General features: G+C 41.4%; 1 protein-coding gene across 2 annotated transcripts; it reads right to left on the bottom strand.

The window, feature by feature from the left end:
• Positions 1 to 3,354: 3,354 nt before the first annotated feature.
• On the bottom strand, positions 3,355 to 27,461 carry LOC126299252 (uncharacterized). 2 transcript variants are annotated; one of them, XR_007552752.1, is made up of 4 exons: positions 27,305 to 27,461; positions 27,135 to 27,230; positions 15,711 to 15,851; positions 3,355 to 3,481 (listed from the first exon to the last, which is right to left on the bottom strand). XR_007552752.1 is itself a non-coding variant. In XM_049991047.1 (3 exons), the coding sequence occupies exons 1-3, from the start codon at positions 27,449 to 27,451 to the stop codon at positions 3,392 to 3,394; spliced, it is 333 nt and encodes a 110-aa protein (XP_049847004.1). In that variant the 5' UTR covers positions 27,452 to 27,461; the 3' UTR covers positions 3,355 to 3,391. The 2 variants fall into 2 exon arrangements, 1 of the variants encoding a protein (XP_049847004.1); XM_049991047.1 differs by lacking the exon at positions 15,711 to 15,851.
• Positions 27,462 to 72,089: the final 44,628 nt, after the last annotated feature.

Here is a 72,089-nt window from a genome sequence, read left to right on the forward strand (position 1 = left end):
TCATTGTCAGGGCCAAATTCAAGAGGATAACACAACGTAACTTGGACTCCCAAAATATTATAGACATTTGACAAGGTCAAATCCTTTAAGCATGCCATCTCCACTCTCCTACTCTCACCATTGTGGTAGCTGCTAACCAGACAGTGACAGGGGTGGCACTTCACCAGCAAATAGGAGGCACGTGGCAACCACTTTTCTCCCCCACAAACTGTATGAGATGCAACCGAAATAGAGTGGCATCAACAGGGAACTGATAGATATGTATGAAACCATTAAGCATTTTAGGCTGGATGTGGAGGCACAAACCTTCAAAATTGTTACTGGTGATAAACCCATTGTTATACTTTCAAATCCTTTGCACAAAGAGGATTTTGACAATTGAAATTCACCATTCAGTTTACAATAACATCCACCATTTAAGGGGGTGGGGATAATGTTGTTGCTTATTTTTCCAGAATTGATGCAGTTTCTGCAAACATTGACTATGAGCAGCTAGTACAGATTGCTGTCATGGAATTACAAGAGCTTATCAGGGACCAGACTTCTGTGTTGCAGCTACAGAACCTTCCAATGGATAATTCCTTAGGGTGGTGTAAAACTTTTGAAATGCGAATTCCCCTTTTGTTCTGCTGATTTTTCCAAAACAGGTTTTCTATTCTATCCAGGGACTCACACTTTCACTGCTGATTGTACAAGCTGAATGGGGACCAATAGATATGCAATGCCAGGTATCAAACATGATAGCAGACCATAGGTAAAGACTGGCATGAGTTGCATAAATATGTATTGTATCCATCTTGGATTACTATATTGTAGTTAACAACATTTTTCCAAGTTTATATTATTATTATTGTTATTATTATTGTGTTAACACTGATGACACCAATTGCATGTAAAAGTGCTTAAAGGTGGAATAAAACATTTTTATTTATTTATTTGTATTTGCTAAATGGCTAGGGTGGGGCACCTCATCTTTAACCTATTGGTTCCTTCAATGAGCCTACACAACAGTTTGCACACATCCATATCAACCTCTCACTCCTCTACAAGGTTCTGAATAATTTTTTTTCAGCTAATGCTGCACAGAAGCAGTGCCTCTTATGAGTATTTCAGCAAGTTATGGGATAGTAGAATTATGGTATCATACTTTAAAAATGTTCCCTCATGTGCCATAGCTCTTCATGGCTATCTGCCCTGCCACTGAAGTTACTGGGACTACCAGTGCATGCTGCAACTGAACCCAACATTGGAGCTCATAAAATAGAGTTCGTGTACTGTGAATCACTCAGACTCCCTTCAGAATTTTTCAAACAGCAACATGACCACTCATTGCGGGACCCTTCATTCTTATTGCAACAAGTCAAGAATATCATATCCAAATTTAGTCCTTCTCTGGCATCCTGGTATTTGGACCCTGATATCTTCATATACATGGATCTATGTACATATTCTCATGTTCTGTTACATACTGACTCTGTCAATGCTCCATTGGCACCACCTTACATGGGTCCTTATCCTGTACTATTATGGAACAAACTTATTGTGATGAAGATGGTTAATGACAAACCCACTGCAGTTTTCTTGGAATGTGTTAACTGCCCTAGCTGCTCAAAGAGGACAAAACATTGAGTTGGATCCCCTACCATCACCCAACACCTACAGTCCATGCCAATGTTGCCGCCAAGAATATGCCATCATCAGACCAGTCTGCATCTGACACTCAACCAGCTTCTCTGGTTTTACTACCAACCTGCCCTAAGACTGCTAGAGTTGTGTGACACAAAGAGCTATTCATTCCAGGAAATCTACTCTGTGAGGAAAGGGGGGGGGGCAGGAGTTAAAATCCATCTCTAAAGCAGTGAAGTGCCAAATGTCTTGTTTTTTAGACACTCTGTCTTCCCCCCTTGTGGACTGACATGGTCTGTTTGAGCAATTTCTATTCTAATGTCACATGCATATCCCATCGTGTGTTAACAAAGTTTATGTCTTCAATACCAACCAGTACTTATTGTGGGTTGATATTTCCCACAAGAGTATTAGAATCCTCCACTGAAGACACAGATACAGCATAAAATAAAATAGGTTTTTTGAGTGCCTAGCAAAAGAAAATCTAAAGAGTAAGTTAAAATATTAAATAAGAATAGTTCAATTTTGAATTTTCTGATTCTATATTATGTAACTGCATGAGTGCCTACTTAGAATAACCCAGTATCTGCTTAGAATAACCCAGTATCTGCTTAGAATAACCCAGTATCAGCAATAGTACGACACCGTGACATGTAAATACTTCAAGAACTGAAAATTTCTGCAAAGTTTTCACTTTTTCCACTTGTTTTGCTTTATTACTTCCTTTTATAAACATTTCACTTTTTCAAATAAACATAAAGATGTTAGATGAGCTACACTGGCAAAAATTTTACCAGAAACCTATGATTAAATCTAGGTAATTACTGTTCAGAGATACAAATATTAAAAGTAATAGTAATAATGATAATAATAATAAGCTACAAAAGTTATAGTTTTTAGTTATTCTTACTGTTGTGGTTAGCAGGAGAGCCAACCCGTATAACTAAAGGAGGCCGAAATACACACGTTTTAGCTCACGCAGGCTGACGTGAGGTCTGGAACATGACAAGGGAATTAGAATTGAGAAAAACGGACGTAGCTGGTGGAATACTTAACTTTAATCCATTAATGAAGAACGTCGCTCTTTATGGTACATGATTCACAATATCAATAGTACGGATACTGGCGCCTTGCTAGGTCATAGCAAATAACTTAGCTGAAGGCTATGCTAACTATCGTCTCAGCAAATGAGAGCATAGAAGTCAGTGAATCATCGCTAGCAAAGTCGGCTGTACAACTGGGGCGAGTGCTAGGTAGTCTCTCTAGACCTGCCATGTGGCGGCGCTCGGTCTGCAATTACTAATAGTGGTGACACGTGGGTCCGACCTATTCTACCGGACCGTGGCCAATTTAAAGGCTACCACCTAGCAAGTGTGGTGTCTGGCGGTGACACCACACTTACTTCATTCAGAAATTCATACTGATCTCCTTTGAATGAATGGATGAATACCTTAACAGTAATTTCTATATTTTCTAGAGGCTTGATATTTCTGTAGTTTTTAAACATGTGCAAATCTTAAGTCTATCTTTTCACATTTACCCTCAATTTAAAGATGTTTTCACTGTAATTCCACTAACTGACAACTGGCAGAAAACAATGATATGACAGTTTTGGCTCATATGATGCAGTAAACTCTGGAACATTGCTCACATCTTAATTAATATTTATTAATACATATATTTTATTATTATTATTATTATATTTATATTTTCAACATCACTCTTTATTAAGAATTACATATTCACATGTAAACAATTCAGGTAATTACACTTTCTTGTAGTTTGGTAATTTGTTTATTGTAGACTTCCTCAAATACTGCATTTCATCTGCTATACAGTATTCAACACACAGCACCTAAAAACATATAAATCCAATGAATTTGTGTCAAAATACATTATCTAGTGCATAATATATTTTGGAATGGATACAGAAAATTAAGCAAATAAGTCAAAGGTTTGTCATATATGTACAGCAGTCCATCAGAAGATAAAATGGTGTGGTTTTCTAACAAGCAGTCACTTGTACACATATTGAGTAAATTCAATCAAGTGCTCATCCCCTTTCCTCACCTCATATAAGATGTAATCAAAGATAACACAAATATTGGAACAGAGAAAGGGGCAGGTGGTTTATGTATGACAGACAACTATTTGGTGCCAGGTAAGTCTGGACAGGAAAGAAATGTTAAAAAAAGATTGAGTTACTGATGAAGAAACATAGGAAAAAGTAAGTAACGTATAGATCTATAGGTGCACATCACATGGTTTCATCATTGGTAAAGCAGTATACAGTAAGATGGAAAATACATCTTTGCATAAATAGTTCAAAGTTTACTACCTATTATGAACACTATAATTAATTACTCCCATCTGGAGTCATTAGTCTTCCATTGGGTGTCTCCCCAGGTGGCAGATAGGGGAATGTTTGCAAGATATGCTTTGTGCCAGGGAAATAAATGCCCAGGGTGGAGCAAAACTAGCAATTATATACACATTTTGAATGCAGTACCAAAAGCAGTAAGGGACAAAGCAAGAGTTTCAAGTATGGTAAAGAAAAAGTGATTACTGGAGAATATTCACTCATGCATGATGCAAAAGACCAGAAGAAAGGTGGTTTCTGGAAAACTCTGAGAGGCTACAGAAAAATTTACAGGAAGAAAGTCACTGATTATTATGGGAGACATAAATGCAAGATTAGGAATCAAGGAATCATGTAGAATAGTGATAAACATGAATAATCAGTATATAATGACAATGGAAAATGAGAGATAGGAATTTGTGAAATATCTGATCTAAAAATTGTCAACATTTTCTGAACACATATACATTCACAAATATACTTGGCAGTAACAGCTTACAGAGGAGCCCATTGTGGATCAAACCATTATTTACTAAAACTGAAATTTTATGGCTAAGGGAAAAAACAAGAAAGCATAATATTAGTGCTATAAAAATGAATCACAGAAGTATGAAAATAAATATTTACAAATTATCAACAACTACGTTATAAAAGTATAACAACATTATTTGCTACAAAAATGGGGAGGATGTTGGATGAATCCTTTGAAGGAGATACAAAAGAAATGTATGAATACATAATGATCAATGCACAGGTGCTCAGCATACAGGGTCCGCAGCTCATGGTCGTGTGGTAGTGTTCTCGCTTCCCACGCCCAGGTTCCCGGGTTCGATTCCCGACCGGGTCAGGGATTTTCTCTGCATTGTGATGACTGGGTGTTGTGTGCTGTCCTTAGGTTAGTTACGTTTAAGTAGTTCTAAGTACTAGGGGACTGATGACCATAGATGTTAAGTCCCATAGTGCTCAGAGCCATGTGAACCATTTTTCAGCATACAGGAAAACAACCACAAACAAAAAGCAGAATTGTGGTCAGAAGAAACAGAAACAGCAATAAAAGAAAAAAGGAATGCATCCACTCAGTGACTGAATGATAAATCAGAAAAAGTAAGAACAAATTAGAATGAAAAGAGAGTGAGGCTGCTGTTGTCATGCTGACTGCTGCTGCTTGGAACAGTGTTGCTCCTTGCAGTGTGGAGGCAGCAGGTGCATGGCTGTGACATCATCTCTTACCCTGTGACCTAACTGGTGGCAGCCAAGGAGGAGAAGAAGCGACGGTGGCTGCATCACACCACGCTTGTATCTGATTTCCTGCTGCCCTAAGTACTTCAGAAGACTGAGCAATGTTCAGAACATCTGTGAGAGAGGGATTTTCAAATTGTACTGAATGTTCATGAACTTCCCATTCAGGGGCCAGATGTATTATAGTATCATGAACCACTGAAGCAGCATATGATTCCTGGCGGGCCTCAGTAACTGGCAATGATTGTTAAGCTCATGAAGTTCTGCTGCTCAAGATCTGTACAGCTGTTGCAGCCACTTTTGACAAAGTGAGAACTCAACAACATGAGTACATTAGCAGTGATAATTAGAGTGTAATTGACACAGTTCATCAAACTAGAGACTGAAAAATTGTTTAGTGACAAGGCAAGATAGTGCTCCTGGTCGTTGAGAGCTCCATTGTTCAACAAGAGACTGAAGAATTTCTTCCACTGACATGTTGGCTGTATATTGAACCAAAGAAATGAAATGCGTGAAGTAGAACACCATCCATATCACCTTGTATGGTGTAACATTGTACAGACACAATACCAGAAGTAAAACCAGCCTAGTTTTATTCTGTTTTGACATGAAGAGATTCACAGTAACAGTGGGTGAAGTATGGAATCATACAAAATCTTTTAACTATAGAACACATCAGTATACTGTCTTGTAGGTGAGCCTGCAATAAGTAAGTAAATATCAGTAAGGCCAGGGGCCCGGTGTGCCAGGCTTATGGTGAGCTATTGTGCACATGACACAGTGCAGTCTGTTCAGGTTGTGAGGACCACCTCCCTAAGCTGGCCAAGGAGGCACATGTACTGTGCACTTTTTGAATATGTGCACCCACACTTTAGGGTTACAACACAAGTATAGACAATATTTTCACATTGCAACAGAAAATTCTCTCAATAAACTGAAATTGACCATTTGCCTTCCCTACAATGCTTTTCACATGCTTGTTCCACCTCATATTGCTTTGCAACATTATGCTCAGATATTTAAATGACTTGACTGTGTAAAGCGGGACACTAGTAATACTGTATCGAAACATTATAGGTTTGTTCTTCCTACTCCCTCACATTAACTTACATTTTTCCACATTTAGAGCTAGCTGCCATTCATCAAACCAACTGGAAATTTTGCCTAAGTTGTCTTGCATCTGCATACAGTCACTCATCGTTGACACCTTACTGTACACCATGGTATCATCAACAAACAACCATAGATTGTTGCCCAGTCTGTCCGCCAAATCATTTATGTATAAAGAGAACAACAGTGGTCCTACCATGCTTCCCTGGGGCACTCCTGACAATACTCTTGTCTCTGATGAACACTTGCCATCAAGGACAACATACAGGGTTCTATTATTCAAGAAGTCTTCAAATCACTTACATACCTGTGAACTTATTCCATATGCTCATATCTTCATTAACAGCCTGCAATGGGCACCGTGTCAAATGGTTTCTGGAAATCTAGAAATATGGAATCTGCCTATTCCCCTTCATCCATGATTCTCAGTATCTCACATGAGAAAAGAGCAAGCTGAGTTCCGCATGAGTGATGCTTTCCAAAATCATGCTTATTTGTCGACCTAAGCTTCTCAGTCTCAAGAAACTTTATTATATTCAAACTGAGAATATATTCATGATTCTACAGCAAATAGAAGTTAAGGATATTGGTCTGTAATTTTGTGAGTCTGTTCTTTCACCTTTCTTACATACTGCAGTCACCAGCACTCTTTTCCAATTGCTTGGGACTTTGTGCTGGGTGAAAGATTCATAATAAATGGAAGCTAGGTAAGGGGCCAATGCCATACATACTCTTTGTAGAAACGAACTGGGATTTCATCCAGGCCTGGTGATTTATTTGTTTTCAAATCTTTCAGTTGTTTCTGTATACCAGTTATACTTATTTCTATGACATCCATACGGGAGTCTTTCCAATGGTCAAATGATGGTATGGTTCTCCTGTGTGAACAATTTCTTGAATGTGAAATTTAAAACTTAATCTTTCGTTTGCTATCTTCAACTGCCACATTAGAGCAAAATTTTCTCAGATTCTCTGCTAGATCTTTTGCTAAGGTGTGATGGTGGTAGCTGTTGTCTGCTTTGCACATATATCTTTTCACAGATGCACAAATCTCTACTAACCTTCTCTTGTTGTCATTTGTGCAACCGCTTTTGAATCTAGAGTGCAACAGCCTCTGCAACCTCAGCCTCTGCTGAATTTTGTTATGAAACTGTAGACATCCCAGTATATACTTGGCAGGTTGAAGTTACCTCCAGCTAGTATTGCATAATCTGGGCAGTAACTTGCTATTGAACATAGACTTTCTTTGAATGACTCTAAAACTGTCACAGCAGAATAGGATGGCTGGTAAAAAATCCAACAATCAACTTAGTTTGACCTACACCTTTTATACGTGACCAGATGACTTCATTGCCACCTCAACTTTGACCTCAATAGAGACAATATTTTTGGTTACTGCAATGAACACTCCCCCTCCCATGGCTCATAATCTGTCTTTCCAATATATGTTCCACAACTCGCTAAACATCTCTGAGCCTTCTACTTTGGGTTTCAGCCTGCTCTCGATCCACAGAATAATTTTTAGTGTGAGAACATTCTTGGAGGGCAGTAAATTAGGGAACTTTATTACGAATACTTTGACAGTTTACTGATAAAATTGTGACAGTCAAAGTGTCTTTATTTTGAAGGCCACTTGACTTCCCTCACTGTGAACGGACTGACAAGTGTTCATCAGAGAATCTCAAACTACTGCTTAGCCTAAAAAAGCCTCTTGAGCACTCCACAAGTACTCTGCTAATCAAGTATCTGCTTCCTTTGCATAGTGCACCCCTGACCTGTCAAGAGGAATCCTAAAAATCCACACACTACAATGTACGTCTAGAAATCTGCACCCAAGACGGTCACAGAGCCAATGAAGCCTTTGGTTGAGACCCTCCACTCTGCTCCAAACCGAAGGACTACAATCACCTCTGGGAATGATGCTGCATATTGCAAGCTCTGCTTGTACGCCACGCACAAGGCGAACATGTTACCACCCGCCACTCACCCTGCTGTGAGAGCGGATCCACCATGTCGAGTCCATTAGGAGATGCCATGGAAGTAGAGGCTATGGGAAAAACAAGTCACACCTGAGGTGTTGCAGGAGATGTGCCAGATTCTTTACCACTGCTACACCCCAAGGCAGCAGCCTGAAGGTGACCGACCATAGCCAACAGCACATTCAGCTATTCACAAACTGCAACCAGTTCCTCCTACGTCTACACATAGCATGCATACATCCTATCTATCCTAGAAAGATTAATTTGCAAATTAAACATCATCAGACAGAATATCTTACTAATCATCTGGATGAACTGTACATAGAGGGGAAGAAAATCAAATATATCAACAAATTTTGCTGCCTGGGGGTCTATTTTAGAAAAAGAGGGAAATTTGAATTTAGAGATTAATACAAGAATTAGTTAGTACTGGAAGCAAGGTTATTGGGATGCTCAATTCAATCTTATGGAGCGGAAATACGATGAACAGGAAAAAAGGCTCTTATTCAAGTCAATATTAGAGATTACAGTCACATTGTTTCATCACTTTTGCTCTGTCACAACTTGAGTATTTTTATTTTCTACTAAAGGCAGATCTACACAAGGTGAAGCATTAGAGATTGATTTCTAGAGCTCTCCGACAATCTCAAGGAAAGACCATATAAGGAACACTGAAGTAATAAGGGTAATGCAAGTGGAAGAAGGAATGTGTGATGTAATGGATGAAAGAAAATTACAATGGTTTGGACATGTAAGAAGACTGGACAAAACAAGAACACTAGAGATGATGCTGGGGTGGGAAACTGATGTATTGGGAAGAAGAGGATGACTAATGACTATCTTGCTCCAAAATGTACTGAGACAATGAGAAGATTTGGCACAGAAGAGGAGGATACACAAGACTGAACCACCTGAAGGAACATTTTGAAGAGGTATTCCTTAGTATATGTGTAATACTCATTGCAATAAGTTCCAAGTGTACTGTTATGTTGAAGAGAATTATCTGTATTGAGTTAAGTCTCAATAAATAATAAAGTAATATGACAGGCATTAAAACTGGATTATGAAAAAGATTCATTTTTGGAGTTACATTTTATTTATTTAGAAAACAAAACAAACTGTGAAACACAACTAGCTTTTATTCACACAAAGCAACGAGTGCTATTAACAGAGGATCTCAAACTGATTCCATATTTCTAGATTTGCAGAGGCATTTGATAACCATTTCTCACTAGAGACCTCTAATCAAATTGCATGCCTATACAATACTGCTTCAGATGTGAGACTGGATCCTCTCAGAAAAGTCACAGTCTGTATTAATCATGGGCTAGTGTCTTCTGCCATGCATAACAGCACTCCTTAAACCAAAAAATTCCTGCCCTTAACAATTGATCTGTCACAGTACTTTTATTACAATCTTGGATCACAGAGTATCAAATAATTTCAACATTTGTAGATACTTTTTGTGCTTTTTGAAATGATGTAATATAAGTATGTAGAAGAACCTTCAGCTGCATTCCACCACTCGCCAAACATATGTTACTGTTAGTCGATGCACTATACACCAAACCCTGATTATGGGGTGTATCCAAATTGATGGCCAAGAGCCAAGAGATGCCTCACATTGTTTCATCACTTTTGCTCTGTCACTACTTGAGTATTTTTATTTTGTACTAAAGGCAGATCTTCATATGAAAGCAGCCATATTACTACAGCTGATCAGCATGTTATGCATCCAGTTTCATCCATCATTTGTCCAGCTGTATGAACAAGCTCATACAACAGGTTTTTAGAGTAAACCAATTAAAAATACTGCTCAATATCACAATCGTGTATTGCATTTTAATTGCTCCAAGCAGCAGCAAATTCCCTGCACTCTGTAGGGGTAAATGGTATCTGCAGAATAAATTACACTGCAGTGGTAATTCATATCATCTGTCATTATGTTCCTTCCTTCCCTGTATTGCAGTGCCCTTGTGTATTACTTTTATCATTATTTGTAATTAAACTACATTTTAAATCTTTTGCTTTACTGTTCTGGCCCTTTGTATTGTTGGTCCACCTACTACTCTCCATCTGGCTCACAACTTCAACTGTTCTTATTTTTTCTATTTTCTTTCCATTGGGTCACTCTATGTTGTGTCTTTCTTTAGTATACAGGCTTGTTGTCTTATATGAATAGTCCACACCAGCACAAATTTCCTCTTTGACATCGCCTCCTTCCTCTTCTGCCCTTTCTTATCCATTTTATAATAATGACCATTTTCTTCTCCCCCTAATAAACTGTTAGAGGTGCTGTATGTAGTATACATACCTTGAACTTAGTGGATTATGTATTGGGACATACAGAATCACTACTTTCTTATAAAGAACTACAAATTTGATGCTACAGTCTCTCTCTACTGCTTTATTTGTGGTTGCCGATAGCAACAATATTAGAGAGACTAGTGTACTTTCCTTATCACAATAGTCTGTGAAATGGGTAATTTATTCACTGTGTTTGATGCTTGTAATCTCCCCCTCCTTCATTCTTCCATATATTGTCCACATTAAACAATGCCCAGTCCAAGTAATTAATAAGCGAAGTCTTCTATGAAGCTATGAGAGGAGCAAAGATTACAATAAACTTTCAAGTTTACTTGGCTTGTCGTGCTAAGATGGCTCCAGTTCTTCTTGTCTAGGGGTCTGATTCTTGAAGCTGAAAATCTAACACCAGGTCCTCATGGTTGGTTTGAACTAAATGAATTGGAAGATTATTGTTGCAGAATTTTTTACGTAAATATATTTTACACTGATTTTCTCATGTTTTAGTATATCATGGAGTATTTCGATTTTTCACATTAACAAAGCCAAAATTACATTGTTCACACCTGTTATTAAAAAATACACCGAATCACATCAGAGGCAAGATTATGACTCCCTCGCTTTGCAAAAATAACAAAATTCCAAATCGTTTACAATTTTTCTGAACAAATGAATTCCTACTAGTTTTTTTTTACATTATTAATTTCAATTATTATTTCAAAAATGAATCCAGAAATAAACATGGCAAACAGTACAGGATTGTGTAATTAATATTAAAAATCTTAAATGTGGAAATTATTCATAATTTCAAATGTTTTTAAAAAGTAATTTTAACAGTACATTCAGAACTAGCACTTATCGATTATAAAATTAAAACTAAAATATTTTATAAAGTAATTCCCTTACATAAGTTTTAGCTTGAAATATAACATACTGTGTATAAAATTATATGAAAGGTTTCAGAAAAGCAACTGAGATAATACTGACCTCTCCAAAATTCGAAAAATAATACTGATATCGACAACTACTGTTGAGGAGAAGTAATGCTAGAGTGGGATGTCCGTTACATGATGTGTCATGGATTAATATGTAATGAAGTATCCTTTTCAGGCTAATGAGAATATTGTAAATACACAATAACTTGTAATATGTCAGCATATAACACTGTTCAAATGTAATGTATAGGTCTACTCCATATCACTTGAGAAAATGTGTTCCGAATCAAGACCATTGCTACAGAATGCATGAAAATATCCATATTTTTTAACTATAGAGGGAAATGAAACAGAAAATGAGAATATAAAGCAAATGAAAACTTTAATTACATCATATGAACTAGGGTTCTGTAAAAATACAGAATAACAGGGCAAAAATTCATAATAACAAGAGATTAGAAAAATAAGAGTTCCATGACAAGTATGAAAGTTTGAAAAAGCCAGAACATCTGCTTGGAAGAAATGGTTAAATTAGAATTTGGAACACCATACAACACAAGGACACATGCCGAATCTCAAACAAAGTGAATTCACTTAAACTTGTATCCAAAAAGGAAAATTCTTTTCCTAAGTGACAATTGTGGAAGACAGTGTTCAAAACTTCTTAATAATATTCTAGAAAAGAATTACCCCATCATTTCATTTCTAAAGCCAGGTGCATATTACTCCAAATTACAGAAAACATTAATGAAGAGACCAAATGTTACAGTAAAACTAACAGTGTAATAATAATTGCTTGTAAAATAACAGCTACAATGAAGAGAAACAATACCTGTTTCGAAAAGTTGTTAATGAAGTGATGCACAACACAGTTTACATGAAGTTAATATTGTGTACAATCCCATGCAGATATAATCTTGCAAGCAAAAACACATCCATTTTTAAATTAAACAGCCAAATAATGAAAGAAGTTGCCAAGCATGGTTATGGTACAGCAACTGACATAAATATCTTCCTCAGCAGAAATGATCATATAAGTCATGCTCTGCCAATATCATGTCAAACCACCTTTTACCTGATGTAGTGCAGCAACTCAATGGGACATGAACTCAACAAATCTTTGGAATCCACTGCACATATATTGATCCATACTTCCTCTATAGCCACCCATAACTGCAAAAGTACTGCCAGTGCAGGACTGCGTGCACAAACTGATCTCTCGATTCTGTCCCATAAAGGTTTGATGGGATTCATGATGGACAATCTGAGTGGCCAAACAGTTACTCAAATTGTCCAGAATGTTCTTCAAACTAATTGCAAATAATTGTGGCCTGGTGGCACTGAGCATTGTCATCCATAAAAATTTCATTGTTGTTTGGGAACATGACTTTCACAAATGGCTGAAAATGGTCTCCGAGTAGCCAAACATCCAGAGGATCCAGTCCATTTCATGTAAACACAGCCCACAACATTATGGAGCCACCACCAGCTTGTACAATGCCTTGTTGACAATTTCGATCTATAGCCCATGGCATCTGCACCACACTTGAACCCTACCATCATCTCTTACCAACTGAAATTGGAACTAACCTGACCAGGATATGCTTTTCCAGCTGTCCAGGGTCCAGCCAACATGGATTTGAGCCTAGGAGAGCTGCTGCAGATGAGATTGTGCTGTTAGAAAAGGCACTCACATTGGTTGTCTGCTGCCACGATTTGTATGTCCCACATTAGTTTCCGCAGTTCATTCATACAGTGTTATTTGTCTGCTGGCACTGAAAACTCTATGCAAACACTACTGCTCTTGGTTGTTAAGTGAAGGCCAATGGCCACTGTGTTGTCCATGATGAGAGGTAATGCCTGAAATTTGGTATTCTTGGCACACTCTTGACACTGCAGATCTCACAATATTGAATTCCCTAATGATTTCTGAAATGGAGTGTCCCATGTGTCTAGCTCCAACTACCAGTCCACAATAAAAGTCTATTAATTCCTGTCATGTGGCCATAATCATGTCGGAAATCTTTTCACATGAATCAACTGAGTACAAAAGAGAACTCTGCCAATGCGCTGCCTTTTTATACCTTGCGTACACAATTCTACTACCAACTGTATTTGTGCATATTACTATCCCATAACTTCTGTCACCTCAGTGTATATCCACAATAGAAATGAAGACAATCAATAAAAGTCCAAAATCCACTGCAGAAGAAGGGAATTTATAAGGGTGATTTGAAAAGTTCTCAGCATCGCCACTAGAGGTCAGTGCTAGTGCAACAAGTTGTTCACGTGATATTCACTGGACTGTTGCCTGTAAACACATGCCACATCAGTGCTCTTGGAAGAGAACTGTGGTGGTGATGTAGCTATGTTGTTGTTCCCGCATAGTGATTTGCGGAGATGGAAAAGGATCGAGGTTCAAGCAGTGATTAAATACTACATAAAGAAAAGGACATTCATACTGATTTGCAGAATACATTGAGGGACTCTGCTCCTTCATATTCAACTGTTGCCTGCTGGACAAATGAATTTAAATTTGGTTGGGAGAGCTTAGATGATGATCCGTGCAGTGGTCGGCCAAGATGTGTCACTACTCCAGAAATCATTGCAAAAGTGCGCAAAATGATAATGGAGGGTCACTGATTGAAAGTGCATGAAATTTCTCACGCTTGCCAGATGTCATCTGAAAGGGTGTATCACATTTTAACTGAAGAATTAGAAATGAAAAAATTATGTGCAAGATGGGTGCCACGACTCTTGACGCACACCTGCACATACGAGGGGGGACCCAAAAATAACCGGAATTTCTTTCTAGAAAGCATATACTTTATTGTTTTCAAATACAACCTTAATCTCCTCCAAAGCACCCTCCATTAGCATTAATACACTTGTCCAAATGTTCATTCCAGTGTTCCAAGCACCTTTTAAATTCATCCTCTTTGATACCTGCTAGCTCTTTCATGACACTGCGTTTTATGTCTTCCACATCCGCAAAACACTTCCCTCTCAAGTCTCTTTTCATTTTGGGGAATATGAAAAAGTCCACAGGCACTAAATCCGGCAAATATCACGCATGGGTCAAGGTAGTCATCTTCGTTGAGGCAAAAACCTGGCGAACGCTGAGAGCCGTGTGTGCGGGAGCATTGTCGTGATGCAGGAACCACATGCCAGAATCCTACAAAGCTGAGTGTTTTCATGACAAACTTCAGCGAAGCCATTTCATAACCTCCAAATAGAATTTTTGGTTTACTGTCTGGTTTTCAGGGAAAAATTCAGAGTGTACGATCCCTTTGATGTCAAAAAAACAGATCACTATCATTTTCACATTCGATTTCACTTGTCGAGCTTGTTTTGGTCGAGGTGAGCCAGGTGACTTCCATTGTGATGACTGTTGTTTACTTTCTGGATCATACCCACAGCACCATGACGCATCACCTGTAATGATTTTGTTGAAAAAATGTGGATCATCTTTGAACACGTCCTTCATTTTGAGACAGGCTTGAACGCGACGATCCCTTTGATCTCCAGTAAGAAGCTTCGGCATTAATTTTGCTGCCACTCTTCACATCCCCAAATCGATGGTCAAGATGCGCTGAATTGAGCTCCAGGACAACTCGGACAACTTCTTGAGTTGGTCGACTGTCCTGTGTCGATCTTCACTGATGAGATCACGGATTCTGTCAATGTTGTCTTTGATTCGAGCAGTTGAAGGTCGACCAAAATGGGGCTGATCTTCAACCGCCATTTCTCCCTTTTTAAACCGAGAAAACCATTCGTACACTTGCGTTTCACTAAGAACATGGTCTTTGTAGGCTGTCTGAATCATTGCAACAGTTTCTGCTGCGTTCTTGCTGAGCAAGAAACAAAACTTCACTGCCGCACGTTGTTCGTAAGAACTAGCCATTTCCTCGTGTCACGTCTGCACTGTATGCACACTCAAAGAATTGCCAAAGAAACCACACTTCTCACTGTTGGGTGACGCCGCGTGGCAGAATGACTCAGCAGAGCTCCTACTACAAGTCTCTGGCGGTGCAACCTGCTACTAGAAGTACACGATGTGCAGCATTACGATTCTGGCTACTTTTGGGTCCCCCCTCATACATGCCGTTGCCATGGCAAAATTACACAAACTAAGGTATGAACTGTTGCCACACCCACCTTATTCACGTGATATGGCTCTGTCAGACTTCCATCTCTTCCCAAAGCTGAACATTTTTCTTGGTGGATGAAGATTCACTTCAAATGATAGCCGGAGTCGCAGGCCTGGAGGAAACTCATTTTCAAGATGGGAACAAGGCACTGGAACATCGTTGAACCAAATATATTAATCTACCAAGAAACTACATTGAAAAATAAAAGAAGTTTCAGTAATGTAAGTACTTTTCTTCTATTCCATTCTGAGAACTTTTCAAACCACCCTCGTATCACAAGAACTTACTCTAGAAAACAAAACTGACAAAGCTGATGAGCAACAGCAAGCAGCAGTTGCACAAAGTAAGAAAGAAAAGCTAAGTGAAATGGTGCCTACAAGAACATCATTTTAAAAAAAATTGCATATCAACATTTGGCCAGAGATCTGTTTGGTACACTCAGGGAAATAAAGAAATCAGAATTTAAAAATTGGTAGCAAGAAATATGAATGATTATCAAATAGAGACTACAATTTTATCATTAAAGAAGAAAATAAAGCTCAGAATTCTGCTTCACACTGTACAATACATGAGGAATAAGAAATTAGCGAAGAAGTACTTACATAAGAAATACGACCATACATAATGCGTGTAAGTGAACATCAGTCAAAAGAGAATGAAATATGCAGTTGTACTGTAAGTGATTATGTTCTTGCAAACTATTTCTGCAGATCAAAATATAAGGGTGGTGGAGTAGGAACAGTGATCACAGTGATCAAATATGAATCAAATCCCATCATATAGCAGTATGAACAATACATACAAAAATTTACCCAAAAGTAAAGGAAGATTTTGAAATTACAGGTATTGTGCCAATGAGTTAAGAGTATTCCATGTGTACCAATCTCCAAGTGTGAAAATAAATATTTTCCTCATAAAATCTTCAGTGTACTAGAAAAACAAAATGGAACAGTGTGCGATGTGTGGTAATGCAAATGCTGGGTTTGACATCCAGTTGATCATACAGCTGGTGAATACTTTCCTGCAGTGATCTGTTCATGTTGTTCTGTAAGAGTTGTTAGCTGATGAGTTGCACGAGTCATTTCTCATCCCATCATATCCCACATGTGCTTGGTTGGAAACAAGTCAGGATATCCTGATGGCCAGGGAAGTTGCTGCACATCCTGCAGCGCATGTTGAGTTTCATGGAAAATGTGTGGGTGAGCATTATCCTGTTGGTACAACACATAACATTCCTATTGCAAGAATGGCAAAAGAATGGATCTAACAAAATTCTACACATATGAAGCTTTGGTTAGCATTGCCACTAGAAACACTGAAGGTGAGTGAGAGTTGTAGCCTATTGCACCAGGGACCATAATGCCTGGGGTGCATACAGTGTATCTTGGATGAATGCACGCCACGAGACAGTGCTCACCATGCTTACATCATCGACGCACATGACCATCACTAGCAAGCAATCAGAATATGCTTTCATTGTTTAAGACCATGGTGTGCCACTCCATCCTCCAAGTGATCCTCTGACAGTACCAGTCGAGTTGTGTACATCAGTGCTGTCGTGTGAGTGGAAGACAGGCTAGAGGTGTGTGTGCCACTAGTCCCACAGCTAATAATCAGTTTATAACAGTTCAATTTGACATGTCCAGGCCCACAGGCCTTCTTATCTGTGCTGTGATAACTGTACAATCTGCCACTGCTGTCCTTGCAATACAATGACCCTGGTGGGCATCTGTGCTGTGTGGACAGCCATAACCTTGTCTATGGGTGTGAGAATGTTCACAAGCATTGTTGCACAACTGAAACAGCATGCCCAACTTGTATGGTGATTCTCCAAAAGGACCATCTCACCACTTGGAAGGCCACAATGTGACTTCTTTCAAAATGGCTCAGTTACCTGTAGGATGCATGAGTGTATCTCCATGGCATGACTACCTGCCTACTTCACACGCTTGCACCACACTGAGCTTCTGGCTGTGAGCATTCACTATTAACAGTAGACACATATGGCACTTCAGTAGCTATGTCACTGCACTATCTATTGGTGGATGATGTTGAAACCATTATCAATGCATCTACTATCCCCCAGGTGGCATATGCTATCATCTGATCAGAATCGACGTTGTATTTTCAGGTGTACTAATTTTTTTTCCCCGCAGTGTGGGTAACATTGCATATACAATGGTTTGACAAACAGGGCTTTCTGATCATTTTGGTCATCTGTGTCAAGTATATGGAATGCTAAACTCACAAACAGAAGATGAAAATATAGAAAGAGATATTAGCCTTTCCAAAAAACAAAACAGCAGTAAATTTAAAGAAATGTTGATAAAAGAACAGTGGGCAAACACTCTTAAACCTCAGGGACCAGATGAAAAATACAATTCTTTTCATGAAACCTTATCACATTTCTTCAGTATAGTATTTCCAAGAACCAAGAGGAAAAGAAAAATCCTCCGAAACAAGCAGTGGATCATGAAGGAAATAACAAAGTTAAGGCTACTTTGTAAGTAATAAAACAGGGGGAAAGCACTGAAAACAACAGGCAGTTGGTAAGACAATAACAAAGCCAAATTAATTAATGACATAATTTAAAAATCAAGAAAAAAATGAAACCAATCTGGGATATAATTAACTCAGGATGGTGACAAAAAATACACACAGAAAACAAATGAAATTGAAAGTATGAAAGTGAGTAACAAAATCATTGCAGATAAAACAGAAATTGCTAACATCCTTAATAAGAGCTACAAAGATACAGTAGAAAATCTAAAGCATGGTTGTAATAAATACAGAAGTCACCAGGCCAGTGTGACAGATAAGTAGGGCCACTAAATGTTCATGAAACCAATATCTAAAGAGGAAGTCACAAAGGTTATAAGAAAGCTGAAGAAAAAAGTGCTGAACATGATAAAGTGTCAAACTACCTAATCAAGCAGGTGGGTGCAGAACTAACTACATCACTCATTCCAAAGAAGAGTATTTCCTGATCAGCTTAAATTAATGAAAGTAGTGCTTGTAAAAAAAATGGAATTGCAGAGCAGTGTCCTTAATATGAGGCTTCTTCAAAATATTAGACATGCTAATGCTCAATAGACTAACTGCTTACCTGGAAAAGCATAATATAGCAACTCCAGCACAGGTACCAGAATTGGATATCAAATGAACAGAAACTGAATCAGTAACAGAATTTATCATACAGAACTTGAACAACAGAATGGTAGCATCTGGAGTTTTTCTTGACTCATCCAAGGCATTTACACAATTAATCATGCAGTCCTGGGAAAGAAACTAGGGAATAGTGATATTTGTAGACAAGAAGTACACTGGATAACATCATATCTCAGTAACAGGTGACAGTATGTAACCATCAACAACATACACAGATCAGTAGTTAAAAGCAAAAAATATCGAGTCCTCGTGGGTCTGCAATGAAACCCATGCTCTTCAGTTTTTTTTGTAACTAATATACAAACATATGAAAATAAGATGCTGTATGCAGATGATACAACTGTACTAATTCCTTCCAACAATTTTGAAGCACTTGAGAACAACACTTTCATATTAATCAATAACACAGTGAAATGGCTCATGGAAAATGAGTTAATTATTGATCTGAGGACCATGTACATGGTTTTCAACAATAAACAAAAAGAATAACACAAGGATATTTTGTAGGTGAAAAAGAACTGGAAGAGCCATTTCAGTTAAGTTTTTATGTATAACAATAGACAGCGAGTTAAATTGGAAGCAGCATATAAATACTGTACACATTCAATGTGTCAGTGATGGTATTTGCAGTTAACTATAACTAATGTAAATAAAAAATTCCACAGTACTGTGATTTTATTCCTATTATCTCCTTAAGCTGGCTTCCCCATCCCCAGGTTCCCTACCTCAAATTGTTCAGTGGAGTATCCTCTATGCCCTGTTAAATTTTTGCATGCTGTTACAGAAGCACCTTGTATAGTCAAGACCATTGTGGCTGCATTATGAGATCATGCAAAACTGGAGACCAATGAGACTGTTCATCCTCATAACACAAGGAACAAAAAATTGTGGTGCATTTCATATAGACTTCAGGTTTTTGAAAAAGGACCTACACTGGTGTCAACTTAATACAATTATTGCCAAAAGATTTACAAAACCTCATAACTGAGAAGATGTTCCCCACAGTTCTACAAAAGTTTCTAACAGAAGAGGAATTCTGTAGTGTGGCAGAGTAGATGAACAGACAGTGAGCAACAGTTAATCGTGTGAGTGAATATTTTGTATACCACATTAAGATAAATTAAAAATAAGAGTTAGAAAATAAACTAGAATTTAAGCTGCTCATACACAATATAAGACAATACCGTGTCATGAAGTTGCATTTTTAACTCTGGTGTATTTATTGTAAATAATTGTGCATTATGTAACATTATGCATATACTGTGCATGATATTATATCTATTTATAGTGTTACATACTGGTAAAGATTGTAAGCATAATGATGTGTCCTAGTTACAAGTACCCTGCTGCACCAAAGTCAAATTATGGGAGCAATAAAAATCACTATCCCAATTCACTTTGTGAGAAATTTATTTTGATGATAGAATATCACTTGCTTATGTGGACATAAATGGCCACCAACATTTGGCAGGATATGGAGAGAGGCATGAAACAAGGCAAGTCAGCAAAGGGAAGGGGTCCAATGGTGAAAGATACTGACACAAGGAAAAAGACATAAACTAATATGAATTAAACAGGATATGAAAAATACATGAATAATAAACTGAAGGGCACTTACGGTCATGGAACAATTAAAACAGAACCTGAGATCCTGTCTTGGAATAATGGTAGATCATAAAGAAAGAAAGAGAGAGAGAGAGAGAGACAGAGAGAGAGAGGGGGAGGGGGGGGGGGGGAATGGGAGTGGAGTTAAAATGAATTTCAATGGTGCCATATAAAATGCTGATAATGTGTTACTTATTGCTGTCACTGCCACTACAACTGCTGTTAATATTACAGCCAAGTCACTTACACCAGTTATTTTACACACATAAAAAAACAGTTTTGGCTCACCTTGGTTCTGAGTTTTCCCGAACCTGTACAGAAAATTGGAATAGAGATCAACATAAACATCATTTCCGCCCTTTTTATTGCTCATGAAAACCACATATTGTATGCTGTACCACCATACAGTGAGACTTTCAGAGGTGATGGTCCAGACTGCTGTACACACCAGTACCTCTAATACCCAGTAGCACATCCACATAATGCCAACCCAAAACAGCAGAGAACCTCCATCTAGCTGCGCTCACTTATTTAGATCTTGTCTTAAAGACAGTACCCCATAATTCAATGAGTCTATGTGATATTTTATGTTGTGTTGGGCCTGCAGCATAGTATACATTGGTATAAGACGTTATGGAAATGAATGCTCCAAAACAGCTGCAATACAGTAATATTTTTTAAAATATTTTACAGGACAGGCCTGTTTCAGCTTTTTGTCATTGTCAAGTTACATCTAGTTGGAAGTAACAGCCATATCTCATCTATAGTAAAGTCTTTCTGTCATATCTCAGTAAGTATAATAGTTCTTGTAGTTACCAAATGTAAAAATACAGCTTTGTCAGATATTTTAGAAGTTCAGTTTTCATGATTCTTTTTATCTACACTCCTGGAAATGGAAAAAAGAACACATTGACACCGGTGCGTCAGACCCACCATACTTGCTCCGGACACTGCGAGAGGGCTGTACAAGCAATGATCACACGCACGGCACAGGGGACACACCAGGAACCACTGTGTTGGCCGTCGAATGGCACTAGCTGCGCAGCATTTGTGCACCGCCGCCGTCAGTGTCAGCCAGTTTGCCGTGGCATACGGAGCTCCATCGCAGTCTTTAACACTGGTAGCATGCCGCGACAGCGTGGACGTGAACCGTATGTGCAGTTGACGGACTTTGAGCAAGGGCGTATAGTGGGCATGCGGGAGGCCGGGTGGACGTACCGCCAAATTGCTCAACACGTGGGGCGTGAGGTCTCCACAGTACATCGATGTTGTCACCAGTGGTCGGCGGAAGGTGCACGTGCCCGTCGACCTGGGACCGGACCTCAGCGACGCACGGATGCACGCCAAGACCGTAGGATCCTACGCAGTGCCGTAGGGGACCGAACCGCCACTTCCCAGCAAATTAGGGACATTGTTGCTCCTGGGGTATCGGCGAGGACCATTCGCAACCGTCTCCATGAAGCTGGGCTACGGTCCCGCACACCGTTAGGCCATCTTCCGCTCACGCCCCAACATCATGCAGCCCGCCTCCAGTGGTGTCGCGACATGCGTGAATGGACGAACGAATGGAGACGTGTCGTCTTCAGCAATGAGAGTCGCTTCTGCCTTGGTGCCAATGATGGTCGTATGCGTGTTTGGCGCCGTGCAGGTGAGCGCCACAATCAGGACTGAATACGACCGAGGCACACAGGGCCAACACCCGGCATCATGGTGTGGGGAGCGATCTCCTACACTGGCCGTACACCTCTGGTGATCGTCGAGGGGACACTGAATAGTGCACGGTACATCCAAACCGTCATCGAACCCATCGTTCTACCATTCATAGACCGGCAAGGGAACTTGCTGTTCCAACAGGACAATGCACATCAGCATGTATCCCGTGCCACCCAACGTGCTCTAGAAGGTGTAAGTCAACTACCCTGGCCAGCAAGATCTCCGGATCTGTCCCCCATTGAGCATGTTTGGGACCGGATGAAGCGTCATCTCACGCGGTCTGCACGTCCAGCCCGAACGCTGGTCCAACTGAGGCGCCAGGTCGAAATGGCATGGCAAGCCGTTCCACAGGACTACATCCAGCATCTCTATGATCGTCTCCATGGGAGAATAGCAGCCTGCATTGCTGCGAAAGGTGGATATACACTGTACTAGTGCTGACATTGTGCATGCTCTGTTGCCTGTGTCTATGTGCCTGCGGTTCTGTCAGTGTGATCATGTGATGTATCTGACCCCAGGAATGTGTCAATAAAGTTTCCCCTACCTGGGACAATGAATTCACGGTGTTGTTATTTCAATTTCCAGGAGTGTATATATCTTTACTATAGTGAAGAACTATCAAAACTGAACTGACAAAATATCTAACAAAAATGTTTTTTATGTTTCGTAAGTACAAGAACTATTATACTTACCAAGACATGACAGAGAGACTTCACTATAAGTCAGTACAGTCTCTACTTTCAACTAGGAGTAACTTGATAGTGGCAATAAACCAGAACAGGCCTATCATGTCAAATATTAAAAAACGTATTACCTTATTACAGCTGGTTTGGAGCATTTGGTTCTGTAATGTGTTATAAGTCTACGTGAGTTAATAAATATAGTGTGATCATCACAGTATCTCCCAAATATATAACGTTTTTCAGTTTTGATGATGGATGTCTATTAGAGCTAAGATTTGTGACTGAGAAAGTACAGAATGGCTGTTGATACATAGAACTAAATTATTAATAAGAAACTTTTGTACATATTAAGAGCTATACAGTAACATTAATTTAGTATGTCTCATCATAGTATGAGCAGACTATTAATTTTCAAACAGTAATGTGCTGGAGCAAACTAAGTACCTGTATGTACAACATTTGTTATATCATCATTTAGAAGTTGCAGAAGCTGAACATTTTTCTAGACAGGGAAAGAAGCTCCTATTGGCACAATTAAGTGAAGAAATGGACGTATAGCTATAGAAATAAACTACATATACTGTGGTGGTAAAGAATCATGGGATGGTGATATGCACACACACAGATGGCAGTAGTGTCACACAAACAAGGGCAGTGCATTGGCGAAGCTGTCACTTGTACTCAGGCGATTAATGTGAAAAGGTTTCTGGCATGATTGTAGCTGCCTGACGGGAATTAACACAGCCTGAACATGGAGTGGCAGTTGGAGCTTGATGCATGGTGCATTCCATTTTGTAAATCATGAGGGAATTCAGTATCCCAAGATCCACAGTGCCAAGAGTGTGCCAAGAATGCCAAATTTCAGGCATTACCCCTCACCACAGACAACCCTTCACTTAATTGCCAAGAGCAGCAGCGTTTCCGTAGAGTTCTCAGTGCTAACAAACAATCAGCACTGCATGAAATAACTGCAGAAATCAATGTGGGATGTACTAAAATATATCTGTTTCAACAGTGTGGTGAAATTTGGCATTAATCAGCTGTGGAAGCAGACAGATGATGTGAGTACCTTTGCTAACAGCATGATATCACCTGCAGCGCCTCTTCTGGACCTGCGACCATATTGGTTGGACCCTAGATGACTGAAAAACTATGGCCCAGTTAGATGAGTCCCAATTTCAGTTGATAAGACGTGATGGTAGGGTTTTGAGTGTGGCACAGATTGCACAGAGTTGTAGATCCAAGTTGTCAACAAAGCAGTGTGCAAGCTGGTGATGGCTCCACGTTGGTGTGGGCTACATTTAAATTGAACTGGCTCCTCTGTTATGTTTGGCTACTTTGAGACCATTGCAGCCATTTATGGACTTAATGTACCCAAACAACAATGGAATTTTTATGGATGACAATGTGCCATGTCACGAGGCCACAATTGTTTGCAATTACTTTGATGAACATTCTGAACAGTTTGAGCAAATGATTTGGCCACCCTGATCACCCAAAATTAATTGCATCAAACATGTATGGAACATAATTGAGAGGTCAGTTTGTGCACAAAATCCTGCATTGGCAATATTTTTGAAATCATGGATGCGTACAGAGGCAGCACGGACAAGAGGAGGTCCGACACAATATTAGAAACTATCCCATGACTTTTGTCACCTCAGTGTAGATTTATTACATGTCATGAATGGTAATGAATACTGCACCTGGGGTAATGCTTTGAATAACACAGTCTCATTACTCAATATTAAAGTAGGCCTACTCAGGACAGTTGTTCTGACTGTGTACATACCACTAACAACAGATTTTTCACACTTGATTAGTTAGATGGTGAGATTATTGACAAACCACACAAAACAGTGTTTTATTTTGTACTGTAAAATATGATGGGCAGTGTAGAGGATATGGAATATACTTAAATTCAAACTCAAATAAGGGAAATAGTAATAGGTGTTTTGAATCAAAGCATACTGTAAGAATAGAGAGCTTTGTGCTATCCTATACTGTAATTTACAACTGAAACAACATTGAACACTGTGTAGCAAAATCTTCCATTTCGTATAAAAAATATAAAAGACTTCATTACACAAAATATTAAAAACTCCAAAACTAAAGCAAAATGATCAGTAGTGCTTTTTAACAGACAACAAATGGAAAGTGTAGAACTAATGGAATTCTTTTCAAAACCACCTACCAGTGGAAATCATGAAGTAAAACTGAAATCACTTACAACAAGATTTAATTTATTCTTCCTGACAGAAGTCCATAAACTAGAAACTAAAATCATTAGTATGTTTGTTTGCATGAGCATCTTCAGCTGACCAATAGCAACAGAGAATGCAAAGCACAGCTGCTAAAAACATTTGGAAAATATTACAGCTCATGACAGAATTCACCATTCTGGCTACAAACACACTTGCAGCAAACTAATGAAATCTTAGCTGAAATGAAAGTTTCACCTCCTCCATTACTTCCTCCCACCCCTAGCACTCCTAAATTCCTGCAGCATATATTCATATTTGCAATTAGAAATTGACTCAAACTGTTTTTACCAAAATTCTACAGATTTTGTAGAGGCACAGGAACTGTACACCTACCTAATGCACCTAAAACAAAGTTTAAATTTTTATGGAAATATCTGATACCTTCTATTATATGTAAAATTATCTAATGACTATCTTAAAAGTTACTTACTGATCTGTGTGAGTCTCTTTTTTTGCAAAAAGGTTAAGTTGTTATGAAGCTATACATGTATAACAATATCCCCTTCCCACCTGCTATAATTTTATTAATGTCCATATGAATCCAAACTTACAGGACACAACATATAACAAAGTTTCATTGGATATGAACACACACATGGGAAAAGTCACGTTATATATGTTGATTGTTTGTCTTTCGGTGCACAAAATACTTGAAATTTTTTATGATTAACACCACAACATTATCCACAACTGTAGATATATTTTAAATATGTGAACATAATATAATTTTTAATCGATGTAAATTGAAATTTATGCCATAGTTTACATTTCACAGTAAAACAGTAGTCTAGGTAATGAGTCAGTGTTACAAGATGCAGAGAGGCAGAACGAATACACTTCTAACAAGAAAATATGTTCTAAGGGACATAGATACTGAAATTAATCTTTGAAATGATGGCTGTTTTACTAGTTAAACTCATCCGCATAAAATTTCCTCTCATACATATTGTCTCATTCCAGAAACTGACATTTCACATCAAAAGTCCCAAAAAACCAAGTGCACAATTAAAGAGCTAAAGATTAAATTCTCGAAGAGCAGTAATGTTAGTATCTGTTCAGAATGACGCCAAGAACTCTAGAACTTAGTAATAATGAAGGAAACAGCACAAGGTGCAAGTTTAATAATTGTTTAGTTCCACGAATTCTGGTAATGTGTGTAAGAGTGTACTAACGATAAAATCCATAAATACAAGCTTGAGTTCTATTTCGGTAGGCCTGCCCTTTACTCGTTATTTGGATTCAAAACATGATGAAAGAAATCAAGCATAAATTATATTCATACAGGCCTTGTGAGCTGTAAGTACCGTACCGACTTACAGCGTGACACACACCAGGGAAAGCTTTCCCTATCGCAATCATCAGGCTGTCCAAAATTAAGTACCGTGATGTACTATACCTATGACAGAAAATTTATGTTCATAAACGTAGAGCCTCACCTATACGATCTCACACTGTGGTTGCTCTAACAGAACGGGTAGGCCTAATAAAACATTTTAATTGTTTTACGCTGAGAAGCAGCAACGAAGTTCAGTTCAAACAAGAGAGGATCCCAGTTCGATTTCCTGTGCTATCAGCAATTTTTTGAACCACACCACTTTTCCGGCATGGTTATGTACACTATGTGGTATATTTCTAAGTTCACGACTTTTTTTTTTTTTTTTTGCTGATTAGCCGATTTTCGCACTAAGTACTAATTTGTTTCCGTGAATACTTGTAGGCTGCTTAATCTTTTCTCGTTAATGAAGAAGTATTGAAGAAAAACTATCTATTCCTAATGGTATTTGTGTACGGTAGGTGAGACGGTTAAAAACCACAAGAATCTACATCACAGTGACGTACTACTAATAATGAAAGCAGGGAACTACGCAGTTAGCAAAAGCTACGAGTGCGATCATGACGCTTTAAATAGTATCACCTGTTTTTCATGCTGAAAAGACGTATAAACTAAAGACATTCATTTCACAGCACAAGGTTATAAATCGTTTTAGTAATAATTACCTCTCCACGTCTGGGTGTCCCTGGCCTTCGCTTCGAAATGCAGTGCAGAACACACATCTCCGAAATATTTCGGTACATATTAAGCAAGTGCTCAAACTGTAAGAAACGAGTTATTCATAAAAAGGAAAAATAAGTTACTCTTGGATTCCCAATCGTTTATAGTTACTCACTGGGTCATCTGTTTTTCCAGCCATGGTGAGAAAAAATTGTCTGATTTGCTTTCCCGCAGGACTAGAGCACTCTTGACTTGTACATACTTCAGCTACTTCTAGTGTAAATTTCATTTTCAGTTCCGTGAACCACAACCTCGTCGGCATACAAGCGACAAGCGTGTGTTGCCAGTTGCGCCAAAGATTTTATTACGTGACACAAGTACCCTCAGATATTCCGTTGGATTTGACTTCACGGGAAGTACCACCCAATCGTCGACAGTCAATAGATTTGCCACATTTCCCCCGCTTTTACGAACTGCATTTCACAATTTGCATTATTGTGTTATTAATCGTACTCCTGGACAAAATGTTTAACGTGCCAGTGAAGTAGAAATGCAATGTACATCTACGCAGCAGCGTCCCAAGCATACATGATTGGAACTACAGACAAGTTCAGGTAGACCGATTATACGACACACGGGGGATATATCTCTCGTAAATCTGCGCTTGAGCTTTAGAAGACAATAAAGCGAGCGACTCTGGAGTCAGAGACTAGCATGTACAAAACTTCTGATAACGTTTCTTTTCATCACTAAGTGAAAAATTGGTTATTTGTTTATTGTAAATAAGTTATTACTCATATTCTGAAATGTTTATCATATGCCGTGATTTATTTCATATTTCTAAGGTAAGTCAGTATCCAAAAACATTTCTAAGCATGTTTATTTCTATGAGACGTCATTTATTTTACTGTAATAAGTTTTAGATAAATATTTCGCAAATGATTTTTATATTTTAACATATTTTATTCTGCCATCATACATCCTATTCTCTCTATATTATAGCGTCAAGTATTTTAAGTACTGTTCTTATCAGCCTACTTAACAAAAAATATGTTTTAGATCATAATGTTTGGAGGATCCTCAAGGGAAAGAGACATAGGGGAATCCGGCGCATCAAAAAGAGGAAGAAACGCTGGGAGGGTTATGTCCAACCAAACTATGAGTTCGATTATGATGAAATTTCTTAAGAAACCTTTTTGATGTGTAACTGGTCCAGAGTTCTCTGCTGAATCTCTTTTTCAAGTTTCTTTATTTTCTGAAACGGAACAGCTTCAGGATCGAATGAATGTTACTCCCACTGGTATAGCATCAGAGTTCTGAAACTGCTGTAATACAAGATTCTGGGCCCAGTAAAGAGTTAAAAATTGAAAAGATTTGTGACTGAGAAAATCAAGAGCAAACTGTTCATACAAGAAAGTCATTTATAGAATTAAATCGGGGGAAGTGAGTATTTCCAGTAACAGATCGGCAGCGTCATGACTTAATTTAAAACGGTCCACAAGAAGACCTAGAGAAATCTGATGAAAGTTATCTCAAAGATGCAAATAAAAGATATTTTACTAAATTCCATTTTGCTAGAAAATTGAGTAATGGCGAAAAGAAACATCGCAGATGGTTACCTTACTCCATATCTCAAGATAAAGTTTGTTGCTTTTCATGTACAGTTTTGCCACATTTGCAGCCACATGTGGTAAAAGACGTATGTTGTGACTGAAAAGATCTGAGCAGTACATTGCAAAGACATGGACAAACTCAAGGACACATGGAGTGCACGATTAAATGGATGGAATTCTATATAGGGATAACATACGGAAAAAACAACGGATAAAGAAAACGAGAGACTGATTAAGGAATCAGAAAAAAATGTGGTACACTTGTCTGAAAGATTTATCGATTTTATCAGCTAAGGAGCCTGACACATCTGACATTTAGTGCTCATCGAGAATCCCTTAACCTGAACAACAGCGGAAACTTGGGAAATTTTCTTGACATATTTAAATTATTATCCAAATATTATCTAACACTTGCACGGTATTAATAAAAAACAGCTTTGTCAACGTTATCTGAGCCACGAAATCAAAAATGAATTAATTACATTAATATCCAAATTTGTTACTAATGAAATTACCAACAGAGTCAAATAAGCTAAATACAGTGCCGTAATGCTCAATAGTACCGGGGATGTGAGCTGTGGGGAACAAAAAGGCAATAATGTTAAGATTTTGGAATTCCTCAACCAGGGAGGTAGAGGAACGTTTCGTTGGGTTTATTGCCGTCGCAGAAAAAACATTGGGAGAGTATTTAACGAATGATATTTCTAAGGAACTACAAAATATTGGCCTGTATATCCAAAACAGTCGAGGGAAGGGGTATGATAACGGCGCAAATATGGTTTGCATTAATAAAGGTGTCAGAACAAGAATATTCAATATTAATCCAAGAGCATTCTTCATGCCGTGCGGATGCCGTTTTTAAAGCTTGCTTTTGATAGCTGTAGCTATACTTCCACAACAGATAAAACATTTTTTCGGCTCCATGAATAAAGCTTATGCGCTCTTCACAAAGTCATGGAGGCGTTGGGCTGTAATAAAAACTAAATTAAAATTGATATTGAAACCTCTGTCTGAAATATGACTGGAAATTAGAATCGGAAAAGTAAAAGCAATATATTTGCAATCTGATGATGTCATTGAAAGAGAGAATGACGTCAAAAGTAAAATTGATGGTTCCTATACTCTTAGCGACTGTGAAGCAGTGTTGAACGGAATGTTAACTTTTGAGTTTATTGTTGGAATGTACGTGTTGTACGAAATTTTACTACGTGTGATCAGTAGAAGTAAACTATGGCAATCCATTAAAGTGATCTTGAAAGTCGCTATTGATACATTAAGTTCATTTCGTGACTGATTTAAAGAATTCCACAATACAATATTTCAAACAAGCGTTGCACAAGCTCGATTGCTTCTAGAAAAGATTAGTTACGAAATTGAGTCTCAGTTTAAAAAAAATGAAATTAGCTCAGAAAAAAAGAATATTCAGCTATGAAAAAGCTGATGAGCCTATACAGTTAACTTTTTTTAACACGATGATACATGCTACAATAGTTGACACTGAATGTCGATTCTAAGCGTTTAACGAATATTTTGAACGATTTGGTTTTATTTGCGATATCAGTTATTTGCAATCTTTATCCAAGGAGAACCTTCTGTAGCATTCTAATGTGACTGACCTCCAGTTGGGTAGACCGTTCGCCGGGTGCATGTCTTTCGATTTGACGCCATTTCGGCGACATGCACGTCGATGGGGACGGAATAATGATGATGAGGACAACACAACACCCAGTCCCTGAGCGGTGAAAATCTACGACCCAACCGGGAATCGAACCCGGGCCCTCATGATTGACGTTCTGTCGCGCTAACAACTCATCTACCGGGGATGGACATTGTAGTGATTTAAGTACAATACTTCGAGAAGGCGAAAAATAACGACATACAGCCTTTCGAACTTTATAAGGAACGCCAGCTTTTAAGATCCAATCCACTGGACTCAACCGAAGACGCTAAAAATCTTATTGAGTACATTTTAGAAAATAATTTAGAAGAAGTATATCGAAATGTTTAAATAACAATCAGAATCACAGTTCCCAGTTCCGATCAGCACACCTTCGTCTGAGACAAGCTTCTCAAAGTTTAAATTGATTACGACCTACTTGAGAAGCGCGTTGAGCCAAGGAAGACTCTGTACGTTGTAAGTTCTGTCAATTGAAGCGGAAATAGCGGACAGTATTAATTATGACGTAATCTTAAACAGAAATTCAGTTAGGAGAAAAACCGTAAATTTCGTCAATTTTAATTTGTGTTTGTTTACTTTATGTTTTGTCATTGCAATAATACTTATATAGTATACCAATAAAATTTGTGTATAACTGTTGTTAGTGTTAATTCAGCTCATTTAATTTGACATTTTCTTTCCGACTGGAAAATGAGAGACGCTTCGCATAGCTGATTTGTCAACGAAGTCCAGTTTTCGTCTTGTGCCGCCATTGTGTGAGGCCGTGCTTCCACCGACCAGAAGGCACAGTATTTTAAGGCACTGAGCTCTTACTCAGATCCAGTCATCCATGTTTACGTTTTACGTTACTGAATCAACTACCGGTAAGAGAAACTGTGTGATGGTTTATTTGCAAGGGCTAGAACCGATTTCCGCCACCGACTTTGTACTGTCCGAGCTTGTACTCGGTGTCTGGGGATCTTGTCGGTAGCGGGAGGGAAAACGCGAAACGTCTTTCGTTCCGCGCACCAGCCAATTTCGCAGATAGAGAGGAGGGACAAAAATATGGAAACACTAAAAACACAAGACATTACCATACCTATTCCAGTCTAGGAAACACATTGGCATTCAAAATAGCTTCCATTCGTCTCGGAATGAACAATTACTGGTCCAGTGCGGTTTCCAAGGGAATCTTATACCATGCTTCCTGCAAAACAGTTGCAAGTTCAGCTAAAGATGATGGAGGTGGATTGCGATCACTCACCCATCTAGTCACAGTTGACGACAAAAACTCAATAATGTTGGGATCATGTGTTCGTGCTGACTAGAGGAGCTGCGACATTCCATCCTCGTGCTCACAAAACCAATGCAAGGTGTGTGAACAGAGGCCCTGTTGTCTTGGACCACATCATTTCCACAGAGGAACCTTGGGATGGACCTGATTAGCCAAAATGGTCACATAATCGTTGGCAGTAATGTGACCTTCCAGAGGAACCGTGGGGTTCTCTCTTCATATTTCATTCTTTGGACGTAAACTCGACTAGAAATTCGAAACGGTGTGAAACAAGACTCATCCGATCAAATCAATAGCTTCCATATCTCTATACTCCAGTTTTTATGACTTCAGCAGCGCCGGCCGCTGTGACCGAGTGGTTCTAGGCGCTTCAGTCCGGAACCGCGCTGGTGCTACGAGTCCTGGCTCGGGCATGGATGTGTGTGATGTCCTTAGGTTAGTTAGGTGTAAGTAGTTCTAAGTCTATGGGACCGATGACCTCAGATGTTAAGTCCCATAGTGATTAGAGCCATTTGAACCATTTTTGAACTTCAGCAGCACGTTTTCCTGGTATGGGCATTAGCATCACTGATAAGTAGTTTTGGGATTCCAGCATGCCCAGCGGTTCCCTGCCTATGTTGCACTCTTCCTGTTCTTTTGGTGCTCATAGGGTTCGCAAACGCTATATCCAATTTTGCAGTGACCTTTGTAGTTTTCGTCCTCGTATATGTCGTCACAACTCTCTTCAATGACCGTTCAAAAATGGTTCAAATGGCTCTGAGCACTATAGGACTCAACATCTGAGGTCATCAGTCCCCTAGAACTTAGAACTACTTAAACCTAACTATCCTAAGGACATCACACACATCCATGCCCGAGGCAGGATTCGAACCCTCGACTGTAACGGTCGCGCAGTTCCAGACTGAAGCGCCTAGAGCCGCTCGGCCACACCGGCCGGCTTCAATGACCGTCTCTCACTGTCCGCGTAGTGACTTAGCGGATGATGTTTTTCCGCTTTCCCATATGAGCCTTCGGTACGGTGCCTCTTGAAACGCCAAACACTTCGGCTCTCTTGGTTACGGAAGAGCCCACCGTACGAGCACCAACAATTTGCCCAAGTTAGAATTCACTTAGCTCCGACATACTGCATTCACAACTACACAGAACACTGTTCTGTTCACGAGTGATACTTTCAAGGTATTGAGGACATTACACAGGTGCCGTTCATGAACAAATACGGCAGTGCAATCTGCAGGCTTGACTAGCAACTGCATTTATGTTGAAGCATGTGATAGTTCCATATTTTTGTCCATCTCCTGTAAGTCTCAAGGCGTGCCTGCGATGGAAAAACCAATCACGAATCCCACTGATCAGTACTAACTTCAGAGCGGTATACTTCCTGTCTTCGTGTGGTTTTGTCTGTCACGGAAAAGGAAAGCACTTGAGTCAAACATGAGAACATAGTTTAGCTTCGTGTAAACATGGTGGATGGGAACATTAACCGAAAAAAGCAGAGACGATTGTTTTCCCTTAATTATTATCGTGTTTGATATCGTCTCGAAAGACAAAATAACATTTCAGTACAGTTTTATTACCCTACATGGCAAGCTATCCAGGGCTTGAAACTTGTGGCAAATTAAAACTCTGTGCCCGACCGAGACTCGAACTCGGGACGTTTGCCTTTGCCTTTCGCGGGCAAGTGCTCTACTATCTTTTTTTTTTATCTCATTTTGTTCGTTGAATATGATCGGGACGGACGTCGTAAGACACCCTTTTAAGTTCGTTGTTGATCTATTAACTCAGTTTTTTTTATTACAGAGGGCAGTTAACCCTCTGACCGAACACGCTGAGCTACCGTGCCGGCGCCATTTAAGCTACCGAAGCACGACTCACGCCCGGTACTCACAGCTTTAATTCTGCCAGTATCTCGTCTCCTACCTTCCCAACTTTACAGAAGCTCTCCTGCGAAACTAGCAGAACTAGCACTCCTGAAAGAAGGGATACTGCGGAGACATGGCTTATCCACAGCCTGGGGGATGTTTCCAGAATGAGATTTTCACTCTCTAGCGGAGTGTGCGCTGATATGAAAATTCCTGGCAGATTAAAACTGTGTAGGAGACGAGTTACTGGCAGAAGTAAAGCTGTGAGTACCAGCCGTGAGTCGTGCTTCGGTAGCTCTGATGGTAGAGCACTGGCCCGCGAAAGGCAAAGGTCCCGAGTTCGAGTCTCGGTCGGGCACACAGTTTTAATCTGCCAGGAAGTTTCATATCAGCGCACACTCCGCTGCAAAGTGAAAATCTTATCCTGGGCTTCGCTTCCAGCAAAATAATGCCCGCCCACACGAGGTAAGAGTCTCTACTGCTTGTCTTCGTGCTTGCCAAACCCTACATTGGCCAGCAAGGTCGCCGGATCTTCACCACTTAAGAACGTTTGGAGCATAATGGGCCGGGCCCTCCAACTAAGTCGGAATTTTTACGATCTGACGCGTTATATCCCTCAATAGGACATCCAACAACTCTATCAACCGATTATAAGCCGAATAACTGCTTGCATAACGGCCAGAGGTGGACCAAACTTTTATTGACTTTCCCATTTTGTGAAATTCTTTCTCTTAAATAAATTATCCAATTTTTCTGATGTTTTAAATTTTTTTGTCTTCGTGTGTACGAACCAGACATCTCTGAGGCTAGCTTCACCACATTCTCAATGTCGGAAACGTAATGGGTTCGAATAAAGGACACAGGACGAAGATTCTAAATTGTACCAATAATAATGATACAGTAACAGCTAATTCTTTAATATGCGCTAGAAAGTGGTAGTCATTACTGGTTAAAACGATTACCAGCACGTAAGTACCGTTCAGATTGAGTGAAGATGGACTGTACTTTTCTAGACTTTGAGTGTTCCCTTGCTACAATGCCAACGGATCTCACCCATTGCTACTCATCATTTGTGTTTTTAGGACACGCAGGGGCCAGAGGTCTGTCGCTGCGAGCACCCAGGCTCTGCACTCGTCAGTCGCCGACAGTTGTTAAACCACGACCCTTTATTTCCAAAATCTTAGATTCGTATTCTTACATAAATGATATTCCAACACTGTGGGTATTTGTCAAGTTGTTACGTAAGGGATGACTATTCGTTCCTATCTTCTTGTTCCCATTCCTTAAACATTTCTAGGCGCTACAGTCTGGAACGGCGCTACAGTCTGGAACCGCGCGACCGCTACGGTCGCAAGTTCGAATCCTGCCTCGGGCATGGAAGTATTTGATGTCCTTAGGTTAGTTAGGTTTAAGTAGTTCTACGTTCTAGGGGACTAATGACCTTAGAAATTTAGTCCCATAGTGCTCAGAGCCATTGCAACCATTGCATTTAACATTTCCCAGACAAATCCAGCACGTCTTCCCAATTAGTGATTCAGCTTGGATTAAGCTGAACATAATATATTTTCTCGCAATAAATGTCGTGCAGAATAAGCTGTAAAAATAATTAGATTGGCTCTTGCGACATTGTTTCCGAACTAGACACACGAAGAAAAAACACCATTATGAAAAGTAATCAAAACAGTACGATATATACCTCACCTCCTGCAGTAATGCAGATTCATTTACGTCGGAATATGATTTAAATTCCTCACATCAGTATTATCTCGGATACTCTTTCGATCTGCGTACGCAGCATAAATAGCTTAACGTATAAAAAGGTCTCAGTTGCTTTTGGACTTAATTGTACTTCAGTCCACAAAAATATGTTAGGTGCAATACAACCATTACACTGTGCCAGTTAAGGTACAGTGAAAGCATCAGAATGCATCAAATACCGTATGCTTTTTGTACATGCATGGTACAAAATACCCTCCTGGGAACAATCAGTGTTGCTGGAAGAAGCCGCTAGCGCCTTTCCGTACTGACAGTTATTCCAAAATATGATGACGCAGTAACCGTCGAAACACGTAGTGGCTAAAGAAAGAATGACTGACGCAGAAATAATAATACTTTAATTCAGACTGGCAGTAGTAGTTTCCAAATAAGAGCCATAATGAGTGAAGCATTTAATAAAGTTAATAATACGTCTAAAATTACAACAACAGTGTGCAAGCACAGTCAACACAAATAAATTACTCAAGAATCTTTGTCGACTGTGTCGTGACTTGCATTTCTTTTACAGGAAATCACAGCGGGTGCCATGGGTATATAGATAAACATGTATTCTCGGTGCACTTCAGCAGCGCACGCTGTGTCTCAAATCATGAACAGGAGAAATCGGCTTGTATACCCTGTTATGTTTATCAACATGCCTCACCTACATATCCCTGATTACTCTGCAATTCACAGTTAAGTGCCTGGCAGAGAATTCATCGAACCTCCTTCAGACTATTTCTCTGCCGTTCCTCTCTCGAACAGCGCGTGGGAAAAAGCAACACATCTTTCCGTGTGAGCTCTGGTTTTCATGTTTTATGACGATGCTCATTTCTCTCTTTGTATGTGGTCACCAATAAAATATTTTCTCATGCGGAGGAGAAAATCGATACTGAAATTTCGTGAAAAAATTTCGCCGCAACGGAAAACGCCTTTGCTTTAATGATTGCCTCCCCAGTCTGCATATCATACCCGTGACACTCTCTGTATTTCTCGATAATACGAAACGAGCTGCCCTTCTTTGAATTTTTTCGATGTCCTCTGTCTCTCCAAAAGAGGACGACAAAACATAGTGCAGACAGACTTTCTTGTAGACCTGTTGTATCTTCTGAAAGAGTCCTGCCAACAAAACGCAGCTTTTGGTTCACTTTCCCCACAATGCTATCTATGTGATCGTTCCAATTTATGTTATGCATAACTATAATCCATAAGTATGTAGCTGAGTTGACAGCCAATGGATTTGCGCTATTTATCGTGTAATTGAATTTTAACGGATTCCTTTTAGCACTGATGTGGATGACTCCACATTGTACATTATTTAGAGTCAATTGCCACCACACAGATTTCCTAGTTAAATCATTTTTCAGTTGGTTCTGATCTTCTGGTGACTCTACTAGGGGGTAAATTACAGCATTATTTGCAAGCAATCGAACATGATTGCTCAGGTTGCCTCCTAATTCGTTTACATGGATAAGGTACAGCAGAGGGCTATGTCGCCTCCTTGGGGAAAGCCAAATATAAAATCTACTTTACTCTATGACTTCCCGTCAGTTGCTTTGAACTATGACTTCCCGTCAGTTGTTATGAACTGACAACTTTCTGACAGGAAATCACGAACCCCGTCAACTGAGGCGATATTCCACCGGCCCGAAATTCTGTGAGAAGTTGTTTGTGAGGAATGGTTTCAAAAAGTCTTTTGGAAAGCAAGAAATATGCAATCAATGTGAGATCCCCTGTCGATAGCACTTGTTACTAGAGCTATTTGTGTTTCACAAGAACAATATTTTTTGAATACGTGCTGATTGTGTGTCAATATATTGTTTTCTTCGAGGTAATCCATAATGTTCGAACACGGTATATGTTCCAAAATTCTACTGCAAATCGACATCAGTGATACTGGTCTGTAACACTGTAGATTACTGCTACTTCCTTTCTTGAGTACTGGTGTGCCTGTGTAATATTCCAAACTTTAGTTACGCATCCTTCGTCGAGCGAGCGATTACTAATTACGGGCTATCGTATCAGTATACTCTGCAAGGAACCTAATTGATATACAATCTGGATCCGAAGACCTGCCTTTATTAAGTGATTTAAGCTGCTTCGGTAAACCGGCGACATCTACTTCTAAGTTACTCATGTTGGCAGCTGTTCTTGATTTTAATTCTGGAATATTTACTTCGTCTCCTTTGGTGAACTAATTTCGGAAAACCGTGTTTAGTTACTCCGTTTTAGTGCCACTGCCATCATTAACATAACGACTGGTATCGTGCAGTGAAGATATTAATTGTGTCTCGTCGTTGGTGTACTTTACATACGGCTAGAATCTTTTTGGATTTTCGGCCAGATATGGAAACAAGAGTTTGGTCGTGGAAACAAAATATTAAAAGAATATCGCATTGAAGGCCACACCAAGTTTCGTGCATCAGTAAAACATCGCCAGTCTAGAAGATTTTGCGTTCTTTTAAACTTGGCATGACTTGGTACGACCAGTTTTGTTTACCGTGGGTGATCAGCTCCGGTTTAAGCTTACAAGGAGACGCCACGACCGTTTGGACGGGGATTTGTCCACTATTTTGTGTGGTGAAAGAGGACCCCTAACACCTCACGTGGTTAAAATGTTAGGACGCACTACTCGGAAAATCCATAGAAAAATTGATCCAAAGTTTCTTAGGTGCCGTATGAGTATAAAATGTTAGTCCATTGCCGAGCCACCGTTTGGCCTACATGGTGCCGGCACGGTAGCTCAGCGTGTTTCGGTCAGAGAGCCGGTTGGCCTCTGTAATAAAAAAAAAAAAACTGAATGGAAGGATCAACCACCGAACTTGAACAGGATGTCTTGCGACGTCCGCAACGACCAAACACAACGAAAAATTCACCTCCAATTATCGTCACCAGTATTCCGAGACATGATTCAATATTCCTGATTTGCCTCAAAATTATCAGAAACTCAAAACATTTTCGTAAATATTAATGGGGCATGGTTTTGTACAGATTTATTGCAAACGCCCTGTGACTGTAAAAAAACCGCTTTCATATGTTACGCAAGAAGTCGCAAAAACTATTGCTTTGTTTGTTTTTACGATACTTACCACTGCGGTTCTTGCTTATAACTATTATATGTATAAAATTGAATGTTTCCCAATCGACTTTATTATTCTGATTAAAAACCCAATGTTTCTCCTCAAATACTTTACAGTGAAAAATGGAAAACCCACCGCCGTGAATTGTGTTGTTGGACAAAAAGAAAATAATTTTTATTCAATAATGTAACTAATTTGTTAAAGATAATGTAGGTTTGGGAAACTTTCTGAATAATTGGTGGAATAACAAAAGAAAATGAAACAGAAGGAAAAAAAGTGTCGGGGGAGGAATGGAACCCGAGACCTCTGACGTAAGAGCCCGAGCCCTAAACATTTTTTTTTTAATCTCATTTTGTTCTAGATTGTTCGTTGAATTTGTTCATGGCGGACGTCTGATGACGCCTGTTCAGGTTGATCGTTGGTAAGTTCACTAAGTTTTTTTTGTTACAGAGGGCTGCTAAACCCTCTGACCAATCACGCTGAGCTACCGTGCCGGCAAACATCTAGGTCAGACGGCGAATCTGCAATGCACTAATATTTTATACTCATACGGCACCTAAGTAACTTTGGATCGAATTTTCCCGGGATTTTCCAGGTAGTGCGTCCTAATATTTTAACCACGTGAGGTGTTAGGGGTCCTCCTTCACCACACAAAATTTCGGACAAATCCCCGACCCCACGGTCGTGCCGTCTCCTTGTTAGATAGTTATTTTTGAAGGAATGTTGACTGTCTCTTAGGAATGTGTCAGGCCAATTTCTATCTGCTTTTTTAAATAGATATACACTGACGGCAAAGAAATCATGACACCAAGGAGTTGTGCGAGATGAACGAAAGTTGGTAGGCGTGTTTCTACATCTGAAAGGTAAAGTCTACTCAAATTTCACAGCTGTCGCATAATAGTGGCGCTAGTAACTCCGCTATAAGGATACAAATAAAGTTTGCTTTAAATACACGCTGAATCTGTCGCGGGCGTCAGTTATCTTTGAGAATGAACGTGATGAGTTAGTGTCAGTCAAGAAATCCTTGAAGGCGACAAAGCCGCCACTATCCATACGTCACTGAGTTTGAACCAGGCCGTGTAATAGAGCTACGAGAAGCTGGATGCTACTTCTGTGATACTGCAGGAATGTAGCCACTGTACATGACTGCTGGCAGCAGTAGTCACGAGAATGTACTGTCCCAAGAAGACTGGGTTCCGGACGGCCACGTGGCCCTACCGAGAAGGAAGACCGCCGTGTTCGATGTGTGGATCTGGCGAATCGTACTGCATCTGCAGCAGCAACTTGAGCAGCAGTTGGCACCACAGTGACACAACAAACTGCTACAAATGGATTACTTCACGCACGGCTCCTAGCCAGACACCCCGTATCGTGCATTCCCCTGACCCTAAATCACCGCTTTTTGCGGCTTCAGTGGTGTCAAATCAGAGCTCATTGGAGGGCATGGTGTAGGTCTGTTGTGTTTTCTGATGAAAGCTGGTTCTGCCTCGGTGCCATTGATGGCTGTGTGAACGTTAGTAGGAGGTCAGTTGAGGGTCTGCAACCAACCCGTCTGAGTGCTAAACAAACTGGACCTACACCTGCAGTTATGGTCTCGGGTGCGATTTCATATGACAGAAGGAGCACTCGTGTGCTTATCCCACGCATCATGACTACAATTTTGTACGCCAGTCTGGTGCTTTGACCTGCTATGCTGCCATTCATGAACAGCATCCCGGGGCGTGCATTCGGACAGGATAACGATCGCCCACACACCTCTGTTGTAACCTAACATGTTCTATAGAGCGTCGACATGTTGCCTTGACGTGTTAGATCATCAGATATGTCTTCAATCGAGCAAATATGGGACATCATCAGACGACAACTTCAGTGTTAGTCAGAACAAGCATTAACCATTCCCGTATTGATCGATCAAGTGCAGCAGGCATGGAACTCCATTCCATAAACTAACGTCCAGCACCTGTACAACACAACACATGCACTTTTGCATGCTTGCATTCAATATTCTGGAGGTTACACCTTTTATTAATGTACCAGCATTTCACATTTCAAAAATGTGAAAATGTGTGTGAAATCTTAAGGGACTTAACTTGCTAAGGTCATCAGTCCCTAAGCTTACACACTACTTAACCTAAATTATCCTAAGGACAAACACACACACACCCATGCCCGAGGGAGGACTCGAACCTCCACCGGGACCAGCCGCACAGTCCATGACTGCAGCGCCTTAGACCGCATTTCACATTTACAATGGCTTACCTCATGCTTACATTAACCTGTGATCTTGCAATGTTAATCACTTAAATACGTTACCTAGACAAATTTATTTAAGAAATTTCATTACTCTACATTTTCCGTCAAAGTATTTTGCGTTAATTTTTGGTGGATTTGGATGCTGCCGTACTCAACCTCACTACCTGTCTTTGTGGTCACTAACTCCTCTATCCGTCATCATCACCCTATTTGCTCAAGATTATTTGTTGCTAAGAGTGCAAATATGTTTTCACAACCGTTTACATTTCGAATGGTGTATGAGTGGGGTACCTATTTGAAATGAGTTATCTTTGAATTGTTCAGCAACTGTATCATCTGAGTCAGGTGGTCGGTAAATGGAACTAGTTATTGTTTCATTCCGGTTGTGTAGCATAAGCTCTACCCATACTAACCCGCAGGAGCTATCTTCTTTAGTTTCACAACACGGTAAACTACTTTTGAAACTGCACCACCAACTGTATTTCAGCTAACCTTTATTAACACTGTTAGGTCCTTTGTAAAAATTTCTGATTAACTTATCCCACTTCAAGCTTAGACTGTTCACACATGTCACTTCACAATAACAAAAGTTTCTCGCCGAATTGGCGTACACCATGAGGCGTCATTCGAATATTCATACACTGCCGCCGGCCGGTGTGGCCAAACGGTTCTAGGCGCTTCAGTCTGGAACCGCGCGACCGCTACTGTCGCAGGATCGAATCCTGCCTCGGGCGTGGATGTGTGTGATGTCCTTAGGTTAGTTAGGTTTAAGTAGTTCTGAATTCTAGGGGACTGATGACCTCATATGTTAAGTCCCATAGTGCTCAGAGCCATTTGAACCATACACTGTCGTTTGACAACACCAGATGAACACCGCTACATAAAATATTTGGCCCGTAGGTACTCTGAAGGGAACAAAACAGAACTGCTCGGTGTCATTTTGGGGGTAACTGGGATAACTGCGTCAACCCAGACAGGAAACACTAGGAATGGAACATGAATGAGTGGGAAAAGCCGGATTCGTCCCCCAAGTATCGTCGAAAGGCTCAGGCATGCTGTCCCGTGGTATAAGCATGGAGGTCGTTCTTTCCTGTTTTGGGCCGATCTTGATCGGAACGCATTTCGAACGCCTCTCATGGCTATCAACGATAACTTGAGGTCTGTAGAGTATCGGGACAGATTCGCCAACCTACTGCACTTCCTTCAAGTCACCATTTCGACGATGGGCTCGTCACCAAGACCACCTCATGAATACCTTCCAACAGAAGACTAAAATCAACCGAAAGGTCTAGAGCAGTGTCGTCAAACTTTTTTGCTCGAGAGCCAATGCTGACATTGTAGGCCACACAGATACTGAATTTATTATTAATTTGTAACGTACATTAGTGTATTATGAACCCTCAATAGACTATCTGTAGCAAGTGGACGATAAGTTGGCAGCCGGCCCCACGTACTGATCGTTAGAAGTCGGCAGCATTCGAAACACTTCTTGCCGATTGTTCGGTTTCAGATTGCTGCCACACTCAACAGCCCAAAAATTGTGACACTGTTATATCCTGACGAAGTTTTGTTGTGCTGTCCGTCTGAGCGCATAATTAATTGAGTGATAACACTAACTGCATTTTTATTTAAATCCATTAGGCAATACGAGACACGTTCACAAATGTTATGAATGTCATTTTTCTTTCATTGAGTTGTATTATACTAGCTTTAATTTAAATTCGTATTCCTTGCTATGAATATATACATTTGAAGAAGACTGTCTACAGTGACTATTCACGAATCCGTGTTATTTCAGTTTGAAATTTATGCCATTGCAGTTAATAAGTACGAGGCACACACGCCCAGCATTGGAAGACAAACAGGAAAACATTCTCCTTTACCTCGTAACCACAGATCTATCTGCCCCTTCGCTCAGCTTCGTCCCTTAGAGGACCGGAAAACTTTTCTCGCACCTACTACAATTCCTTCAGTATATTTTTCAGTCGACTAAGTAGTCAGGTACAGCCAGCAGTTGCAAATGCTGAGTATGTAATTCTTTATCAGTTTCAGGTATACGAAAATTATACGTCTTCAGAAGTTATTGGACATGAACACCTGTTACTAATGGAAATGTATCTTCGAAATTGGTAGAGAATAAATACCTTCAATTGACAGTTGTTCGCTGAGCCTGACTCTTTAGTCGAATAAAACTGTTGTGCATTTTCTGACAATGATCCACCCTGTCTGTGATATTACAATCCTCCAATATAGGGAATAAGAATTTTAAGTTGCCCCGCGCCGTTTTCACAATAGTTGGTCTTTTTGTGATGTATTCACCGGAGTCGAATGTCGGCGCTAGCTGGAATAATCGTGGTAGCATGGGCCAACGACGGAGATTCGCCACTGACAGAATTTCACAAAATGACTGCCACCATGTACACGAGCGTAGAAAATAACAAAATGCTGCTGACTAGTTTGCAATGAATTAAAAGAAAGAATAGAGAGCGCCTGTATAATCGAGACCAGGCTACCTCGTCCCTGTGATAATAAAGTACGCCTGTCGTTCACAATCTTATAATGCTTATGTTGCTTGACAAGTGCGTGTGAAGGGTGCAGAAAAGAAAGGGACTCATTAGTAATTTGACAATTCGAATCGCTATCAAAACCAATTCTGGGATCAGTCTCTTTTGTCCTTTACGTTGATTTCAAACTACTTTTATGCAAGGTAATTCATCAGTATCGTTAAAAAATTATGTTACGTTCTTCTAATGGGTACATACACTTTATTCTGTTGCTATTAATCTAAAACTTTCAAACCAACAAACAGCTGATGAGTCCCTTCATTTACGATACCCTTCACATACCAAAGGTCATGAAAAATGCTACAGTGTTCGAAACTGGATTTTTGTGTATTCTGACTGCAAAGCAAACTGAAGTACAAAAATAGAAATGTTATTTAATGTGTATTTTTCTGCTATTTCGCCTATACACTGAGGTGAAAGATGTCATGGGATAGCGATAAGCGCAAATAGAGATGGCGTTAATATGGCGTACACAAGGTGTGAAAGGTCAAGTACAATCGCGGAGTTGTCATTTGTACTCACTTGATACATGTGAAAAGGTTTCCGATGTGATTATGACAGCAAGACGGGAATTAACAGACTTTGAACGCGGATTGGTAGCTGGAGCTAAGCGCTTGGGACATTCCATTACAGAAACTGTCACGCAATTCCATATTTCGATATCCACAGTGTGAAGACACTGTCGAGAATACCTAATTTCAGGCATTACCTCTCACTACGACAATGCAGTGGTCGACGGCTTCTCATAGCGACGAGAGCAGCGGCGTTTGCGTAGAGTTGTCGGTCCTAACAGACAACCAATACTGCATGAAATAACGACAGAAATCAGTGTGGGACTTACGATGAATGTATCCTTTAGTAAGAGTGCGGCAAAATTTGAAGTTGATAGGTTACAGCAGTAGACGACCGACGCGGTTGTCTTCGCTAACAGCACGACTTCGCCTGGGGTGCCTCTCCTGGGCTCGTGACCATATTGGTTGGACGTTAGACGACTGGAAAACGGTGGCCTGTTCAGATGAGTTTCAGCTGGTAAGAGATGATGGTAAGGTTCGAATGTGGAGCAGACCCCACGAAGCCATGGATCCAAGTTATCACTAAGACGACTGGAAAACGGTGGCCTGTTCAGATGAGTTTCAGCTGGTAAGAGATGATGGTAAGGTTCGAATGTGGAGCAGACCCCACGAAGCCATGGATCCAAGTTATCACTAAGACGACTGGAAAACGGTGGCCTGTTCAGATGAGTTTCAGCTGGTAAGAGATGATGGTAAGGTTCGAATGTGGAGCAGACCCCACGAAGCCATGGATCCAAGTTATCACTAAGACACTGTGCAAGGTGGTGGCGGATCCATTATGGTGGTGGCTGTGTCTACATGGAATGAGCTGGTTCTCTGGTCCAACTGCACCGATTATTGACCATAAATGTCATGTTCGGCTACTTGGAGCCCATTTGCAACCATTCATGGGCTTCATGTTCCCAAACAACGATGCAATTTTTATTGGGTGACAATGCGTCAGGTCACCGGTTTGAATAACATTCTGAACAATTAAAGCGAAATATTAGACATAATCCAGAGGTCAGTTCGTGCACAAAATCCTGCACCGGCAACATTTTCGCAATTATGGACGGCTACAGAGGCAGCATGGCGCATATTTCTGCAGGGGACTTGTTGCTGCACTAAGCCGTGCAAAAAGAGGTCCGACACGATACTAGCGGGTATCCCATGACTGCTGCTACCACAGTGCGTATGCGTCATTAGAACTGCATGCAATTCTTATTGAATCTTTTAAATGTCTGGACAACCCATTACGATATTTATTTTTCAAGTAGTTCAGTTTCAAAAACGAAGCTTCAAAAAGGTAGGTTGAGGAAAACAGTGTTAAGGTGTATACAGTCTCGTAAATTTTTACAATTTCTAGGTAGCCATCTCCAGAATTCAGTCAAATCCTGCTTTTCACGATGTACTAGAAATAGAGCTTTAAGCTGTGTGTCGTGCTGAAGTTCAGTTATTTCATTCATCAAATAAGTTTTATTAAACCAAAATTGGCAGAATAAACTGAGATCATCATCTTCAATATGCCAAGGGTCCTTTACGAGAATGAAACAGCCTCAAATATTTCGGAAGTATTCAAATACGTTTTTAAAATTTTTTTCCAAAGTTTCTTTGAAATAGGACACCCTGACTTGGTAAATACTTTCGACGGTAGTGAAGGCAGATTGGAGCATAAGAACAGCTGGAAACTTAGACATATATTTGTCTTCAGGTTCATTTATCTACAATTACAGTTTAGTCATGCGCCCAATTGTCTTGTTTGATCCTGGCAGTCTCAAATAACGTTTGTTGAATTTTTGTGTAATACTGGACAAATAAGCTGTAAGTGCCCGCCATTCATAACTAAGTACCCCGCTCATACAATATAGCCAATGGTGACTTTAATCTACCCTCGACATGCTGCAAAAAGTATACGTTTAAAGCCAGCGACAGGCATAGACCGTCATCGGAAATTGTACTGAATGTTTTCTCAGAAAATTATTTTGAACAATTACTTCATGAGCCCACTCGAAGCGTAAATGGTTGCGAAAGCATACTTTTAGCAACAAATAATCCTGGACAAATTGTGAGTATTGTCACGAATACAGAGATTAGCGACCACAAGGCAGTTGCTGCAAGGCTGAATACCGTAACACCTACAACCATCAAAAACAAACGCAAAGTATATCTATTTAAAAAAGCTGATAAAAGTCCTCTCAACGCCTTTTTAAGAGACAGTCTTGACACCTTCCGATCTGATCATGTAAGTGTAGAAAAGTTGTGGAATGTTTTCAAAGAGATAGTATCGACAGCAATTGAGAGATACACTCCTGGAAACTGAAATAAGAACACCGTGAATTCATTGTCCCAGGAAGGGGAAACTTTATTGACACATTCCTGGGGTCAGATACATCACATGATCACACTGACAGAACCACAGGCACATAGACACAGGCAACAGAGCATGCACAATGTCGGCACTAGTACAGTGTATATCCACCTTTCGCAGCAATGCAGGCTGCTATTCTCTCATGGAGACGATCGTAGAGATGCTGGATGTAGTCCTGAGGAACGGCTTGCCATGCCATTTCCACCTGGCGCCTCAGTTGGACCAGCGTTCGTGCTGGACGTGCAGACCGCGTGAGACGACGCTTCATCCAGTCGCAAACATGCTCAATGGGGGACAGATCCGGAGATCTTGCTGGCCAGAGTAGTTGACTTACACCTTCTAGAGCACGTTGGGTGGCACGGGATACATGCGGACGTGCATTGTCCTGTTGGAACAGCAAGTTCCCTTGCCGGTCTAGGAATGGTAGAACGATGGGTTCGATGACGGTTTGGATGTACCGTGCACTGTTCAGTGTCCCCTCGACGATCACCAGAGGTGTACGGCCAGTGTAGGAGATCGCTCCCCACACCATGATGCCGGGTGTTGGCCCTGTGTGCCTCGGTCGTATGCAGTCCTGATTGTGGCGCTCACCTGCACGGCGCCAAACACGCATACGACCATTATTGGCACGAAGGCAGAAGCGACTCTCATCGCTGAAGACGACACGTCTCCATTCGTCCCTCCATTCACGCCTGTCGCGACACCACTGGAGGCGGGCTGCACGATGTTGAGGCGTGAGCGGAAGACGGCCTAACGGTGTGCGGGACTGTAGCCCAGCTTCATGGAGACGGTTGCGAATGGTCCTCGCCGATACCCCAGGAGCAACAGTGTCCCTAATTTGCTGGGAAGTGGAGGTGCGGTCCCCTATGGCACTGCGTAGGATCCTACGGTCTTGGCGGGCATCCGTGCGTCGCTGCGGTCCGGTCCCAGGTCGACGGGCACGTGCACCTTCCGCCGACCACTGGCGACAACATCGATGTACTGTGGAGACCTCACGCCCCACGTGTTGAGCAATTTGGCGGTACGTCCACCCGGCCTCCCGCATGCCCACTATACGCCCTCTCTCAAAGTCCGTCAACTGCACATACGGTTCACGTCCACGCTGTCGCGGCATGCTACCAGTGTTAAAGACTGCGATGGAGCTCCGTATGCCACGGCAAACTGGCTGACACTGACGGCGGCGGTGCACAAATGCTGCGCAGCTAGCGCCATTCGACGGCCAACACCGCGGTTCCTGGTGTGTCCGCTGTGCCGTGCGTGTGATCATTGCTTGTACAGCCCTCTCGCAGTGTCCGGAGCAAGTATGGTGGGTCTGACACACCGGTGTCAATGTGTTCTTTTTTCCATTTCCAGGAGTGTATATACCACATAAATTAATAAGTGATGGTACTGATCCCCCTTGGTACACAAAACGGGTCAGATCCTTGTTGCAGAAGTAACGAAAAAAGCATGCCAAATTTTAAAGAATGCAAAATCCCCAAGACTTACAAAGTTTTACAGAAGTTCGAAATATTGCGCGTTCCTCAATGCGAGATGCTTTCAATTATTTCCAATAGGAAATTCTGTCTCGAAATCTAGCACAAAACCCAAAGAGATTCTGGTCATACATAAAGCACACCAGTGGCAAGACGCAATCAATACCTTCAGTGCGCGATAACAACGGTGAAGTCACTGTTGACAGTGGCACTAAAGCAGAGTTATTAAATACGGTTTTCCAAAACCCCTTCACCAAAGAAGACGAAGTAAATATTCCAGAATTACAGTCAAGAACAACTGCCAAGATGGGAAACATAGAAGTAGATATCCTTGGAGTAACGAAGCAGCTTGAATCACTTAATAAAGGCAAGGCCTCTAGTCCAGTTTGTATACCAGTCAGGTTCCTCTCAGAGTATTCTGATAAAATAGCTCCATATGTAGCAATTACATGCAACCGCTCGCTCACTGAAAGGTCCGTTCCTAAAGACTGGAAAATTGCTCAAGTCACACCAATACCCAAAAAGAGAAGTAGCAGTAATCCGCTGAACTACAGGCCTAAATCACTAACGTCGATTTGCAGTAGGGTTTTGGAAGATATACTGTATAGAACATGATGAAGTACCTCGAAGAAAACAATTTATTCACACATAGCCAGCACGGTTTCAGAAAATATCGTTCTTGCGAAACACAACTAGCTCTTTATAATCATGAAGTAATAAGTGCTATCGACAGGGGATGTCAAATTGAATACATGTTTTTAGATTTCAAGAAGGCTTTCGACACCGTTCCTCACAAGCGTCTTCTAACCAAACTGCGTGCCTACGTTGTATCGCCTCAGTTGTGCGACTGGATTCGTTAATTTCCTGTCAGAAAGGTCACAGTTCGTAGTAATAGACGGAAAGTCATAGAGTAAAACAGAAGTAATATCCGGCGTTCCCAAAGGAAGTGTTATAGGCCCTCTATTGTTCCTGATCTACACTCCTGGAAATGGAAAAAAGAACACATTGACACCGGTGTGTCAGACCCACCATACTTGCTCCGGACACTGCGAGAGGGCTGTACAAGCAATGATCACACGCACGGCACAGCGGACACACCAGGAACCGCGGTGTTGGCCGTCGAATGGCGCTAGCTGCGCAGCATTTGTGCACCGCCGCCGTCAGTGTCAGCCAGTTTGCCGTGGCATACGGAGCTCCATCGCAGTCTTTAACACTGGTAGCATGCCGCGACAGCGTGGACGTGAACCGTATGTGCAGTTGACGGACTTTGAGCGAGGGCGTATAGTGGGCATGCGGGAGGCCGGGTGGACGTACCGCCGAATTGCTCAACACGTGGGGCGCCCCAACATCGTACAGCCCGCCTCAATTGGTGTCGCGACAGGCGTGAATGGAGGGACGAATGGAGACGTGTCGTCTTCAGCGATGAGAGTCGCTTCTGCCTTGGTGCCAATGACGGTCGTATGCGTGTCTGGCGCCGTGCAGGTGAGCGCCACAATCAGGACTGCATACGACTGAGGCACACAGGGCCAACACCCGGCATCATGGTGTGGGGAGCGATCTCCTACTCTGGCCGTACACCTCTGGTGATCGTCGAGGGGACACTGAATAGTGCACGGTACATCCAAACCGTCATCGAACCCATCGTTCTACCATTCCTAGACCGGCAAGGGAACTTGCTGTTCCAACAGGACAATGCACGTCCGCATGTATCCCGTGCCACCCAACGTGCTCTAGAAGGTGTAAGTCAACTACTCTGGCCAGCAAGATCTGCGGATCTGTCCCCCATTGAGCATGTTTGCGACTGGATGAAGCGTCGTCTCACGCGGTCTGCACGTCCAGCACGAACGCTGGTCCAACTGAGGCGCCAGGTGGAAATGGCATGGCAAGCCGTTCCACAGGACTACATCCAGCATCTCTACGATCGTCTCCATGGGAGAATAGCAGCCTGCATTGCTGCAAAAGGTGGATATACACTGTACTAGTGCTGACATTGTGCATGCTCTGTTGCCTGTGTCTATGTGCCTGTGGTTCTGTCAGTGTGATCATGTGATGTATCTGACCCCAGGAATGTGTCAATAAAGTTTACCCTTCATGGGACAATGAATTCACGGTGTTCTTATTTCAATTTCCAGGAGTGTATATTAACGAAATAGGAGACAATCTGAGTAGCCATCTTAGATTGTTTGCAGACGATGCTGTCGTTTACCGTCTTGTAAAGTCATCAGATGATTAAAACGACTTGTAAAATGATTTAGATGAGATATCTGTATGGTATGAAAAGTGGCAATTGACCCTAAATAGCCGTCCAGTTTGGCCGAGCGGTTCTAGGCCCTTCAGTCTGCTACGATTGCAGGTTTGAATCCTACTTCGGACATGGACATATGTGATGTCCTTAGGTTAGTTAGGTTTAAGTAGTTCTAAGTTCTAGGAGACTGATGACCTCCGATGATAAGTCCCATAGTGCTCAGAGCCATTTGAACCATTTTTGACCCTAAATAAGAAAAAGTGTGAAATTATTCACATGAGTACTAAAAGAAATCAGTTAAATTTCGATTACGAGTTAAGTCACACAAATCTGAAGGCTGTAAATTGAACTGAATACTTAGGGATTACAATTACAAATAACCTAAATTGGAAAGGTCATATAGATAATATTGTGGGTAGAGCAAACCAAAGACTGCGATTCCTTGACAGAACACTTAGAAGGTGCAAGAGGTCTACTAAAGAGACTGCTAACTCGACGCTTGTCCGCCGTATTCTGGGGTATTGCTGTGTGGTGTGGGATCCGAATCATGTGGGACTGACTAATGACATCGAAAAAGTGTAAAGAAGAGCAGCTCGGTTTGTATTATCGCGAAATAGGGGAGATGTCTCACAGACATGAAATGTGAATTGGAGTGGCAATCATTAAAACAAAGGCGTTTAACGTTGCGACGGGATCTTCTCATGAAATTTCAATCACCAGTTTTCTCCTCCGATTGCGAAAACATTCTGTTGGCACCCACCTACATAGGGAGATAAGATCATCACGACAAAATAAGAGAAATCAGGGCTCGCACAGAAAAATCTAAGTGCTAGTTTTTTCGGCGTGCCGTTCGAGAGTGGAACGGTAGAGAGACAGATTGAAGGTGGTCATTGAACGCTCTACCAGGCACTTTATTGTGAATAGCAGAGTCATCACATAGATGTAGATGTAGACTATCTAGTTCAGTATAATTTTTGCTAGTGTGTTGTAAGAATAAAATGATTTCAGATTTCAAGCTGACAAATCGTTCCTTTATTTAGCCATCAAACAGCGGCATGTAGGACAACATCACCGTAACAAGTTTGCATTTCGTCCACTAGTTCTTTAAATTTTCTGTGATTAAGTACACGTGCATAAAAGAAATTTGTAACGCTTATGACGGTTTTTCATAACATCCTTCAACCTGCTATTGAAAATTTGACATGTCAGACTGTCTTGATGCAGTAAGCAATGATTGGAAAATAAATTTGTTAAAGTCAACTCTCCATAATAAGTGCTGTCACTTATTTACGCCAGCCATTGACAGACAGCTGTCTGTACACCCTCATATTAAACTGCTCGTAGGTAAGCCATGCTTTTCTACAAAATCGTTATTTGCATCCATAAAATCATAACCTTTTGTGTGACCTCCAAGAAATCTTCTACTAGCCCATCATTTGGCAGTACACATAAATAGTGACAATTGAGCGGTCAAACCCGTATTTATACTGGAATCACATGCACGACTACAGTATTTGCATATTTTTATCTAAATAATTACTTTTTGAAATATCTTTTACGCAGCTGCGAAAACCTGGATCCAAAGGCATAAATTTATTTAATTCATCCAGTAATTGTTTTCTGCTTGAAAAACATTGAAATTAAGTTTGAGAAACAGTTATTGTATAGTCCTTCACTAAATAACATCGTTGAAAAGTTGCACTTTCTTTTTCTTGAAAGAATGTTACATACGTCATATGAGACTTTTGTGCAGCATCATTTTGACCACTTGTTACCGACAACGCTTCATTGACGACGAATTGTTGATTTTTGATGAGCAGCTTTTTTCTTTTCTTTCATATGATTCTAAAGAATAAATGTACTATAAATGAACTATGCTTAGTTTAATGACGAAATAAACTGTATCTCTTCAGTCAACCGTTTTCCAGCGTAGTAAGCAAGCAGCAATTTGTTCATTGTGACCACTTGTAAAATAAAAGTCTTCTTCCCATTTTTCTTGGAAATTTCTGTTCTTATCACATATCTTCCTCTTATTAACTATTTCTGGCGGTACACCAGACATTATTCATTCTAATAAAGATAATCGCGACCCGAACAAGTACACACACACTTAAAAGCGATGAGCACCGGTACTCACTGAGCGACTGACACTGACTAGCATTAAAAAGGCCGCGCGGGGTAGCCGAGCGGTCTTAGGTGCCTTGCACGGTCCGCGCGGCTCCCCCCGTCGGAGGTTCGTCCCCTCTCGGGCATGGGTGTGTGTGTTGTCCCTAGCGTGAGTTAGTTTAAGTTAGATTAAGTAGTGTGTAAGCCTAGCGACCGATGGCCTCAGCAGTTTGGTCCCATAGGAATTTACCACAAACTTCCAAATTTTTTGCACGACAAAGCTGAGGGGGCGTTTGGGCGGACACACGGCCGTTCCTGGCTTTTTTAATGCGCACTTCTCCCGATATAAGCCTGTAGTATTTATTCGTTTTCGTGGGGCTGTAAGTAACAGCACTCTCTTGTAACGTTTAAAGTTCTACTGTCGTACGAAGAACTGGAAAAGATACCCTATAAGCTATTCAGTTCATTGTAGAAATGATAACAGATTCTTAATAACAACTATACAATGAATAAAATACGGCTGAGAACCGCGGGCTACACGAATACTTCGGGCAGCAGTTTGACAACCACTTGCCTTGGGACTCCTAACATGAACTCGACTGAGTAATGCTTGGGTTCACTTGAAATCTGCTGTGCGTCTTCATAAGAACTCTTCTCACACACTGGATGACCTCAGCAGACACGCCACTGAAGATTGCAAAAGTATCGTCTCGACCACCTATTGGCCAGCCTGCCCAAAAGAATCTAACCAAGTTACAATACACTGTGTGTAGCAGCACGGTGTTGAATGTTGCCTAGCAGCAAATATTTATTCCAAAAATTTGCAAAGATTTACACTTTCGAAGAAATTTTTTTCGTTATAATTTTTTTATTTCGCAGTAAAGATTTTATTTAGTTTCATAAAACTAACTATTTCAATCCCTTCTCCCCTTCAATCGAAGCCCATTCACATTCTTAGATTTGCGGGAGATGCAAAAGGCTTTTAGACCACTATAGTAAAATAAGAAAAATATTGTAACTCAGTCCTTAAACAATGTCACTACAATATATACAATTACATCTCTGAGAAACGCATACAGAAGGCTGTGTAGCACAACTCCGTTCGTTGTCAGCAAAGTCTTAAAAATTGGGGGATTACAAAATAAGTTTTTAAAAAATTCTAATATTTTTGTACAGGCATTATAACATTTGATTGACGCGCCAACTATGTCTCAGTTACATTATCGACTAGGTCTCAACTGAATAAGACAAAACTGTTGGAGGGAGTGTCCTTGATTAAATTATAATCAGAAACTGTACTATAAATATTTGACTACACTTCCTTTTATGAGCAATTGAGAAGGTTTGTCCGATACATGATTCCTGAAATTAAAATGACGTCAGGGATGTTCTCTGGTGAGATTTCATCATATGTGGGCATGCCAGTCCGAACTGCGACATTTTCAACGTTGATGATTCCGTAATAAACTTGAGTGAAGCTCACAATTCAAGATATGATGGTAACACCCTATTTTTTTATAAGTACATAGACCTGCCGTCCAGGGTGGACGAGCGGTTCTAGGCGCTTCAGTCTGGAGCCGCGCGACCGCAACAGTCGCAGGTTCGAATCCTGCCTCGGGCATGGATGTGTGTGATGTCCTTAGGTTAGTTAGGTTTAAGTAGTTCTAAGTTCTAGGTGACTGATGACCTCAGAAGTTAAGTCCCATAGTGGTCAGAGCCATTTGAACAACATAGAACTGTTTCTTTCTACAATGGTTTACATCACTTTACAGATTGAACATTTGGCTATTTTTCGACATAATCACCATTTCTGTCGATGCATTTTTGTAGACGCTGTGGCAGTTTTTGTATGCCCATGACATACCAGCTCGCCGCCATGCTGTTCAGAAAGTTATGAACCTCTTCTTTCACCTCGTCGTCGGAGCTGAATCGCTGGGACCATAATTAACTCTGACAGGTACTGTATGACTCTGAATAAACTCAAACGGGCAATTCACAACCGGCGAAGAGGAATGGTGAGCAAGGGCGTACAGATTCTCCAGGTTAACGCTCGCCCACACATCGCTCGGCAAACAGTTGCTTTCCTGCAACAGTTTCAGTGGAACATAATCACCCACCAACCCTAAAGTATTGACTTGGTGCCCAGTGACTATCACCTTTTCTCTAGGTTAAAAGAACATTTGGCCGGAAAGCGATTCAACTCCGACGACGAGAGGAGCAGTTAAACAGAGAACCGACTCGTGGCGATAACATATTAGACCTTCTGGTGACTGACAGACTCGAACTATTTGAAACAGTTAACGCATAACAGGGAACCAGCGATCATAAAGCCGTTACTACATCGATGATTTCAGCGGTAAATAGAAATTGTAAGTAGGCTGTTTAGGTTCTTATATTGGTAACGCCGCCGCCACGTAGCGCTCTGTATGAAAATCACTGGCTGTGTTGTGAGCAGTCTGTGGCTGGTTGGCATTGTTGTAATACTCGCCATTGTAGCGTTGGCCAGTTGGCTGTTATCAGCGCGTAGCGTTGTGCAGTAGGAGGTGAGCCGCCAGCAGTGGTGGATGTGGGGAGAGAGATGGCAGAGCTTTGAGAGCGGATGATCTGGACGTGTGTCCATCAGAGACAGTAAATTTGTAAGACTGGATGCCATGAACTGCTATATATATTATGAGTTTTGAACACTATTAAGGTAAATACAGTGTTCGTTCTCTATCAAAATCTTTCATCTGCTAACTATGCCTATCAATAGTTAGTGCCTTTAGTAGTTTGAATCTTTTATTTAGCTGGCAGCATTGGCGCTCGCTGTATTGCAGTAGTTCGAGTAACGAAGATTTTTGTGAGATAAGTGATTTGTGAAAGGTATAGGTTAATGTTAGTCAGGGCCATTCTTTTATAGGGATTATTAAAAGTCAGATTGCGTTGCGCTAAAAATATTGTGTGTCAGTTTAAACACAGTCGTGTATAATTTTTCAAAGGGGACGTTTCAAAATATTAAAAAAGATAGGAAGATTTTTCTGTTTGGCAAAAGCGACAAAACGCAGATTTCAGAGTACTTGACGGCTCAACACAAAAGTTTTGTCTCAAGTACAGATAGTGTTGATGATCAGTGGACAAAGTTCAAAACCATCGTACAATATGCATTAGATTAGTATGTGCCAAGCAAGATCATAGGAGATGGAAAAGAGCCACCTTGGTACAACAACCGAGTTAGACAACTGCTACGAAAGCAAAGGGAACTTCACAGAAAACATAAACATAGCCAAAACCTTGCAGACCAACAAAAATTACGCGAAGCGAAATGTAGTGTGAGGAGGGCTATGCGAGAGGCGTCCAACGAATTCGAAAGTAACGTTCTATCTACTGACTTGCCAGAAAATCCTCAGAAATTTTAGTCTTATGTCAAAGCGGTAGGTGGATCAAAACAAAATGTCCAGACACTCTGTGACCAAAATGGTACTGAAACAGAGAATGACAGACTAAAGGCCGAAATACTAAATGCCTTTTTCCAAAGCTGTTTCATAGAGGAAGACTGCACTGTAGTTCCTTCTCTAGATTGTCGCACAGATGACAAAATGGTAGATATCGAAAAGATGACAGAGGGATAGAAAAACACTTAAAAGCGCTCAAAAGAGGAATGGCTGCTGGACCTGATAGGTTACTAATTCGATTTTACACATAGTACGTGAAGAAACTTGCCCCCCTTCTTGCAGCGGTATACCATGGGTCTCTAGAGGAGACTGGAAAAGTCCACAGGTCATCCCTGTTTTCAAGAAGGGACGTCAAACAGATGTGCAGAACCTTTAGACCTTTATCTCTCACGTCGATCAGTTGCACAATTTTGTAGCCGGTCAGTGTGGCCGAGTGGTTCTAGGTGCTACAGTCTGGAACCGAGCGACCGCTACTGTCGCAGGTTCGAATCCTGCATCGGGCATGGGTGTGTATGATGACATTAGGTTAGTTAGGTTTATGTAGTTCTAAGTTCGAAGAATGGCATGTTAGCTTCCTTAGTCAATGCTCGGACGATTCTTGCGGTGGCAGCGTGTGTATAAGGTAAGTAACCAATAATCCACTTCCTTGGTTCGATATTTTAATAACCTCTGGGCGTCCACGTGTAGCTGCAGACTGCCATACCGCCGTAAGGATCACACATCGACTGCCTATTGTTATCATGATGATGAGGTCCCGTACTCCGAAGAGCGTCTTGCGTGTCGATGTGGATGAAATGTACTAGGTCCTAGAGGAGGTGATTTTCCATTGCTTTCCCCCGACGGTAATGGGGATGAATGATGATGATGAAGACGACACAACAAAACCCAATCATTTCGAGGCAGGAAAAATCCCTGACCGCGCCGGGAATCGAACCTGGGACCCCGTGCGCGATAAGCGAGTATGCTACCGCAAGACCACGAGCTGCGGATATATCTTTACTAGACGGGTCTAATAACTTTCCTAAACGTCGCGGTCACTTAATTTATTCACTCGTGCAAAATTCTGCAAGTGGGTAATCTTCCATTTTCGTTCGATCTGGCTACAAGAACTGTAATATGTACTTTTCTTTTTGTTTCCTTTCCCTTTTGTTTTTATAGCGTTAACAGGATATCTTATAATGGGATTTCTTTCATTATTTACTGATTCGCCTCTTATTAACAATTTTTCTAGTGCAACATATCCCAGTATTTCTCACACCAGCACTGCGTATTATAAACCAGGTGTGGTTGCTCAGTTCTCAGTCGGTCTTTAAGTTTCGTGCAATTTTCGGGTGTGGATTGCTGTTAGAAGCGAATTTACTGTGACTGAATTTAATAATGTTCCTTCAATTGTTCAAAGAATTTAGGAAAATGTGCTGGCAGAATATGGTTGTCGTACTTCAAATTACTAAGATAATTTTACCTCCCCTTTGATCCTTGTGAATTATACTGTTCTATAGACTCCTTGAATTTTGATTCTTTTTTCTACGAGTGGTGGTTATTATCACAGACGTTCCCACTGCGACAACACTAAGTAAATGTTGTAGACAAATCTTTTTTCTCTTTATTATGATTTAATTCCCCCATGTGGGGTGCAGGCTGATAGCAGCGATGTGGCCCTTCGGTTTACGGTTTTAAGAGCATAACAATAGTTTTAAGAAACATAGAAAGACGAAGAAAAAGTGAGAGTACTGAAAAATAGCGAGATGATGCTGATGTGGATTTTATACTGTGTCTGGAACCGCGCGACTGCTACGGTTGCAGGTTAGAATCCCGCCTCGGGCATGGGTGTGTGTGCTAAGTTCTAGGGGACTGATGACCTCAGAAGTTAAATCCCATAGTGCTCAGAGCCATTTGAACCATTTTTCAAGCTGTAAACTGATGTAAACCACTGTAGAGATAAACAGGTCTATGTACTTATAAAAAAAATAGCAGACCTTATTTTTGGCATTACCAACGTAGTTTGAATATTCACTACCTTAAAGACGAGATACTTCTTGGTATTCAAGAAATTCTTATTGTGAAAAGAAAAACATTCTGTCCATTCGTCATCCCGTCCATTCGTTAGTCTTCGATCTATCTCTATGAATATGTCCAGTGACGGAACTATTCTTATGTACTTTCGACCAATTGACCAATAACTATCCATTCATACAGTATTTGTTCGTTGCAATGAAACACCCTTTGAAAGAACTGTAAGTGTTGCGAAGTTGCAGACTGCTGATATAAAGCGAAAAAAGAAAAAAAAAAAAAAGGTCCGCGTTCAGAACCTGATACGCAAATCGGGACCGACCGATCGCCGCTTCACCTTCTGCCAATGGCGTCCTGCAAATAATAGTCACAAAACGAGATCCTGCCCTCCGTTAGTTACACGTCTGGCGTCTTTGGATCGTGCAGTACCGAGACCTTTAACTATGAAGTGAAATTACTTCTCGATTTATGTAACCCATCCGCCTTCATTTTGCAGTGCCTGCGACATTCCGGCTAACACTCTCTCTCCCGTCATCTTCTGACGAAGAGCCGATGCTTATGGTTTGCTTACAAAAATAGACAGCGACGGCGCTGGGATGGAAATGGAAATGCCGTGTGGCTAGCGCCTCCCTTCGGGTAGACCGTTCGCCTGGTGCAAGTCTTTCGAGTTGACGCCACTTCGACGACTTGCGTGTCGATGGGGATAAAATGATGATGATAAGGACAACACAACACCGAGTCCCTAAGCGGAGAAAATCTCCGACCCAGCCGGGGAATCAAACCTAGGCCGTTACGTATTACATTCCGTCACGCTGCCCACTCAGCTACAGTACCAGCAGCGGACAGCGCTGGGATGTTTAACACCATTAACTATCGCTGCAGCACAATTCAATGCCCCCTTTACGGGCGGCAGCTTGCTGCCGCTATCACGTGAGTAGCAGTGCAACGTCGGTACCTTATCGAAGTTTTTTTACAAAGGTTGCCAAGCTGGCAGCAGGCAAATCCGTAATACCGACTAACGAGATTGTGCTGTGCTTGAATTTTAATTACCCTCGGAATTACTGTCACAGAAATTGTTAACTGAATAAATACCTTTTCAAAATCGATGACATGACCCTTGGTTAAACTATGCTCCGCAAACGCAGTTTCTTCTTTCACCTTCGACATATATTGGGTATATGTTTCTGTACAACTTTGGCAAACATATCGCTTACTTTGACAATGTCACATCTGTGACACTGACGATTCCCCGAATCGTTTATTCGTTTTTTACGCTGTCATACGGCGCTTTATTTTTGCATAGGTTTCGAAGAATGGCATGTTAGCTTCCTTAGTCAAAGCTCGGACGATTCTTGCGGTGGCAGCGTGTGTATAAGGTAAGTAACCAATAATCTACTTCCTTGGTTCGATATTTTAACAACCTCTGGGCGTGTAGCTGCAGACTGCCATACCGCCGTAAGGATCACACATCGGCTGCCTATTGTTATCATGATGATGAGGTCCCGTACTCCGAAGAGCGTCTTGCGTGTCGATGTGGATGAAATGTACTAGGTCCTAGAGGAGGTGATTTTCCATTGCTTTCCCCCGACGGTAATGGGGATGAATGGTGATGATGAAGACGACACAACAACACCCAATCATTTCGAGGCAGGAAAAATCCCTGACCGCGTCGGGAATCGAAACTGGGACCCCTTGCGCGATAAGCGAGTATGCTACCGCAAGACCACGAGCTGCGGACATATCTTTACTAGACGGGTCTAATAACTTTCCTAAACGTCGCGGTCACTTAATTTATTCACTCGTGCAAAATTCTGCAAGTGGGTAATCTTCCATTTTCGTTCGATCTGGCTACAAGAACTGTAATATGTACTTTTCTTTTTGTTTCCTTTCCCTTTTGTTTTTATAGCGTTAACAGGATATCTTATAATGGGATTTCTTTCATTATTTACTGATTCGCCTCTTATTAACAATTTTTCTAGTGCAACATATCCCAGTATTTCTCACACCAGCACTGCGTATTATAAACCAGGTGTGGTTGCTCAGTTCTCAGTCGGTCTTTAAGTTTCGTGCAATTTTCGGGTGTGGATTGCTGTTAGAAGCGAATTTACTGTGACTGAATTTAATAATGTTCCTTCAATTGTTCAAAGAATTTAGGAAAATGTGCTGGCAGAATATGGTTGTCGTACTTCAAATTACTAAGATAATTTTACCTCCCCTTTGATCCTTGTGAATTATACTGTTCTATAGACTCCTTGAATTTTGATTCTTTTTTCTACGAGTGGTGGTTATTATCACAGACGTTCCCACTGCGACAACACTAAGTAAATGTTGTAGACAAATCTTTTTTCTCTTTATTATGATTTAATTCCCCCATGTGGGGTGCAGGCTGATAGCAGCGATGTGGCCCTTCGGTTTACGGTTTTAAGAGCATAACAATAGTTTTAAGAAACATAGAAAGACGAAGAAAAAGTGAGAGTACTGAAAAATAGCGAGATGATGCTGATGTGGATTTTATACTGTGTCTGGAACCGCGCGACTGCTACGGTTGCAGGTTAGAATCCCGCCTCGGGCATGGGTGTGTGTGCTAAGTTCTAGGGGACTGATGACCTCAGAAGTTAAATCCCATAGTGCTCAGAGCCATTTGAACCATTTTTCAAGCTGTAAACTGATGTAAACCACTGTAGAGATAAACAGGTCTATGTACTTATAAAAAAAATAGCAGACCTTATTTTTGGCATTACCAACGTAGTTTGAATATTCACTACCTTAAAGACGAGATACTTCTTGGTATTCAAGAAATTCTTATTGTGAAAAGAAAAACATTCTGTCCATTCGTCATCCCGTCCATTCGTTAGTCTTCGATCTATCTCTATGAATATGTCCAGTGACGGAACTATTCTTATGTACTTTCGACCAATTGACCAATAACTATCCATTCATACAGTATTTGTTCGTTGCAATGAAACACCCTTTGAAAGAACTGTAAGTGTTGCGAAGTTGCAGACTGCTGATATAAAGCGAAAAAAGAAAAAAAAAAAAGGTCCGCGTTCAGAACCTGATACGCAAATCGGGACCGACCGATCGCCGCTTCACCTTCTGCCAATGGCGTCCTGCAAATAATAGTCACAAAACGAGATCCTGCCCTCCGTTAGTTACACGTCTGGCGTCTTTGGATCGTGCAGTACCGAGACCTTTAACTATGAAGTGAAATTACTTCTCGATTTATGTAACCCATCCGCCTTCATTTTGCAGTGCCTGCGACATTCCGGCTAACACTCTCTCTCCCGTCATCTTCTGACGAAGAGCCGATGCTTATGGTTTGCTTACAAAAATAGACAGCGACGGCGCTGGGATGGAAATGGAAATGCCGTGTGGCTAGCGCCTCCCTTCGGGTAGACCGTTCGCCTGGTGCAAGTCTTTCGAGTTGACGCCACTTCGACGACTTGCGTGTCGATGGGGATAAAATGATGATGATAAGGACAACACAACACCGAGTCCCTAAGCGGAGAAAATCTCCGACCCAGCCGGGGAATCAAACCTAGGCCGTTACGTATTACATTCCGTCACGCTGCCCACTCAGCTACAGTACCAGCAGCGGACAGCGCTGGGATGTTTAACACCATTAACTATCGCTGCAGCACAATTCAATGCCCCCTTTACGGGCGGCAGCTTGCTGCCGCTATCACGTGAGTAGCAGTGCAACGTCGGTACCTTATCGAAGTTTTTTTACAAAGGTTGCCAAGCTGGCAGCAGGCAAATCCGTAATACCGACTAACGAGATTGTGCTGTGCTTGAATTTTAATTACCCTCGGAATTACTGTCACAGAAATTGTTAACTGAATAAATACCTTTTCAAAATCGATGACATGACCCTTGGTTAAACTATGCTCCGCAAACGCAGTTTCTTCTTTCACCTTCGACATATATTGGGTATATGTTTCTGTACAACTTTGGCAAACATATCGCTTACTTTGACAATGTCACATCTGTGACACTGACGATTCCCCGAATCGTTTATTCGTTTTTTACGCTGTCATACGGCGCTTTATTTTTGCATAGGTTTCGAAGAATGGCATGTTAGCTTCCTTAGTCAAAGCTCGGACGATTCTTGCGGTGGCAGCGTGTGTATAAGGTAAGTAACCAATAATCTACTTCCTTGGTTCGATATTTTAACAACCTCTGGGCGTGTAGCTGCAGACTGCCATACCGCCGTAAGGATCACACATCGACTGCCTATTGTTATCATGATGATGAGGTCCCGTACTCCGAAGAGCGTCTTGCGTGTCGATGTGGATGAAATGTACTAGGTCCTAGAGGAGGTGATTTTCCATTGCTTTCCCCCGACGGTAATGGGGATGAATGATGATGATGAAGACGACACAACAACACCCAATCATTTCGAGGCAGGAAAAATCCCTGACCGCGCGGGAATCGAACCTGGGACCCCGTGCGCGGTAAGCGAGTATGCTACCGCAAGACCACGAGCTGCGGACATATCTTTACTAGACGGGTCTAATAACTTTCCTAAACGTCGCGGTCACTTAATTTATTCACTCGTGCAAAATTCTGCAAGTGGGTAATCTTCCATTTTCGTTCGATCTGGCGACAAGAATTGTAATATATACTTTTCTTTTTGTTTCCTTTCGCTTTTGTTTTTATAGCGTTAACAGGATACCTTATAATGGGATTTCTTTCATTATTTACTGATTCGCCTCTTATTAACAATTTTTCTAGTGCAACATATCCCAGTATCTCTCACACCAGCACTGCGTATTATAAACCAGGTGTGGTTGCTCAGTTCTCAGTCGGTCTTTAAGTTTCGTGCAATTTTCGGGTGTGGATTGCTGTTAGAAGCGAATTTACTGTGACTGAATTTCATAATGTTCCTTCAATTGTTCAAAGAATTTAGGAAAATGTGCTAGCAGAATATGGTTGTGGTACTTCAAATTACTAAGATAATTTTACCTCCCCTTTGATCCTTGTGAATTATACTGTTCTATAGACTCCTTGAATTTTGATTCTTTTTTCTACGAGTGGTGGTTATTATCACAGACGTCCCCACTGCGACAACACTAAGTAAATGTTGTAGATAAATCTTTTTTCTCTTTATTATAATTTAATTCCCCCATGTGGGGTGCAGGCTGGTAGCAGCGATGTGGCCCTTCGGTTTACGGTTTTAAGAACATAACAATAATATTAAGAAACATAGAAAGAAGAACAAAAAGTGAGAGTACTGAAAAATAACGAGATGATGCTGATGTGGATTTTATACTGTGTCCGGAACCGCACGACTGCTACGGTCGCAGGTTCGAATCCCACCTCGGGCATGGATGTGTGTGATGCCCTTAGGTTAGTTAGGTTTAAGTAGTTCTAAGTTCTAGGGGACTGATGACCTCAGATGTTAACTCCTATAGTGTTCAGAGCCTTTTGAACCATATATACGGTGTGGTAATCACCTCGGAGACGAAAAGTTTTGAAACATGATTATGATGTTTCTGCTTGATGACCAGTTGCAGGTAATGAGTAGATGGACGACATCACGGAGGACAGTGTACGGAAGATGATGACAGAGAACTGACGTCAAAGTTCGGGAGAAGGGGAAAAAGTTGTAGTGTGTGGTTGTGATAGTAATGAGGTGACGGGAAGGAGCTATCTATGCTGTGGCGTGTGATTGAGTGCTGTGAAGATTGAGGGGTTGCTCAAGGGTGTGTGAGGAAGATATTGTGCGAGGGTGTCCACACGGGAAAATAGGAAGTGAGAGTGGGTTTTGGAGTAGGTGGCAGTGACATTTAAATGAAATACAGAACGGGCAGCTGGATTGACTTGATAGAGGATATGAGGACCCTCAAATTCGCGGGTTCTTTGAAGGACAGTGGTGATGAAGCGTAGGACGTAGGAAGTTGTTTGGCTGAAGTGATATGTCGGTAGGAAGGACTGGGAGTATGTTCCGGTTTGGCTTGGATAAGCGGGGGGGGGGGGGGGGGGGGGGCAGGTATGATGAAGAGTATGATGTCTTCAGAGATAGGAGTAGGACGTAGGAAGTTGTTTGAGTGAAGTGATACGTCGATAGGGCGGATTGAGACTATGTTCAGGTTTGGTTTGGTGGTAGGGGGGGGGGGGGGGGGAAGCTTGGCTTTACACTTACAGGAGTAAACGAGATGGAATTAATTGCAGACGGAAGGGTGGGACAGTGTTGGTACAGGTGGTTGGCGTTGCAGAGGGGGAAAGTACGAGGGTTTTTGCAATCGGGAGTTAAATAATCATCGTACATGAGGCATAGAATAATCTACACATGTTATAAACTAATGTCCTCCGCCGCGTTTCTCTGCCTGTATGTGAAAACTAATCTTAAGAAGTACTGTGGAAATTGTTATACGGTTTTTGCTAATTGATAGACTGACTAATGAGAAATTTTTTGCGTAATTTATGATAATTGTACTGGTATGTGTTTAATATCTGTATTGTTATCTGTTACACATTTAATTGTCGTTTGGAGTGACTTCTCATGACAATGATGGAAGCTACGAGCTGGTAGACTGCAGAGGAGGTGGTATTTGGTGGGGAAAGCTGTGGGTATACAGCCGCCACAGCTTCAGAGGGCAGCGAAACTTGACCAGAATCTATGGATCTATGCATATATTCTACTCATTTTATAAATTAAAATCCCTTGTCGCATTTTACTGCATGTGAAGGCTAATCTCAGGCCCCCCTATAGGACTTTGATATGGTTTTCGATTACGCGATAAGTCACACAAATCTGAAGGCTGTAAACTCAAATAAATACTTGGGGATTACAATTACAAATAACCTAAATTGGAACGATCACATAGATAATATAGTGAGTAGAGCAAACCAAAGACAGCGGTTCATTGGCAGAACACTTAGAAGGTGCAACAGGTCTACTAAAGAGACTGCTTACATGACGCTTGTCCGCCTTATTCTGGAGTATTGCTGTGCGGTGTGGGATCCGCATCAGGTGGGACTGACGGATGACATCGAAAAAGTACAAAGAAGGGCAGCTCGTTTTGTATTATCGAGAAATACGGGAGATAGAGTCACAGACATTATAAGTGAATTAGAGTGACAATCACTAAAACAAAGGCGTTTTTCGTGCCGTTAGAGAGTGGAACGGTAGAGAGAGAGCTTGAAGGTGGTTGATTGAACCCTCTGCCATGCACTTTATTGTGGATAGCAGAGTAGTCACGTAGATGTTGATGTAGATGTAGAAGAGATAGATAGATCACGAGAAAGATTTTTACATGATCTACTACCGCTACACCAGGCAAGCCGTCCGGCCCTAGGCATTTAGTGCTATCTGTGCGAAGATGAGGCGGTTTGCTAGTGTATCACTAATAATGAAAGGTTGGAAAGACATACACTGATGAACCAAAACACTATGACCTCCGCCCACCGCGACGTTGCAAGCCGCCTGGTGGCGCCGAGGGCATGTGACGCGGTAACAAAAGTATTTAAGCGGAGCAAACAAGGACAGGGGATAACCCTAGCGAAGACATGGGCTGCAAATGGAAAAATCCAATGAGTTACGCGACTTTGACACAGGGCATATTATTATAGCGCAGAGCCTGTGAATGAGTATCTCGAAAACGGCGAAGCTGGTCGAATGTTCACGTGCTGCTGTCGAGGGCATCTACGGAAAGAGGTAGAAGGACAGTGAAACTACCACTAGGTGCTAAATGGTTGGGCGTCCACGACTCTTCACAGAACGTGGGGTTCGGAGACTGGTCTGCTCTGTAAAGTAGAATAAATGTTGATATGTGGCACATCTTTGTCGATAAAGCACAATGCTGGTGCAGGCTCAAGTGTTTCGGAGCACACCGTTCATCGTGCATTTTTGAACATGGAGCTCCACAGCAGACAACTCCTAGGTGTTCACATGTTGACCCAACGACACTGTCAATTACGACTGCTGTGGGAACGGGGCCATCGGGATTCAACCATCAATCAATGGAAACGTGTCGGCTCTTCGGGTGAATCATATTTTTGCTATACTTGGTCGATGCTCATCTCCACAAACGTCGTCATTGAGGTGAACGGCGGCTCGAAACGTGCAGCGTGCCACGGACGCAGGCTGGCAGGAGCAGTGTTGTGCCATGGGAGGAATTCTCCTGCGCTTGCATAGGACCTTTGGTAGTAAACAAACAGACACTGACTGCTGCGAACCATCTGCAGCCCTTCATGCTAGATGTCCTCCCCGACAGCCATGTCATCTTTCAGCAATGTAACTGTCCATGTCTCCGTCTCCGAGCGAAAACCGTGCTAAATGATTGGAGGAACATTGTAGTGAACTCACGTTGATGTCTCGGCGACAAAATTCGTCTGCAGTAAATACTATGAAACCCATCTCGGCCTATCGGGCGCCATCACTGCGTACACAAATCGGTGGCCCTTTATTTACGTGAATTACATGACCTATGCATAGACATCTAATGCCACATACCTTCACAAGCCTACCAAAACACTGTCGGATCCCTGATACGCAGAATCAGTGATGTATTTCGTTCCAAAGACAGACAAAGAAGCTGATAAGGAGGTAGTCAATAATGTTTTGGCTCATCAGTGTACTTATCACCAAATTTTCTCGGCAGACTTGAATAATCTGTAAAATCAGAAACAGTTCATAGCAAATATCGTATCAAGTCGACCCGTTCTTTGTTTTCTTACATCTCTATGTTCCAATAAAAACAATTTTCCACGTCCGTTATTACGTGTCAGTTTTTTTATCTTGATGACACGTTATGTTCAGAAGTACCTCATAATCGTAGCGTTCACAAAAACAAAGAATGTAGCAATCCATCTGCTTGCACCTGCTCTCGCAACCACAAGCCGATAGTGGAAATTGCATTACTTTCCCGTGACCCCTATCACTGCAGCTCTCACGACGAGCTTACTTCTCTGCCAAGAGGGGCGGTTTTGGCAGGCGGCAACTTCACATAGCGGTCAACTGTCTGTCTAATGAAACTTCCTGGCAGATTAAAACTGTGTGCCGGACCGAGACTCGAACTCGGGACCTTTGCCTTTCGCAGGCAAGTGCTCTACCAACTGAGCTACCCAAGCACGACTCACGGCCCGTCCTCACAGCTTTACTTCTGCCAGTACCTCGTCTCCTACCTTCCAAACTTTACAGAAGCTCTCCTGCGAACCTTGCAGAACTAGCACTCCTGAAAGAAAGGATATTGCGGAGACATGGCTTAGCCACAGCCTAGGGGATGTTTCCAGAATGAGATTTCCACTCTGCAGCGGAGTGTGCGCTGATATGAAACTTCCTGAGCTCAGTTGGTAGAGCACTTGCCCGCGAAAGGCAAAGGTCCCGAGTTCGAGTCTCGGTCCGGCACATAGTTTTAATCTGCCAGGAAGTTTCATATCAGCGCACACTCCGCTGCAGAGTGTAAATCTCATTCTGTCTGTCTAATGTTAACTGCCAAACCCTGTCCTTACGCTGTACCAGTAGACAACGCACGCAGAAATTTATGCCTCAAAATTGCCGTTCAGCATACACCGAACTGATGTTAATTCAGCCTAAAGGATTACGAGAAGCTTCCTGTGAAACGATATTTATGCCCACCGACATTCCTGTGTTATTAACTTTCAGTTTTTGAACTAATCCATCGAAGTAAGACAATGGAAATTTACTTTATGTGGTCCACAAATAACTAAATTCTTTCTCTATTCTGACAGGAACTAGCTGCAGTGCCCATGTGTGAGTAAAATTGAGGTGGAGTTCGAGATTCGTCTCAGTATTAACTTTTGCTATGTATAATGATTTATTTTATCTATCATATTCCTGTAACTGCACACTACACCAAGCCTCTTGCAATTTAAAAACCACGAACAAGAAGTATAGTTGTAAGTGTTTCTTCTCCTCGCGATAAACAAACTGATGATTACAGTCGAGAGGGAAAAAGCGACAGGCATTAATGCTGTGCCCACAAGCGGCAGTCGGTGTGAATGTGCTGTTAAGTAGTGACACTTAGGCTGCCATTGTGCATCTGATCAGTAACAGGCCTGATGAAACACGTGATGGAGAGACTAACGGAGGGTAGCAAGCTGAGGTGATGAAGACTGGCAGGCATCACTGATTGATAAAGTGTCGTTCTGGCCCTGGGGCATCATCAGCTGCTCTGCTCGCTTCTCCCCTGCCGGACGTAGAGGTCAGATAGCTACGGCCTTCACGTGTCTTCATGTACAAGCATATGGTTTCCATGAATATACAAGGCTTCTCTTCGATATGACTACTTACAGTGTGCGTTATCCATTTAGAATGTTGACTTACGGCTTACTATTGAAACAGTTTCATGATATGAGTGTATAAGTGACTGCTTGGTCCACACATATGACCTGCTAATGACGGTAGCTGATAGCACAATGGCAAAATTATAAGAAAATAGAAGGCAAGTCCTCACTACTTTGAGCAGCTGGTGCGCACAGACTAAATCAACGGTAGCAGTAGACAGACCAGTTAACATGTAGCAAAAGGAAAGTAATCGAGAGCTAAAACCCCACAGCCTGAATAAATTACCAATCAGTGATGCGAAAAAAAGTGTACTGACAACAGAGTCCATTCTGGAAAATTTTCCAGCACATTTCTGAAAAGTCGGATGTATGTCTCTTTCCTTTTATTTGGTAATAATGCAAATGCAACTGGGTAGATAGTAGCCCTTTTTTTATTGCTTCCAAAATCTGCATAAATTGTATACATCTGTGAAAACTGTTTGCTACAGCACTTGAACGTACCATCCATAAAAAAAGTCTCGTTTACTTGTTAGGGTGTCTCTGTCTACTCTTCCACAAAAAACTATTATCCTGTCTCATGATTTATCGTCGCTTAACATGAAACTGCTGCCATCATTCATAGTTAATAGCTCTCCTTTAAGTTCAATCTCTTCTCTTGTCTCTGGATCCCTCTCACTTCCCCGGCCGAACTGGCCGTGCGGTTCTAAGCGCTGCAGTCTGGAACCGCGAGACCGCTTCGGTCGCAGGTTCGAATCCTGCCTCGGGCATGGATGTGTGTGATGTCCTTAGGTTAGTTAGGTCTAACTAGTTCCAAGTTCTAGGGGACTAATAACCTCAGAAGTTGAGTCCCATAGTGCTCAGAGCCATGTGAACCATTTCTTAACCTCTCACTTCCCAGCGACTTTGCACTGCTTTTATAACGTTCTCTTCGTAATTCGCTGCTCTGGCATTTCTGTCAGCAAGTCGTACCCTCGATTATCTATCTCCTATGAACAGATTTTGGAAATATACGTATTTTCTTCTCGTTCCCCCTTCTTTGCATCGTTCAGAGTCCTCTGTATTCTGTATTTCCAACCTTGCCTCATCCGGGGCTCCACGTTTTGAACAGCGCCAAATCACAGTCCCATCTTCCTTCGTTTTTTTTTTTTTTTTTTTTTCACTGTGTAAGAATAACCTTCATACTGGCAACTAGACTTATCACGAATTGTCGTTGAAACTTCCATATCGCAACTACTGAGATGGTAGTATCCAAGTGGCACGATGCTAAGTCTACGAAAACTGGAGCAATACTAACAGTCAGAAGGGACTGTGCGGGAGGAATTCGGCCGAGTCCGGAACAGTTAGAGAGAGCACGATGCTTAGGACGGTCCGGCTGTAGGTAGGACGAGACACAATGGACGCAGGTACGAGGCGGAGAGTTCGCAGATTTCTAGCGGGGCGGAAAGTTCGCAGGGCGGAGAATTCACACATTCATAATAAACACGTTTCCTCACCCTGCTCGTGTCCTTCCTCACTTGTGTTTTGAGTCGCTGTTACTGTGCCAGGAAAGCGTTCCCGACCATGTATTGCTATGTGAACATTACGCTGCACAAAGGTGCAACCGAGTGGCAGGGCATGTCCCGTATTCCACGTGTTTACAAAAAATAATATAACGCACCACAGACATCTGTGAATATGGATACATAAGAAATCCGCCCATTTCAAGTGGGAATTTGCCAATAGACAAGACGTCGCAGACCAGTGTAGGAGCGTCTTTTGAAATTAAATGGCTTTCAGAATGATAAGGAATGAAAATCTGTTTCATAAACTGAACAATGATTAACGACATAAGAATTGTAGACCTATCTGGCAGAGCAGCAGACTGGAAGAAGCCGTGGATCGCTACAGCAACTAAAACGCTCTTACGATCACAAGAGTCTAGGGTAGAACAAGGAAGGACCTCTTGAGACTCTGGTAAACATCCCCTTTCCACACTCCAGTCTCGTAATAGGAAATATGAACGGAAGATCCATGACAGTACAGCCCCCGTGATTCCTCGCCTATGTCTGAGGGGATGAGAGGCTAACAATCCGGTATAAAATGATAAAATAGGTGAGACAAGTTCCATATGTGAGAGGTTTCGTTTCTTGGTGAGTAATTACTTTTCCTCCACATCTGTTCATCGTTTTTCTTACCATTTCTACTTTTCCTTTTGTTATTGTTGAAACAGCCTTATGCTGAAACATGCCAATACAAGTTTGAATTTTTAAGTAAATGTATCAAGTACTTTATATACTCTACGTTACGTGAAACCGTACCAGATGTTTTAGTTTCTGCACAAGACGACATGTAAACAGCAAATTAAAAAATTGCACATTTTATCCGCCTTGAATGTACCATCTGTCAACCATCACCAACAGCATAATTGGTAAACCATCGCGAATGGTAACACTTTGAGTGAATTCTCTGACATTTTCAAGCGTATGCCATTTTGTTCGTGTAAACAATCGATCATGGCTTTTTAAACTAAAGCTGGTTGCGTAACAAAGAAGAGGCTTTAATAAATACAGAATAAGTGAGAATTTCGCCTTTATTGAGTAAATAAGTGCGCATTTACAGTAAAATGTGTTTATATTTTTTGCCTACAAACGATCAGTCTGCATGGTGCCCCACTTGCTCGAATAGCCAGTGCTCTAAACAATTGTTTGCCAGATTCGATGACGAGGGAAACCCCCCAGGAAATCCGCACTTTAGGCCAAGGAAATTTATAGTTTTTAGTCGGTTTCCTGTTGGAACTTAAATGAGTGTTCAGCTCATTCCTAATTTATGTCTGATACATAAAGACGTTTTATTTCTATTTAATACTTAAATTTATTTTTGTTACAGTATATTCCATTACTTAGTATCTAAAACGAGAAGAAGTAATTAAATTTTTCAGTCTACAGCCACTCCGTTCTGTTTGTATTTACACCAGACTGGTCTTGTTACTATGGAATCATTTGACGTGTCGTATTCATGCGGGAGTGTTGTTTAACCTTGCGCTGTATTCTCAAGTGAAGAACCACCTAGCTACAACATCCTTATTTTAATCATTTTATTTCAGAACATTCCCTCTTAATATTCCCTGTGTAACACGCGGGGACGCATAAGTCGCTGGCTACCGAGAAATCTGCTGAAGCTCTCGCAGGGATCTCGTGTTAAGAAGCAGGGTCTGGGGACACGTGTAGGCAGCGAGAAGTGCCATGCTTCGGACTGGATTCCCTGTCGTAGTCGCTATGTGCGAACCAACAGGTGATTCTGAATCAGCCACGTAATATGACGACCGTTGCTCACAAAACTCGGGCCCATCAGACGATTAGCTTCATTTATCATTCGCCATTCATTTTCTTCTCCTTTGCTCATTTCGTTCTCAATAGTCTCTCGTGGTAGCCGTGGCGAGATCGAGCATTTTACGCAACAGCCGGCTCGACATATAAGTCACATTACCTGAGTTACTGTCCCTTCAATACGTGACTTAAATCTACGACCGCGTGCTCAAAAAGTAATTTTTGGTTCGGTTCTCCATACTGCTTGAAGTATTACATCTCACGCATACTGCTCGGTCGACTATCCTGCCCCTCTGACGCAATTTGCAACCCTCTGCCGCTAGAGGGCTCCGAACTGTAGCGTATAGTGTTGCGGTGTGTGACGTGGCTAGGTCGGTGCACAAGAGTCGCTCACAAAACCGAAAACACGAATTCGAAGGATTCGCCCGATACCTCGCACGACGCTGCGAATCTGCAACAATTCGACGCCTTGCGTTCAAAGTCGTCGATCATCTTCCACGCAGTCCCAACTGGAACCCTTCCGATTTTCATCTGTTTTTAAAACTTAAAGGCCGGCTGGTATGGTCGAGCGGTTCTAGGCGCTTCAGTCTGGAACCGTGCCACCGCTACGGTCGCAGGTTCGAATCCTGTCTCGGGAATGGATGTGTGTGATGTCCTTAGGTTAGTTAGGTTTAAGTAGTTCTATGTTCTAGGGGACTGATGACCTCAGATGTTAAGTCCCATAGTGCTCAGAGCCATTTGAACCATCAAAACTTAAAGAACCCCTCCGAGGATTTCCCTTGGAAAGTGTTGCAGAGATGCAGTCAGAGGTTAGGTTGAAGGTCCGTCAACGAAGTCAAACGATCTACATTCAAACTATCAGGAAAGTGCCCTCTCTTTGGGAGAAATATTTTAGTCGCCAGGGTGGATATGTCGAGAAATAAATATGTAGCTATGAAGAACAAAGTTTTAGAATGTTAATAACGTTTGTTTTATTTACAAAACTGCAAGAGTTTTCGCATAAGAAATTCAGAGACATTACTTTTCAGCAAGCCCACGTCAACCGAGCGAGGTGGACAGTGGTTAGCACACTGGACTCGCATTCGGGAGGACGACGGTTCAGTCCCGCTCCCCGCCATCCTGATTTAGGTTTTCCGTAATTTT

This window comes from Schistocerca gregaria, chromosome X (assembly GCF_023897955.1).
Source record: "Schistocerca gregaria isolate iqSchGreg1 chromosome X, iqSchGreg1.2, whole genome shotgun sequence".
NCBI classification, from domain to species: domain Eukaryota; kingdom Metazoa; phylum Arthropoda; class Insecta; order Orthoptera; family Acrididae; genus Schistocerca; species Schistocerca gregaria.

Excerpts from the sequence above, each read along its gene's own strand:
- LOC126299252 (XM_049991047.1), bottom strand. The coding sequence starts at position 27,451 with ATGCCGACGAGGTTGTGGTTCACGGAACTGAAAATGAAATTTACACTA. Across the intron at positions 27,231-27,304 it reads CTGGAAAAACAGATGACCCA|TTTGAGCACTTGCTTAATAT; the intron begins GTGAGTAACTAT and ends CGTTTCTTACAG. Across the intron at positions 3,482-27,134 it reads GGACACCCAGACGTGGAGAG|GTGCTGTGTGTTGAATACTG; the intron begins GTAATTATTACT and ends ATATGTTTTTAG.